Source organism: Piliocolobus tephrosceles, chromosome 3 (assembly GCF_002776525.5).
Source record: "Piliocolobus tephrosceles isolate RC106 chromosome 3, ASM277652v3, whole genome shotgun sequence".
NCBI classification, from domain to species: Eukaryota; Metazoa; Chordata; class Mammalia; order Primates; family Cercopithecidae; genus Piliocolobus; species Piliocolobus tephrosceles.
Window position 1 is genome coordinate 160,231,530 of NC_045436.1, and position 54,508 is coordinate 160,286,037.

Sequence of the window (54,508 nt, forward strand, 5' to 3'; positions counted from 1 at the left end):
GAGATCACCGCAGCCTCAACCTCCCACACTCAAGTGCTCCTCCCACTGCAGACTCCTGAGGACTACAGGTGCATGCCACCATGCCCTGTTAATTTTTGTTTTTTGTAGAGACAGTCTCACTATGTTGTTCAACCTGTTTCAAACTCCTGGGCTCAAATAATCCTCCTGTCCTGGCCTCCCAAAGTGCTGGGATTATAGGAGTGAGCCACTGTACCTAGCCTCTACTTGCTAATTTTCTGCAGGAAAGTTCAGTAATTTCAACAACAATAGTATCAACCACATGGACAGCAATGATGAAGGTGCCATGACCTGGGCTGTGTGATGGGTGACCATGGTCTCACTGAATCCTCTAGACCTTCTGAAGTGGTGGTGTGACTGCCAGTCACCATCTTCAGATGCCGGTGCTTGGAGGTCACCTCGCCCAAAGTCATGCAGCAGCAATGTGGCACCACCAGGACTCGGATCCAGGCCTGATTGGGGGTGGCGAGGGCTGCAGAGCACTCTATCATGCAGACATGTCAATGTCAGAGAAAACGCCTGCAGGATAAACCTGCAGGGAAAGGGGGAGCAGGAGAGGAAGAAAGAGTCTGAAAAACTCTAAAAAACATCCACCTCTGAATCATCCACTCTGTCCCCAAAATTAAGAAAGGAACAACCAGCAACAAGAAAGCAGATGAGGAAGCTCTGCATCAGAGGCTGGATGGTGGCTTAATCTCTCGCTGACATCCTACTTTTTCACATGATCCTTGTGATCTCTGTGACTCTCCAAAGAAGCCAAACACTTTACAATCGGATTAAAAGCAAAACCAAACCTTGCAGGCTGGGAGAATGTGGAGCTGGCAAGGTCAGAGGATTAAACCCAAATGCCCAGAGCAAAGTTTCACCGTGACAGCCTGTTTGTGCAGGGTGGCTGGGGTGTGCCCGCCTGGCGGCGGTGCCAGGGCTGAAAGGGCAACGTGCCTTCGCAGGCAGCATCCTCAGGTGTTAGACTCGCTGCCACAGGCCCCCAGAGTGTGAAGACATGAGGGACAGACAAGTTGACCTCAAACCTGACCACCAGGGGCGACAGCATTGACCCTGCAGCAAGCACAAGACTCAAGTGGTCTGCAATGAAGGGGAAGGAGTTTCCCGGATGAGAGTGTGGGGATTAAAGAAGCCCATTGAGCTTTCTGCACAGGCATTCACTGCATGGATCAGCAGTGGAGACGGGAGGCCAGGACAGAGCCGCTCCTGATGGCTGTAGCCCGGCTGCTTGGTGCTGACACAAGCAGCCCCTCTCACCTCTCAGGTATCACAATGCCTCTTCCTCTCAGGCCACACTAAAGAGGATTTATCTGCAGGGTGTCATGGCCCACGTCCTATAATCCCAATGCTTTGGGTGGCCTAGGTGAGAGGATCTCTTGAGCCCAGGAGTTTGAGACTAGCCTGGGCAACATGGTGAAACCTCGTCTCTATGAAAAAAAAATAAGTAGAATGTTAGCTGGGCGTGGTGGTGCACGTCTGAGGTGGGAGGCTCACTTGTGCCCAGGAGGCTGAGGCTGCAGTGAGCCATGTTTGTGCCACTATACTCTAGCCTGGGCAACAGAGCAAGAGCCTGTTTCAAAAATAAAATAAAAATAAGGTACAAATAAAGAAGCTTTTTCTTTTTTTCTTTTTCTTTGAGATGAAGTCTCACTCTGTTGCCAGGCTAGAGTGCAGTGGCGCCACCTCAGCTCACTACAACCTCCACCTCCCGGGTTCAAGCGATTCTCCTGCCTCAGCCTCCCGAGTAGCTGCCTCCCAAGTAGCTGGGACTACAGACGTGCACCAACATGCCCAGTTTTATTTTATTTTATTTTTTGTATTTTTAGTAGAGACGGGGGTTTCACCACGTTGACCAGGATGGTCTCGATCTCTTGACTTCATGATCCACCCGTCTTGGCTCCCAAAGTGCTGAGATTACAGCTGTGAGCCACTGCGCCTGAACTTTAAAGAGGCTTTTTCTACTATCATGTAGAACCTGGGAGAAAAAAAATGCTACAAAACAAGATCTCCTGCAGTTCTGGAAGCCAGAGTAGGAAGGAAGAAAGAAAAGAAAGAAGGAAGGAGGAAGGCTTTAAATTTAGAAAGAAAATCAATTAGCAATTGTTTTCTACAAAGAAATGGTTCAGGCCGGGCACAGTGGCTCACGCCTATAATCCCAGAAGTTTGGGAGGCCAAGGCGGGTCAATCACGAGGTCAGGAGTTCGAGACCAGCCTGGCCAACATGGTGAAACCCCACCTCTACTAAAAATACAAAGAACTAACTGGGCATGGTGGCAGGCGCCTGTAATACCAGTTACTCAGGAAGCAAGGCAGGAGAATTGCTTGAACCCGGAAGGCAGAGGTTGTAGTGAACTGGGATCGCGCCACTGCACTCCCAGGCCACAGTGCAAGACTCTGCATCAAAAAAGAAAAAAAAAAAAAGTTCAAATTTACCACAGCTTTTTTTAACTAGAAACTGCAACCGCCCTCCATATCCGTAGGTTCATCCTCAGATTCAACCAACAATGTCTGGAAAATATTTGGGAGAAAAATGTATATGACAATTTAAAATAATACAAATCAAAAATGCAGTATAACAACTATTTACATTAGGCCAAGTGCGGTGGCTCACGCCTGTAATCCCAGCACTTTGGGAGGCCGAGGCGGGTGGATCGCTTGAGGTGAGGAGTTGGAGATCAGCCTGGGTAACATGACGAAACCCTGTCTCTACTAAAATTACAAAAAGTTAGCCAGGCGTGGTGGCACGTGCCTATAGTCCAGCTACTCAGGAGGCTGAGGGCTGAGGCATGAGAACTGCTTGAATGCTGGGGGGTGGAGGTTGCAGTGCCATTGCACTCCAGCCTGGGCGATAGAACGATGCTCGGTCTCAAAAAAAAAAAAAAAAACTATTTACGTAGTACTTACATTGTATTAGGTATTATAGGTAATCTAGTGATGATTTAAAGTATATCAGAGTAGCGGGGCATGGTGGCTCATGCCTGTAATCCCAGCATCTCAGGAAACAGGAGGATGGCTTGGACCTAGGAGTTGAAAGCTGCGGTGAGCTGTAATCATGCCACTGTACTCACTCAGCCTGGGTGACAGAACAAGACCCTATCTCTAAAAGAAACAAAGTATGCAGGAGAAAGTACATGGGTTACATGCAAATACTATGCCATTTTATACCAGAGAACAGAGCAGGATTTTGGTATCTTCAGGGAGTCCTGGCACCAATTCCGCTCCATTTAAGCATTTGTTTGGAGATCCTTAGCTAGCAGTGCAAAGGGGCACAGAAACTTAAAATTCAAGACATTTGGTCATCCACAAAAGACTGCTGAATTCCCAGACCAGCATAACAATAGTGTAGGTCAGTGGGGAGGGGAATCAGTTCATGAGTATGTAAATCAATGGAAATTTTGTTTCAGGAAAAATCAAAGAGAGTTCTACTCAATATACTGGAAGACAGACTTAGAGAACTTACACACACGTATCCCAAACCCCAGGGTGGATGGCGCAAGAATATAAAGGTGACAGAAAAACAGAGATCCACAATGAGTTGTCTATGCATCCTAAAAATCCTTTTCCCCCTAGGAACAACCGCCTTTCTACAAAACAACCCTCAGAGCCACTGACAGAGGCTGAGAGCAACACAAAATTGGAGAATGAGCACTGAATTTGGAGGACAGCCCTCAGGTATAAACTCCAAATTCCAAGTCAGCCTCACTCCCACCCTAATTTGACCTCGTGCAAGTGCCCTAACCTAAGTTGTTGTTGTTTTTATTTTGTTTTTTTGTGTTTTTGGAGACAGATTCTCCTCGATCTGTCACCTAAGCTAAGTGTGGTGGCACCATCTCAGCTCACTGTAACCTCTGCCTCCTGGGTCCAAGCGATTCTCCTGCCTCAGTCTCCTGAGTAGCTGAGACTGCAGGTGTGCACCACCACCCTAGCTAATTTTTGTACTTTTTGTAGAGATAGGGTTTCGTCATGTTTCCCAGGCTGGTCTCGAACTCCTGGCCTTATGTGATCCACCCACCTCAGCCTCCTAAAGTGTTGTTATTACAGGAATGAGCCACTGCGCCTGGCCACAGATTCATGTTCTTAACTTAAAACAAGGTTCATAGAATTGTAAGGTGGGAAAGATATTTAAATATTTACTGAGAGCACAATGGTGCACACCTGTAGTCCCAACTACTTAGGATTTGAAGCTGGTGGATCACTTGAACCCAGGAGTTCGAGGCCAGCTTGGGCAGGCAACATAGTGAGACCCTGTCTCTAAAAAACAAAACAAAATATTTCCTGAGCACCAAGCCCTGTTTTAGGCAATGGGGACATACAGTAAACAAAACAAAGGTCTGCCTTCATGGAGCTTATAACTGCGATGGCAAAATGAACACTAAACACTCACAGAAGTCAATGCAGAGTGTATCAGATGGCGTTAAGAAGGGAGTGGGGAGAGTCAGGGAGGCTGCTATTTTATTTAGGGTGATCTGGGGAGGCTCATGTTAAGAAGACTTGAGGCAGGGCTGGGCGTAGTAGCTCACACCTGTAATTCCAGCAGTTTGGGAGGCGGATCACGAGGTCAAGAAATCAAAACCATCCTGGCCAACATGGTGAAACCCCAACTCTACTAAAAATACAAAAATTAGTTGGGCATGGAGGCGCAGGCCTGTAATCCCAGCTACTCAGGAGACTGAGGCAGGAGAATCGCTTGAACCCAGGAGGTGGAGGTTGCAGTGAGCCGAGATCGCACCACTCCACTCCAGCCTGGCAACACAGTGAGACTCCGTCTCAAAAAAGAAAAAAAAGGCCGAACGTGGTGGCTCATGCCTGTAGTCCCAGCACTTTGGGAGGCCAAGGCAGACAGAACTCCTGAGATCAGGAGTTCGAGCCCAGCCTGTCCTGCATGGTAAAACCCTGTCTGTACTAAAAAATACAAAAAATAAAAAATAAAAAAGACATGAGGCAGTCATGTAAATATCTGGGGAAAAAGGATTCCTGGCAGAAGGAACAGCAAAGGCAGAGACCCTGAGGCAGGGACTTTTTGTGGAGTTCATGTAACGAGGAGACCAGTGTGGCAAGCAGGGGTGAAGAGGTGTTCAAATAGGAGGATGCAGGAAATATCTGGTTTTCACCCGGAGTGAGCTGGAAAGCCATGGAAAGTTGACTACTATTTGAAAGGTTTGCTTAGTCTGCTTTGAGAAAGAGAGGTTGGAAGGATCAAGGGCCTGAAAAGAGAGACCAATTAGAGGCTACTGAAATAGTCCAGGCAGGAGATGATGGCTGTTTCCAAGTGACAATGGGGGTAGGAGGACTGAGATGTGAATGGGAGAGGGGTACGTTTTGAAGGTAGGTCTAGCAGGATTTGTTGGAGTCTTAGCTGTGGGTATGAGAGAAAAGAGTCATTGATAACTCTAGTGTATTTGGCCTGAGCACCTAGAAGAATGGAGCTGCCGCTAACTGAAATGAGCAAAACCACAGGAAGACTAGGTTGGCAGAGAAGAAAACAAGAGTTCAGTTTGGGCTAAGTTTGAGAAGTCTATTGGATATATTGGTCTATTGGTTTGGATGTGCTCACCCAGGGACTAGGTACACAGGGAGAAGAGAAGAGTTCAAGGACTCTGAGTTTAGACATCAAGGAGATGAGGAGAAGCAAAGAAGACCAGAAGGAGTGGTCAGTGGGGTAGGAGAAAACACCAGGTCCCCAGTGAGTCTGTGCCACGGGTTGGCAAGTTGGCCCATAAAGGGCCACATAGTAAATATTTTTGGCTTTGTGGACCATGTGGTCTCTGTTGCCACCTCTCAACGCTGCCGTTATAGAGCAAAAGCAGTCATAGACAATCTGGAAGTGAATGGATATGGTCGTTCCAGTAAAGCTTTACTGGATTTGGGCTGCAGGCTGTAGTTTGTCAAACCTTGGTGAACCCACATAGCACCCATGAGTTGTGCAATGAGGAGAAAGAACGGTAGCCATGGTGCTCTGGAAGCCAGTAGGACAAAGTGTCGCAAACGGGAGCGATCAGTGGTATCAAAAGTGGCTGACAGTTTGAGTCAGATGAAGAAAGAGAAGCAGCCACTGACTATGGGAACACAGAGATCACGATGGCCTCAGCAGGAGCACTTTGCCTGGAGTGGTAAGAGCAAAAGCCTGGTGAGAGTGAGCTCTAAATTGCAAGCATGGGCATGAGCAGAAACAACTCTTTCGAAGGGTTTTTTTAGGACTCATTCACTGGTGGAAACTGAGCATTTTTCCATTGTTTCAAGTAACTTGTGCTCTTTGGATGTGCAAGAAACACAGCCTTAAGATCTAGAGTTAAGTCAGAAGCCATCAAAATATGGTTAAGAGGCTGGGCGCGGTGGCTCACGCCTGTAATCCCAGCACTTTGGGAGGCCAAGGCAGGCGGATCTCACTTGAGGTCAGCAGCTCAAGACCAGCCTGGTCAACATGGTAAAATCCCGGTCTCTACCAAAATTACAAAAATTAGCTGGGCATGGTGGTGGGTGCCTGTAATCTCAGCTACTTGGGAGGCTGAGACAGGAGAATCTTTTGAACCTGGGAGGCGGAGGTTGCAGTGAGCCGAGATCGTACCACTGCACTCCAGCCTGGGTGACAAAGTGAGATTCCTTCTCTTTTTGTTTTTTAAATTTTTTTTTCCAGACAGAGTCTTGCTCTGTTGCCTAGGCTGGTGTGCAGTGGCATGATCTTGGCTCACTGCAGCCTCGAGATTCCTTCTCTAAAATAATAAAATAAAATAAATATAAGGTTAAGATTTGATAGTGTGGTCCCAGGCATTATTTATTTTATTACACACTTTATTGCAAATCCCAAACGCCCAGTGCCTATTTATCTGTATGCTGCCCTGTGATAAAAAGTCTTTTTTTTTTTTTTTTTCTGAGACAAGGTCTCAGTCTGTCACCCAGGCTGGAGTACAGTGGCACGATCTTGACTTACTGCAACCTCCGCCTCCCAGGTTCAAACGATCCTGCTGCCTCAGCCTCCCAAATAGCTGGGATTTGCAGGCACGCACCACACCTGGCTAATTTTTGTATTTTTAGAAATTTTTTGTAATTTTGTATTTTAAAGATGGGGTTTCACCATGTTGTCCAGGCTGGTCTCGAACTCCTGACCTCAAGGTGATCTGCCTGCCTTGGCCTTCCCAGCTGCTGGGATTACAGGCGTGAACCACTGCGCCCAGCCAGAGAAAGTCTTGAGACAACTGTCCGCATCTTGGTTAGAGGAAGTCCATGCCTGGCCAAAATATTCCATTCTGAATTCAGACAGCAGCCTGCATATTCCTGCTGTCTACACAGCCAAGCAAGTTTTTCATCAACTGGGGTGAGTTGTTGGCATGAGGATCCATCCAGTGAAAAAGCCAAAATTTATACCATACTTCGTTTCCCAGAGAGCCCAAACTATTTCATATAAATTACCTCGTTGATCTCCAAAGCCCTTGTGTGAGATTTAGAATTATTCCTTTTTTTTCATCTTGACACCCAGTCTGTAGGGGCCAATAAATATTACATTCTGCGGTCCATGATGCAGGACTGAGGACCATGCCAGTGAACTTAGAATTGTGGCTTTCGCCTCTGAGCAGAGCCCTGGTGCGGGGAGCTGAGTAGCAGAGGACTGGTCTCACGGACTGCCCTGGGCATGTGTCCTGGGCACACTCAACCTCAGATCTTGCCTGCTTGTGGGACCACATGTGGCATCCTATGATCTTGCTTTCTTCTGTACACCCCTTGCCAACCACAAATGGATTGGGAATGGAGCCCATCACCAGCAGCCCATGTCTATGTCTGGCATAGCATGATGAGCTGGGGCTAATCCTCTGCTTCTCTCGGGAAAGAGTTCCCCATCAGACACAAGGAGATGAGCAGAGCAGACACCCAGAGAGCCCCCATCATATTGATGGTGCAACTCTAAGGTGAAAATCCATGAACTTCTGGATGCAAGAGGTCCCTGGTGCTAGCTTGGATGCAGACGGCCTACAGCTATGCTTTCAGGGAGTCTGCGTCCTCTTGTACTTCCTGCTGCTAGCTTTCCATGAGATTCTGTCCTCATGATCGCCAAACACATAGTTCTGGGACGAGCATTCTTTCTTTTTGAGGGAATTCCAGGAGAACTTTATTCCTTGTAACCAAGCACTTAGCTCCAACTCTGATGAAGCTGACCCACATCCACCAAGGTTTGGGAGCACCAAATAGCAAACTATTCAAGCAGCCTCTTGCTCCTGAAGTTCTGTCTGCTTAATAACAGACAGTAGTTGGAAGGGGTGAAAGAGTGCCACAGCAAGGTGGGTATTTTGGTGACAAGGCACGCAGGGGCCTTCCTCTCTGGTTCTTTCTTTCTTTCTTTCTTTCTTTCTTTCTTTCTTTCTTTCTTTCTTCCTTCCTTCCTTCCTTCCTTCCTTCCTTCCTTCCTTCCTTACTTTCTTTCTTTCTTTCTTTTCTTTTCTTTCTTTCTTGACAGGGTTGGCACGTGCTGTGGCTCACACCTATAATCCCAATACTTCGGGAGGCCTATGTAGGAGGATTGCTTGAGCTCTGGAGTTCGAGGCCGAGCATGGGTGGTTTATGCCTGTAATCCCAGCACTTTGGGAGTTTGAGGTGGGAGGATCACTTGAGGTCAGGAGTTTGAGACCAGCCTGGCCAACAACGTGGTGAAACCCCATCTCTACTAAAAAAAAAAAAAATATATATATATATATATACACACACACACACACACACACACACACACACACACACACACAAATTAGCTGAGCATGGTATTGGGCACCTGTAATCTCAGCTATTTGTGAGGCTGAGGCAGGAGAATCACTTGAACGTGGGAGGCGGAAGTTGCGGTAAGCCAAGATCCCACCACTACACTCCAACCTGGGCAACAGAAGGAGATTCCATCTTAAAAACAAACAAACAAGGGCCGAATGTAGTGGCTCATGCCTGTAATCCCAGCACTTCGGGAGGCTGAAACAGGTGGATCACCTGAGGTCAGGAGTTTGAGACTAGCCTGGCCAACATGGCAAAAACCCGTCTCTACTAAAAACACACAAAAAATTAGCCAGGCATGGTGGAGGGCGCCTGTAATCCCAGCTACTTGGGAGGCTGAGGCAGAAGAATCTCTTGAACCTGGGAGGCAGAGGTTGCAGGGAGCCGAGATTGTGACATTGCACTCCAGCCTGGGCGACAAGAGCAAAACTCCGTCTCAGAAAAACAAAAACAAACAAACCAAAAAAACCTCTGATGAAAGGAGTTTGAGGCCAGCCTGGGCAACACAGTGAGACCCCACCTCTACAAAAAAATAAAATTAGCTGGATGTAGCGGTGCACGCCTGTAGGCCCAGTTACTCGAGAGGCTGAGGTGGGAGGATCACTTGAGCCCAGGAGGTTGAGGCTGCAGTGAGAAATGATGGTGCCACTATGCCCCAGCCTGCATGGCAAAGCGCGATGTTGTCCAGGCTGGAGTGCAGTGGTACCGTCATGGCTCACTGTAGCCTCAAACTCCTGGGCTTAAGCAATCCTCACACCTCTGCCTCCCAAGTAACTGGGACCACAGGCACATGCCACCACGCCTTGCTCCTGGCTTGTTTTCCTTCTTCCAAAAGTTCTGTATTATTCTAGATCATCTCTATTGTGTAGACCCAAAGACCCACCCTGCCCTAGATCTCAATTTGTTAATTTATTCAACATTCACTGGACACCTCCTATGAACCCAAAACCCTAGGCACTGAGGCTATAGGAGTGAATAAGTCAGACCCAATCTCTGCTCTTCAGGGCTACAGTCTAAAAAGAGAAACAGACAATTAAACAAGCAAGTGCACTATGATGTCCTGTGGCCTAAGAGAGGAAACTGGGGGTAGAGGAAACCCCAGAGCAGGCAAAGCACCTTCTTGTCTTGAGGAAGTCATGGGGGCTTCCTGGAGAAAGTGGCCCCTAAGCCGAGGCTTGACAGGGAGTTGGGATTACTCAAGGAGGAGGCAGAAGGGTGTTGGAGGCAATGGAAGCCTCACAACTGAGCAAAGGCCAGACCAGGTCAAGGTCCCTGGAGCAATCGCATTAAAATGAGACACAAGTCAGAGTCCAAAAATGCCCCAGTGGGAGACGGAACAGCACACGCTCCCAAGTCCCTGTCTTACTCATAAAATGTTTTATTCTAAATGAAGCTTAGAATCCAGTCAGTACACCTCAGGCAGACCTACATTTCCATCCTGAGCCCAGAGAATCTTCTGGCTGGAAACCAAAGCAAATTGAGAGCAGCCCATTCATGGGACCCCAGTCGACCACATCCACAGCAGAGAAAAGGGGCTTGCGGCCCATAGACTCGGGGCTATGCCTGCTGGCGGCACAGGAGAAAACACACCAGGGGCTGGAGACCCCAGGGGTCCCCCAGAAGAGGGGTGACGGTGTATTTCCCGAAGAGTTTTTTCTCCACCGGGTTTCCTGGATGTGTCTCTGGGGTTGATTCCACACATCTCGCCAGCCCAAAATGGGGAAATGCAAGATCTAGCCTTTATGTGTCAAAGGATCTATGTAGCAATGGGGTTCAGCTTCTGCTCTGCATGGCTTTAGGGATTGCCAGCACGTGCTCCCCTTTTTCCTCCCATCACGGTTAGCTACGATTATGTTTGGTGCAAGCCAAAACAATTGTATTGCAGCCTGGGCAACAGAGTGAGACCCTGTCTTCAAAACAAACAACCAACCAAAAAATAGAGGGAGAGAGGGTCTTACTTGTTGGCCAGGCTGGTCTGGAAGTCTTAAGCTCATGCCTTGGCCTCCCGAAGTGTTGGGATTACAGGCGTGAGCCACTATGCCTGGCCCCGTCTCTGTTAAAACAACAAAAAAAGAAGAGTGAAGCAGGCTGGGTCTGCATTAGAAACGTCTGAAGTTCATACCATAGGTTAGTGAAGGGAAGACAGACCAGGTTCCATCCTAGGCTATAGGCCACAGAACTCAACTTACGTCCAATAAATGATCACTGTGTGCCAGGTAGTTACTATCATTATTATCCCCTTTTACAGATGAGGAAACAAAGGCCCAGAGAAGTCTAGTGACTTGCCCAAATTCTCACAGCTAGGAAATATACAAGCTGAGATACGGATTCTGGTAATCTGCTACTAGAAGTCAAGGGTTAGAGGTCAGAACTGCAGCTGTTTAAGTCCAGCTGGGAAATCTGATACACACACCTGGTAAATGGGTTTTAAGGATGACATGCATCTTAAATAGCTCTTCATGGCTGAGCTGAGGCAGCTGAGGCTCTGAAGAAAACTTAACAGCTGGAATTGCAAACGTTTGTTGAATGAATTAATGACTGAACCAGGGTTATTTGGGGCCTCATCTTCCTTTCCACATTCTTCCCTTGGCTTCTCTCTTCAATGATTTTATCCTCCAAAACACTTGTTATGTCGCTTGTAAACTTCGATAGCCAGTTCTTCCCCTCTCTGACTCCTCCCGTAATTCCCAGCCTCACTGGGACTCTGGGTTAAAAAGTTGTGGCTCTGCCACTCACTAGTTCTGTGACTTGATGCAGTTTTGTTTTTTTTTTTTTTTTTTTAATTGAGATGGAGTTTTGGTTTTGTTGAGCAGGCTAGAGTGCAATGGCGCAATCTCGGCTCACTGGAACCTCTGCCCCCCAGGTACAAGCAATTCTCCTGGCTCAGGCTCCCAAGTAGCTGGTATTACAGGTGTGTGCCACAATGCCTGGCTACATTTTTTTGTTTTTGAGACGGAGTCTTGCTCTGTTGCCCTGTTGCCCAGGCTGGAGTACAATGGTGCAACCTCGGCTCACTGCAACCTCTGCCTCCTGGGTTCAAGTGATTCTCCTGCCGCGCCCTCCTGAGCAGCTGGGATTACAGGTGCCCACCACCACACCCAGCTAATTTTTGTATTTTTAGTAGAGACAGGGTTTCATCATGTTTATCAGGATGGTCTCGAACTCTTGACCTCAGGTGATCCACCTGCCTTGGCCTCCCAAAGCGCTGGGATTACAGGCATGAGCCACCATGCCCAGCCAGAGTTGGTGCAGTTTCTTAACTCCTCTGAGTCTCTACTTTCTGAACTGCTAAAAAGAAGACGATGACCCTACCCTCTTAGACCAGTGGATCAAATAGAATAACGCAGAGCATCACTTGACAGCATAACTGTGCCCAGCTCACAGGAGGTATTTGCTCCCCTCCTCTTTAGCTTTCAAGCGTAATAAACCTTTGGACTTTCCCTCTATCACTCCACCCATTCAAAGATAATTTCTTGTTTCAATATATCCTGAAGGCACATGTTTCTTTGGTCTCAGCTGAGAACCAATTTTTTTTTTTCCTTTTTTTGAGACAGAGTCTCACTCTGTCACCCAGGCTGGAGTGTAGTGGCACGATCTTGGCTCATTGCAACCTCTGCCTCCTGGGATCAAGCAATTCTCCTGCCTCAGCCTCCTGAGTAGCTGGGATTACAGGCAAGTGCCACCACATCCAGCTAATTTTTGTATTTTTAGTAGAGACAGGGTTTCATCATGTTGGCCAGGCTGGTCTTGAACTCCTGACCTCATGATCCACCCGCCTCGGCCTCCCAAAGTGCTGGGATCACAAGCATGAGCCACCACTCCCAGCCTGGCTGAGAACCAATTGTAAGCCACCACACAGAGTTGCAAAACCATAAAACAATTAGCAATAACTCTGCTATCAAACAATTAATTACCAGGGTGTGTAAATATGTCCCCAAGGCTCCAACTTAGAGATTAGTAAGAGTTTTGAAGCTTGCTGTTTTTCAAAGGCTTATACAGAATAGTTTCCTGCAAACTCAAGTGGCTGGGAAGCCCAACTGAAGGTTACTTCTACCCGAAGGCCACATCAGCAGAAAGTGGCCAACAGGTCTTAGGCCTGAAAAACCTCAGACTGAATTTCAAGAATGACATCTGAAACTGCTGGTTTCTCACAAGGAGTAAAAGCTATCTGGGAAGCTGGAGAAGCAGCTTACTATCTGGGGCAGGGACTTGCAAATGGGTAAGTAGATATCTGGGGAGATTAAGAGCCCAGTGCCGGCCGGGCACAGTGGCTCACTCCTGTAATCCCAGCACTTTGGGAGGCAGAGGTAGCAGATCACTTGAGGTCAGGAGTTCAAGACTAGCCTGGCTAACCTGGTGAAACCCTGTCCCTAGTAAAAACGCAGAAAGATTAGCTGGGCATGGTGGCACGTGACTATAATCCCAGCTTTACGAGAGGCTGAGGCAGGAGAATTGCTTGAACCCAGGAGGGGGATGCAATGAGCCGAGATTGTGTCGCTACACTCTAGCCTGGGCAACAGAGTGATACTCTGTCTCAAAAAAAAAAAAAAAAAAAAAGTGAGTACAATATTGATTGGGATTGGGATGGTCTTCAGGCATGGAGCTCAGGTGTTCTGTTTTTCAGACTTTGGCCCAACATATGACCACAGTAGAAGTCAACAAGTCTGAGTTCTTGGAACTGTCTGAAGATGCTTACTGGTTGGATTGCAGGGTCTTCAGTTCTTTCTTCATTTCTCTGCCAGCTAAGATTTTCCAGATCAGCAATAGGAATATCGGAAGGTCCCTCTTTCCTGCTTTGACTGAGATAACTCACCAAGGAATCTTTGGATTTCCCCAACATGAAACATTTCAATCAAACCTGAAGAGAAATTGAGATGTTTGAGAGATTACAAGAGGACTTAAGATGTCTTGGTTCCGTTCAATTTCTCTTAAGGGTCAACTCTTAATCATAAAGCAAATACGTTAGTATTTTGTAATATATTAGTATTATGTCATTTCTCCACACTTACAACCTTTAAGAAGAAGGACTGAAGAAAAGTTAAAAGGTTTCTATTTACTCTAACTCAATAATACAGAGTTTAGCTAGAAAGTAATCAAAGTGACTTTTAGAATAAACACTCCAGGCAGGTCACAGTGGCTCACACCTATAATCCCAGCACTTTGGGAGGCTGAGGTAGGCAGATCACCTGAGGTCACGAGTTTGAGACCAGCCTGGCCAACATGGTGAAACCCTGTCTCTACTAAAAATACAAAAATTAGCCAAGTGTGGTGGCACACGCCTATAATCCCAGCTACTCAGGAGGCTGAGGCAGGAGAATCACTTGAACCCAGGAGGCGGAGGTTGCAGTGAGCCGAGATGGTGCCATTGCACTCCAACCTGGGTGACACAGTGAGACTCCATCTCCAAAATAAAAAAAAGAAAATAAACACTCCCAAACTCTCATAATAGAGCAAGTAATGGCTTTGGAGTGGATGCCTTCAGAGCATATGTACCAATCTGGAAAGTTGTTGTAGCTCAAAACACATTCTGCAGCCCCCTCCGTCAAGATTGCCTTCAAGGCTAATTTACAACACACAAGTGAAAATCTACTTTTGACTCCACATAGAGTTATGTGGCTTGTCTACTCCATATTAATCCCTAGATTTGGCTACAGATGATTTGTGTCTGTTTCTGAAAATCAAATCTACCTCCAAAGGTCGAAGATTTATCATTCCCCCAAAGACATATGGAAATTTAAAAATGCAATGCAGGCTCTGAAGGTAATTCTCAAGCACCGCTGCTAAAGTGTGAACAATAGAAGCATTGTTTGAAAGTCAGGGTTTCCCAGGTGATGACTTTGAAGACCACACACTTCATGTGTATGCACTAGGTCACAAAATGCCACACCTAGAAGAGGCCTTGAAGACAGGAGCAGGGACTAGGTGGACAGGATCCTTAGACTTTGTGTCCCAGGTCCCTCACTCTCCTCATCCTCATCCCAGCCTTGCATCAACATTTTCTAGTGCACATTTAAGCTGCCTCCCTCCACCCCATCCCATTCATGGCTTTGTTAAGAGCATCAATCATGTTATTTTACATCACATCTCATGAATGTGGTTCTAAACAATGATAATAGGAGTTGAAAGAGAAAACCAGCTTGCAAGTTTATGTTGGATTTAGTGCCTTCTACAGCCTAGTAAGATGCTCAATAATGTTGACAAAATGAACTGGACTTGAGATGTGATACTAAGAAATATATTTTAGCTGTGGAATATATCATCACTGTTATCAGTGCCAGTGCTCACCACTGCATTGCAGACTGTGGTGGGAATTACAAATGCCATGCTATTAAACCACCTCAGATAGATGTCTGGTGAATTTTTTTAAAGCTTCAGCTATTTCTGGTATTGATTTTCCCAAATAAGGGGCTATTACCAAGAACTGTAAAGTACTCTGCTCAGTAGATAACCATTAAAATCTAATCCCTGCCAAGTCACAGAGAAAAGAGATGGGAAAATGTGCTTTGTCAGAGGCTGGTGGAAGTCAGCTGCAGGAAGAATTTGGGGGCAAACCTTAGAAAGAGCTCAAGTTATCAAAAGCAAAATCATCAGTCTCATGCAACAGTGAATTGGCCATCCTAGAAGTATTCCAATAGAGGTCAGATGACCCCTTTTTGGGAGATGGTGTCTATAGAGGGGCTTCTACAATAAGCTACAGAGCTCCTTAGTCCCCCTCAGAGGCTGAGTTTTTAGGATTCTATAACATGGATTACAAGATAAGGATCTATATGATACAGACATCAACACATTCCTTGACTAAATCATTATCCTCTTTTATTCTGTTTTGATAGAACAATTTTTCTTTAGCTTCTTTCTTTCCTTCCTTCCTTCCTTCCTTTTTTTTTTGAGACAGGGTCTTGCTCTGTTGTCCAGGCTGGAGTACAGTGGTACAATCTTGGTTCACTGCAACCTCTGCCTCCCAGGTTCAAGCAATTCTCATGCCTCAGTCCCCCAAGTAGCTAAGACTGCAGACACTCGCCACCATGCCTGGCTAAGTTTTGAATATTTTGTAGAGATTGGGTTTCACCAATTGGCCAGGCTGGTCTCGAACTCCTGACCTCAGGTAATCTGCCTGCCTTGGCCTCCCAGAGTGTTGGGATTACAGGCGTGAGCCACTGCACCCAGCAGCTTTTTTTTTTCAATCAAAGCTCTAATCCCGTTCACTAAAAGGAGTCTTTCTGATTAACCAAGTGAGGTATTGACTTCATACCCACTTCCCAACTCAATCAGAACAGTCTTTTTACCTTCTCTTCAGGATTTCTAAACAGCAATAGACATTCACAGGGAAGGAAATGAGCATCTTGTTAAATCTTCACAAATACTCCGATAAGCAAAAATTCAAGTCCATGTTATGCAAACAAGGAAACTGGATGAGGAAGGTCTCAAGATCTCACAGCTAGCAAAAGCTAGAGTGGGCACTCCTATGCAGGCCAGCATGGTTCCCGAGCACATGCTCTTTCCATTATACCAGGATGTCCCCTGTGTCCACTGTGTGTATAAACACTGCACTGAGTCATCCAATCCACGTATTGTTATTTCAGTTTTTATCGATGCATAGACACTCTTCACAATATGATTCTTTTGTGTTTTTTATTTTTCTGAGACAGAATTTCACCCCTGTTACCCAGGCTTGAGTGCAATGGTATGATCTCAGCTCAGCCTCCTCTTCTCAGGTTCAAGTGATTCTTCTGCCTCAGCCTCCTGAGTAGCTGGGATTACAGGCATGCGCCACCACGCCCAGTTAATTTTTGTACTTTTAGTAGAGACGGGGTTTCACCTTGTTGGTCAGGCTGGTCTGAAACTGCTGACCTCATGTGACCCACCCGTCTCAGTCTCCCAAAGTGGTGGGATTACAGGCACGAGCCATTGCGCCCGGCACACAATACGATTCTATGCTAGCCACGAAACGTCATCTAGTGGTAGCATTATGCCGAGCAAGGCTCTGGGAGCTTACTGTAACAAACTCGTGGTTCACTAGCAGTAAGTACTGTTGTCATCTCCATTTCTGAGATTAAAAACTGACGCTGGGCCCCATCTCTACTAAAATACGAAAAATTCGCCAGGCGTGCCAGCATGCACCTGTAATCCCAGCTGCTTGGGAGGCTGAGACAGGAGAACCGCTTGAACCTGAGAGGCAGACATTGCTGTGAGCCGAGATCGTGCCACTGCACTCCATCCTGGGCGACAGAGCAAGATTCCATCTAAAAAAACAAAAACAACAACAAAAAACTGAGGCTTAGGGAGTTTAGGTGACTTGCACAAGTCACACGGCTAGTAAGTAGTAAAAAGAGGATTTGAGCCAGGTGTAATGGCTCACACCTGTAACCCCAACACCTTGGGAGACCAAGGCAGGAGACTGCTTGAGCCCAGGCTGTGTTAGTGCCACTGCACTCCAGGCTGGGTGACAGAGCAAGAGCCTGTCTCAAACAAAACAAAACAAAACAAAACAAAAACTAAAAGAGGGTTTGTACCCAGACGTTCTGTCATCCGTATCCTTCTCTGCCTTAACTACTAAATGATACTGCCTCTACCCTACTTGAGGAGGAAGAGTCACTTTGCATTTTAATAAAGCATCCACATTATTAACATAGTGTCATATTCATAACAGGAAATTAATAAATATGCTACAAATTGGTAACGGGGAGACAATCATGGAAAGGAGGAAATAACTAATTACTAGGTGGGCAGGTACTCAGAATGGTCTGGTGGACTGTCAGAGATCAAAGATGTTTGGCTGGGCAAAGTGGCTCACACCTGTAATCCCAGCACTTTGGGAGGCTGAGGCAGGCGGATCACCTGAGGTCAGGAGTTCAAGACCAGCCTGGCCAACATAGTGAAACCCTGTACTACTAAAAACACAAAAATTAACCGGGTGTGGTGGCACACACCTGTAATCCAAGCTACTGGGGAGGCTGAAGCAAAAGAATTGCTTGAACCTGGGAAGCCAAGGTTGCAGTGAGCTGATAACACGCCCTTGTACTCCAGCCTGGGTGATAAGAGCCAAATGCCATTTCAAAACAAACAAACAAACAAACAAAAAACCAACTGCAGGGTCAAAAGCCTTTGAGAAAAAGCTGTGGTTATCCAAATGCAATGTTGCCTTCTTGTTCCAGAAAACTGAACTGAGGGGCTGGAAAGAGGGAAGAGCTCCTGGGCACCCTCTCAGATCTGAAAAACTAGCCCTGCCTGTTTGATCTAATGCCTTTGAAAGGTTAAATCAGCTCCTTTGGCTCTTCAAGCATTCATTCAACAACAATAAAAAAAAATTTTTTTGAGACAAGTTCCTGCTGTCTCTCAGGCTGGAGTTTAGTGGCACCGTCATGGCTCACTGCAGCCTCAACCGACTGGGCTCAAGTGATCCTCCCACCTCAGCCTCCCAAAGTGCTAGAATTACAGGCATGTGCCACCACGTCCAGACATTCAACAAATATTTGCTGAGAGATAACTCCATGCCAGGCGCCGGAAACAAGCAAAGGCCCAAATACAGCCCCTGCCTCATGGAGCTTACATCAGAGGAGTCATGAGTAGACTATGATACCTCAGGTGAGGCTAATTGCTATGAAGGTAAACAAAGCCAAACTGAGAGTAACAGGAGAGGAGTGCGTTTTAAATAGAGTACTCAGGCCAGGTGCAGTGGCTCATGCTTGTAATCCCAGCACCTTGGGAGGCCGAGGCATGCAGATCACTTGAGGTCACGAGTTCGAGACCAGCCTGGACAACATGGCAAAATCATGCTGGCAAGTGTGTGTAGTTCCAGTTATTAAAGAGGCTGAGGCAAGACAATCGCTTGAGGCCAGGCGCAGTGGAAAACTGCAATCCCAGCACTTTCGGAGGCTGAGGCAGGCGAATCACGAGGTCAGGAGTTTGAGACCAGCCTGGCCAAGGTGGTGAAACCCCGTCTCTACTAAAAATACAAAAATTAGCCGGGTGTGATGGTGCACGCCTGTAATCCCAGCTATTAAGAAGACTGAGGCAGGAGAATCACTTGAACCCGGGAGGCGGAGGTTACAGTGAGCCAAGATCGCGCCATTGTACTTCAGCCCAGGTGACAGAGTGAGACACTGTCTCAAAAAAAAAAAAAAAAAAAAGAGAAACACATCATTAGGCAATTTCGTCATTGTGTGATCATCCTAGGGGGTACTTTCACAAAAACCTAGATGGCGTAGCCTGCTACACACACACCTAGGATATATGGTACAGCTACAAACCCATAGAACATGTGACTGTACTAAATACTGTAGGCAACTATAACACAATCAGAAGTATTTATGTATCTAAACAAAGGCAGTCATAACACAATGGGAAGTATTTGTGTATCTAAACATAGAAAAGGTACTGTGAAAATACAGTATTATAATCTTATGGGACCACAATCATATATGCAGTCCATTGTTGACATGACTGTATATATTTCACTTACTTGGAAAATTGTAATGTATATATTTTTCACTTAACTTAAAAAATATATATTTTATTAAAATACATATTTTATATATACTTTTATATGAAAAAATGTGTATATTTCACTTACTTGAAAAGACATCAAACGAAGCAATTAAGAATTTAAGGCCAGGCGTGGTGGCTCATACCTGTAATCCCAGCACTTGGGAGGCCAAGGCAGGTGGATCACCTGAGGTCAGAAGTTCAAGACCAGTCTAGCCAACATAGTGAAATCCTGTTACTACTAAAAATACAAAATTAGCCTGGCATGGTGGCACACGCCTGTAGTCCCAGCTACTTGGGAGGCTGAGGCAAGAGAATCGCTTGAACCTGGAAGGTGGAGGTTGCAGTGAGCCGAGATCGCACCACTGCACTCTAGCCTGGGTGATAGAGCCAGACTCTGTCTTAAAAAAAAAGAAAGAAAAGAAAAGTGCCTATGGAATGAGGTTATAAGGTTGCTGTAAGCATGCACAGAACAGCTGCTCAATAAATGGTAGCTACTATATTATTATCACTATTATTAATATTAAATACCTACTCTCTGTCCAACATTTTGCATATATTACCTCTATTCATTACCAAGAACCATGAAAGATAAATATTATTATCCTCAAATACAGATGGAAAAAAATCCCTCAGCTGGAGAGGTTGAGGAATTTGCCCAAGGGGAAGGGACAGCTCTCAGGAAAATCCTTCAATGGCCCTAGGTTCCCATGACCACACTCACCGAGACTGCCTTCTCCAGGGAGCATATGTGAGTAACAGCCTGTGGCTTCCGTTGTCTTTTCTTGCCGGCACACACTGCATTACGACTCTCTCTTTGCTTAGAAATCAGTCTCCTTGATTTGCACTCGGTATCAGGGTTCTTTCTTTGTTTAGAAATCACTGTGCTTTGATTAGTTTGTTTCTATTAAAGAACAAGAAATCCTTTGTCCTTGAGGTCCAAATGACATAAGAGTTGTGACTGCATGGCCCCAGGCACCACAATTTCTGCCCCATGATGGTAATAAAAGGAGTTGGGACCTCTGCCCTGTCAGAGCAGTAACCCATTGGGTCTTGGCAGGAGGGCCAGGCCCCACTCTGTCTTCATCCCAGACATTGAGAGTAGTGGTAAGTTGATGGTGCCTCAACAGGAAGGATGAAAGCAGCAAAACTGCTATTTGCATATGAGAAGGAATAAAAGACAAGGGAAACCCCTTTTCTTTTCTTTTTGTTTTTTTTTTTTTTTTTTTTTTTTTTTTTTGAGACAGCGTCTTGCTCTGTCGCCTAGGCTGGAGTGAAGTGGCATGATCTCGGCTTACTGCAGCCTCCACCTCTTGGGTTCAAGTGATTCTCCTGGCTCAGCCTCCCGAGTAGCTTGGATTATAGGTGCAGCCACCACTCCTGGCTAATTTTTGTATTTTTGTAGAGACAGGGTTTCACCTTGTTGGCCAGGCTGGTCTCGAACTCCTCACCTCAACTGATCCGCCCACCTCAGCTTCCCAAAGTGCTGGGATTACAGGGGTGAGCCACCACACCTGGTGGGAAACCCTTTCTCTATCCTTTGGGGCCATCTCCTTGAAATGAAACGAATTAAAGGAGGGTGTGGCCCCAAGGGGAGAGAACCCCATTTTGACAGAGCCTGGAGTGTCAAGGTTCCACCGTTATGACACATGGAGTCAGGTCACCAGGCCAGGGTTCTTGGGCCTCTTAGTACCATACGTCACTGCCACCTAATCTTGAGATTCTGGAATAGTCTCCTGTAAAAGATGAGCCATGTTCAAACAACAATTTGAACCCAACCCAAGCTCTTGTATACTCTTAACTACTACGAGATCAATAACTTTCACAATTCTCTCATTCTAAACATGAAATAATTTGCTCACTGGACAAAGAGTCATTCACCTGTTCCTTCGTTCACTCAGTAAATATGCATAGGATCGTATGATGTGTCAGGCACGGTTCTCAGTGCAGGGACTATAGCAGTGGACACCACAGACAGAAATCCCTGCCCCATGGGGCCCATGTGCCGTCAGGAAGAGACCAACGATAATAAATACACAAATAAGTAGTTATATTGGATATTGGAGATAACAAGAGATAAGAATTGAAAAGGAGAGAGAGAAAAAATAGGTGGAATGAATCCAGGCTTGGTGGTGCATGCCTGTCATCCCAGCAACTACTAGAAAGGCTGACGTGGGAGAATTGCTGGAGGCCAAGAGTTCAAGACAAGCCTGGGCAAGTAGCAAGATCCCGTCTCTACCTTTTTTTTTTTTTTTTTTTTTGAGAAAAAGTCTCACTCTATAGCCCAGGCTGGAGTAAAGTGGTGTGATCATGGCTCACTGCAACCTCTGCCCCCCGAGTTCAAGCGATTCTCCTGCCTCAGCCTCCTGAGTAGCTGGGATTACAGGCATGTACCACCACGCCCGGCTAATTTTTGTACTTTTAGTAGAGATAAGGTTTTAGCATGTTGACAAGGCTGGTCTTGAACTCCTGACCTCAGGCGATCCACCCACCTCAGCCTCCCAAAGTGCTAGGATTATAGGTGTGAGCCACCACGCCCAGTCCCCTGTCTCTATTTTTTAGGATATGGGGGATGAAAGGGATTGAGGATACAGTGGTAGCTGATGTTTTCAGGAGGGAAGTTGGGATTGGCCACTTGGAGAGGGAACATTTAGATCTGGAGACTGTAAGGGAGTCAGCCATGTGCACACCAGGGAAAAGACTCAAGTAGGCTTACGAAAACTGGGCGTGTGACTCACATTTTGTAAGTCTGATCCTACTTTTCCACCGTGTTACATAATAACTGAAGAGATATATTCCCAAAGAGGGAGAAATGATTCAAAGAGTAATAAAATAGAAATCATCATTGATGCAGGGAATATGGGAACATATGTTTTAAAGCTAAGTGACAGCATTTAACTAAAATCTAAACCATAATTCTTAATCAGTCCCTCCTGAAAATGCCTTGCTAAAGAGATTTGCACACAGTAGCAACTAAGGAGACATTCAAAGCTAAATGCTCTTCTTTCAGGAAGAACTTGGGGCTTGCTTTTCTTTTGCAAAAGGAACTTTTCAGAAATGTCTTGCAGGTGCCTCTCCCAAACACTGAAAAGGACACAACCTCTCACCCGTGGTTCCCTTGGCTGAGTCTAAACCACGGGCACACAGTTAGGCAAATCCAAACTAAGGAACACTGTGAAAAACAACTGGCCTGAACTCTTCAAAAATGTTAATGTCATAAAAGATATAGATAGATAGGTAGGTAGGTAGGTAGATAGATAGATAGATAGATAGATAGATAGATAGATAGATAGATAGGCTGGGCGAACTGTTCAAGAATAAAGGAAGCTAAAATGACATAAATCACACAACAAAATACAATGCCTGATCCTTCATTGGATATGCTGAATTAACGTTTTTCTTGAAAAACCTAAGCAGCTATAAAAGACATCATTGGAACAACTGGAGAAAAGTGATTATAGACTATATGTTATTTTTATTTATTTATTTACTTATTTATTGAGACAGAGTCTCGCTCTGTCTCCAGGCTGGAGTGCAGAGGCGTGATCTCAGCTCACTGCAGCCACCACCTCCCAGGTTTAAGTGATCTCAAGCCTCAGCCTCCCAAGTAGCTGGAATTACAGGTGTTCACCACCATGCCCGGCTAAATTTTGTATTTTTAATAGAGACAGCATTTCAGTATGTTGGCCAGGCTGGTCTTCAACTCCTGGCCTCAAGTCCTCTGCCCACCTCAGCTTCCCAAAGTGCCACTATATGTTAAATAATAGCATCTAATGATTACTAAATTTACTGAGTAACAATTTATAGTGTTTCTGAGGGAGAATGCCTCTGTTGTTAGGAGATGCGTGCTGAAGTGTTTAGGGAGATAGTCTTATGATTTCTGCAGGTTATTCTCAAAAGGCTCAGCAAAACCAAACAAACATAAATAAACAAGAGTGTATACATGTACAAAGAGAGAGAGAGAAGAAATGTGGCAAAAATGTTAACAGTTGGTAAATTTAGGAGAAGAGTATAGAGGCATTCATCGTCCTATTCTTGCAATTTATTTGAAGATGTAAACTTCTCATTTAAATTTTTTGAGACAGGATCCGTCCTTGTTGCCTGTGGCTGAAGTGCAGCGGCACTATTCGTAACTCACTGCAGCCTCAAACTCCTGAGCTCAAGCCATCCTCCTGCCTCAGCCTCCTGAGTAGCTGGGACCAAAGGCGCATGCCATTTTTCTTTTAAAGCTGGGGAGAAGGAATCCTTCAACCCGTCTTCACTCTGTCTAGACTTCCTTGCAGTGGTTTTTCTCACTGTATGACTTTATTGCTGCCTTATATCTATTTTTTTTTTTCTTTTTGAGATGGAGTTTTACTCTGTCACCCAGGTTGGAGTGCAATGGCATAATCTCTGCTCACTACAACTTCTGCCTCCCAGGTTCTAGCAATTCTCCCACCTCAGCCTCCTGAGTAGCCGGGATCACAGGCACACACCACCATACCTGGCTAATTTTTGAATTTTTTTTTTATTAGAGATGGAGTTTCACCATGTTGACCAGGCTGGTCTTGAACTCCTGGCCTCAAGTGATCCGCTCATCTTGGCCTTCCAAAGTGCTGGGATTATAGGCGTGAGTCACAGCACCTGGCCTGCCTTATATCCTTTTTGCAATAAGGAGTGTGGGGCATAAATAATTTAAAAATAGCAGCTTCTTTCCAGATATTTTTATTTATTTTATTTTATTTGGTCTTTCCAGACATTTTTAGTAGCAAACATGTGACTTAAAAAAAAAAAAATAGCCGCCTTGCCATTTAAAGTAAAAATACCTACTGTAAAAAAGACATAGCTATAGGACAGGCACAGTGGCTAATGCCTGTAATCCCAGCACTTTGGGAGGCTGAGGCGAGTGGATCACTTGAAGTCAGGAGTTCAAGACCAGCCTGGCCAACATGGCGAAACCTCATCTCTACTAAAAATACAAAATTAGCTTGGCGTGGTGGCACATGCCTGTAATCCCAGCTACTGGGGAGGCTGAGGCAGGAGAATCACTTGAACCCGGGAGTTGGAGGCTGCAGTGAGCCAAGATCATGCCACTTCATCCAGCCTGGGCGACAGAGTGAGACTCTGCCAAAAAAAAAGATACAGCTACAGAGGCAAACACCAGGACAGTGGCTGCCAAGGATTGGGACGGGCAAGAGATTGACTACAAAGGGGCGTGAGGGAACTTTAGGGGGAATGATGAAATATTATCTATTATCTATCATAATTGTGGTGATAGTGGTACAGCTTACATTTGTTAAAACTTTAGATGTGTCGACCTAAGAAATGCAAATTTTACTGTGGCAAATTATGCCTCAGTAAACCCGACTTAAACATACACACACACACACACACACACACACAACAACAACAACTGTTTCTCAACAGATTGAGATGAGTCTGTATTAGAAACTTGTTCTAGGCCGGGTACAGTGGCTCACACCTGTAATCCCAGAACTTTGGGAGATCAAGGTGGGAGCACTGTTTGAGGCTAGGAGTTGGAGACCAGACCGGGAAACATAGTGAGACCCCGTCTCTAAAAAAATTAAGAAATTAGCCAGGCATGGTTCTAGCTACTCAGGAGGCTGGGATCACTTCAGCCCAAGAAGTCTAAGGCTTCGGTGAGCTGTGATTGTGCCACTGCACTCCATCCTGGGTAACAGAGTGAGATTCCGTTGCTTAAGGAAAAAACAGAAACAAAAACAAACAAAAAAGTTGTTCTAAACGAAGCCTTACAATTGGTACTCTCCTTAAAAGGCAGAGGAAAGAAGATAGAAGTTTTTAACAGCAAAAGCATTTTCTGAATGTTTGAAAAATGCACACAGCGTAAGCTGTTCGTTGTCTGGGGCTGTTTGGAAGTCTAAATTAGTAGATTAAATCTCAACTCTCTGAAGCAGGCAGGAGGCACTCTCAGGTCCCTATCGTAAGTTCAACTGGACTCCATTGATCAGGTTAAGACCCTTTAGGGATCTGCTGTATGGAAGAAATGGAACAGTTTTATTTACCAAATCAATATGTTGGTATGCAAATGAGGGCCTCTGGGGTGGTGAAAAACAGATTACTCTCAGAAAGATCAAAAACTTCATCTGCAACATCTTTTGGACCATTAGGCATTGCACACTTATAGAACAGGCTGGATTCAAGTCCACCGCCTCTCCCCCAGGGCTAGGCATGTAGAATACTCAAGCCAGTAACTTATAGTCAATGCCTTTGTTCAAAGCCGGAACGCTTGGTTCTGCATTGCAGGAACAGTGAAGACAGCACCTCTTTCCTCTGAAGATTCTGTTCGGAATGGATAAAGTTTCAGCATTCTCCCTGGATGGGGCAGCTTAGCAGGTGAGTTCCTGACATTTCTGAGTAGACATGGGACTCCTCCTTCCTCCAGTCCTAAACTGCACACCAACTTCACTTGTCAGAGAAGCAGGCACCACACCCCACACCTTTACATCCAGGTGACAAACAGCCAGCACTTCTTCTAGGTGATTTGAAGTGTTTCCGAGAGTGTGGAAGGTGAACAACACCAGGGATTAGTGTCTAGGCTCCGGACTCAGTGTCTGAATTTGATTCCACCATCTTGGGCCCTTAAGCAAGTCAATATCCCTACACTTGCCTGCATTTTGCCATCTGTAAAATGGCAATGATAATACTAACAGCAAATGCTTGCATGTATCTTCTTCCAATCAGACACGGTTCTGAGCACTTTACGTATACCAGCCAGAGAATCCTCACATAGCAGTAGTTGAAGTCAGTAGTATTATTCTCCTCCCCCTCCCCTCCTCTCAGTGAGGAATAAATAAATTCTTACCATGAAGGGCTTGGAAATAGTTCAGGGCCCAAAACACTGAATAAGTTTCAGCTATTATGACTTGAGATGGTTTCAAAGGTCACATGGATAAGCATTTTTAGGTCCAGAGATGTGCATTTATAAAAATAAATGCAGACCAGGCATGGTGGCTTATGCCTGTAATCACAGCATTTTGGGAGGCCGAAGTGGGCGGATCACCTGAGGTTGGTCGGGAGTTCAAGACCAGCCTGGCCAACCTGGCAAAACCCTGTCTCTGCTAAAAATACAAAAAATTAGCCAGGTGTGGTGGGCACACCTGTAATTCCAGCTACTTGGGAGGCTGAGGCATGAGAATCGCTTGAACCTGGGAGACCAAGGTTGCCGTGAGCCGAGATCATGCAACTGGGCTCCAGCCTGGGTGACAGAGCAAGACTCTGTCTCAAAAAAGAAAAAATTAAAATAAAATAAAGAGATTCAGCAAAAATTACAAAGGTGGAATGCAAATGCCCAAACACTGGAAAATACTGCTGTAGATCCAAAACAGCCAAAATAGTGCCTGCTTTTATTTACGTATTTATTATTTATTTATTTATTTTAGAGATAGGGTCTCTCTCTGTTACCCAGGCTGGAGTGCAGTGGTGCCATGATAGTTCACTGCAGCCTCAATTCCTGGGCTCAAGTGATCCTCCCATCTTGGCCTCCCAAAATACTGGGATTACAGGTATGAGCAGCCACCCTGCCCAGCCAGTGCCTGCTTTTAGTGGCTCTCTTCCCTCCTCTCCTCCCTTACAAATGTCCACCTCTCTGTGGTCCAGCAGGCAAGAAAGAAGTCAACTGAATTTCTTCTAGAGAAATTATAGAAAGAAAGAAAGAGAGAGAGAGAGGCCAGGCGTGGTGGCTCACACCTATAATCCCGGCACTTTGGGAGGCCAAGATTGGTGAACGGGTGGATCACTTGAGGCCAGGAGTTCAAGAGACCAGCCTGGTCAATATGGTGAAACCCTGTCTCTACAAAAAAATACAAAAATTAGCACAGCATGGTGGCACACGCCTATAGTCCCCACTGCTCGGGAGGCTGAGGCAGGAGGATCAATTCAACCTGGGAAGCGGAGGTTGCAGTGAGCTGAGATCACACCATGGCAGTTCAAACTGGATAACGGAGCAAGATACTGTCTCAAATGAATAAATAAATGATAAATTAATAAGAGAAAGGAAGCAAGGAAAGAAGGAAGGAAGGAAGAAAGGAAAGAAGGAAGGAAGGAAGGAGGGAAGGAAGGAAGGAAGGAAGGAAGGAAGGAAGGAAGGAAGGAAGGAAGGAAGGAAGGAAGGAAGGAAAAGAAAGAAAGAGAGAGAGAGAGAAAGAAAGAAAGAAAGAAAGAAAGAAAGAAAGAAAGAAAGAAAGAAAGAAAGAAAGAAAGAAAGAAAGAAAAGAGAGAGAAAGAAAGAAAGAAAAGAGAGAGAAAGAAAGAAAGAAAAGAGAGAGAAAGAAAGAAAGAAGTTGACTGAGACATGGCCCATTCCCTCCCTGGAACCAGCCTCTTCCTTCCAGCTCAAGGGTCAAGACTGTGTCCCCAGGAAGAAGCAAAGGCTGTGTTTTCCACACCCTTATCTAGAGGTGAGCCGGCAGAAGCTCCTCCCAGACCGCATCTATCAGACAGGCAGACAATAACTGCTTGGGTGAGGAACCAAGGGAGGAGACACCACCTGTCCCCACTAATGACAGAAGACCTGGCAGCCTGAAGCCCTAGTATTGGCTCTGGCCCTTTAAGATCCCACCCCACTTAACTGTAACACCCTCCTTCTCCAGGAAATTGGCAAGGACCCTTGGGCTGTTGACCTTAGCTCTTGGAGACAGCGGGACAGAGTTGGCAGGACTGCCTCCGCTGCTTTGAAAATATTTAACAATAGGTAACTTTGGCATTTCGAGCAGGTCTTGGATCATGGGAGTTGTGGAGGCCCTGGGAGATGTAGAAAAGGCGTGGTGAAAGGTTTTGTTTTGCCCAGAAGGAAAGCATGTGGATGTCTCAGTCAGCTCAGACTTCTACTCCGGCTGAGGAGGAAATCAGGAAGAGCTTCTGAGTGTTCACAGAAGGCCGCCTCTACCTTGTAGCTGCCCACGCGGAATCGTTCGATCTCTCATCTGACACCACCTTCACAGAGTCAGTTTCATTCGCAAGGAAAACACTGGCCAAAAAAAAAAAAACCACACACAACAACAACAACCAGAAGTAACTTTCTTTTAAAGGGCTCGAAACCTCCTGCCGCCAAAAACTAGAATTCCCGGTCTCTCTGGTTTCCTGTCCCCCCAACCGAAGCTTTGTTGTGGTTTTCACTTCTTCCAGAGACACTGAACGGCGCCCCAGGAGTAATTTTCCTGCCTTAACCTCTGCAGACACGAGCTTCAGGCTCATATTTTGGCTCTGCGAAGTGCTTTTCACACATCCTTTCATGCAAACTCCACAACAAGCTTGTGAGTTTGGGTCTCTAGTTTTTGTCCTGTGTTACAAATGAGGAAACGGAAGCGCAAAGGGCTTGAGCAACTCACCACAAATCGTGATGCCATTTAAAAGAAGGGGTGGGATTTGAACTCAAGACTGTGCCCCAAAAACTGTTCCTGCCATGCCAGATGGAATCTCTAGGGGTGGGATAAGGGGATAAGGATGACAGAAATATGACAGCTCAGCCTTCAGGACATGGGCAGTATCCTCAGCCTGCTGAATCACACTTAGAGCCCGGATGCAGGGAGGGCTTGGACTGGGAACTAGGGGCCAAAAGGGCTCCTAGTTGTTTTTGTTTTTATTATTTATTTATTTTTTTTTACTTTTTTTTGAGATAAGGTCTCACTCTGTCACCCACGTTGGCGCAATCACCATTCACTGCAGCCTTGATCTCCCAGGCTCAAGTGATCCTCCCACCTCAGCCTCCTGAATAGCTGGGACTACAGGCGGTGCCACCATGCTTGGCTAATTTTTTAAAGTTTTTTGTAGAGATGAGGTTTCATCATATAGCCCAGGCTGGTCTTGAACTCCTGAGCTCAAGTGACCTGCCTGCCTCTGCCTGGGATTACAGGAGTGAGCCACCGCACCCGGCCTAGTTTTATTATTTAGTTTAATTTTTTTTTTTAAGAATAGGGATTTGCTGTGTTGCCCAACCTGGTCTCTATAACTCCTGGCTTCAAGTGATTCTTCTGACTTGGCCTTCCAAAGTGCTGAGATTATAGGCATGAGCCACCACACCTGGCCCCAGTTAAATTTGAATTTCACATACACAGGAAATGATATTTTATTTTATTTTATTTTTAATTTGTTTTATTTTGAGACAGTCTCACTCTGTCGCCCAAGCTGGAGTGCAGTGGCGCAGTCTCGGCTCACTGACTGCAGTCTCCACCTCCTGGGTTTAAGCAATTCACCTGCCTCAGTCTCCAGAGTACCTGGGACTACAGGCATGCTCCACCAACCCTGGCTAATTTTTGTATTTTTTGTAGAGACAGCGTTTTACCACGTTGGCCAGGCTGGTCTTGAATTCCTGACCTCAAGTGATCCACCCACCTCAGTCTGCCAAAGTGCTGGGAGTACAGGTGTGAGCCACCGCTCCCAGCCAAGGAATGGTATTTTAGTATAAATGTGTACATCCATTCAAGGGAATAATAACAGGCAGGTTAGCAAAGGTGAGTCATAAAATTATATTAGTATAGTTTTGTGACCTCTCAGGAAACAAATGATATAAGCATATAATATTATGACTTTACTATTATTATTTTATTTTTATTGATATTAATTGAATCTTAGTAGACTAAAATGACATAGGTATTAACCAAAGACATGAATAAACATAGAGTGTGAGATGTTAGAGACTGCAACACAGATAGGTTATGTTGCAGTGCAGCACTAAGAATGAATGTCTGTGTATAGTATATATTAATTCTTTTCCCCATATGATTTTCTAGAGCTGGAGGGATTAAAAATAGATCTATGAGGCCAGGCGTGGTGGCTCATACCTGTAATCCCAGCACTTTGGGGGCCCAAGGCAGGCAGATCACTTGAGGCCAGGAGTTCAAGACCAGCCTGGCCAACATGGTGAAACCCTGTCTCTATTAACAATACAAAAAATTAGCCAGACGTGGTGCCAGCAGCCTGTAGTCCCAGCTACTCAGGAGGCTGAGGCAGGAGAATCATTTAAACCTGGGAGGCAGAGGTTGCAATAAGCTGAGATTGCACCACTGCACTCCAGCCTGGGCAACAGAGTGAGACTCCATCTCAAAAAGAAAAAAAAGAAATTTGCCTTTTCTGTCTGAACGCTTTCAGAATTTTCTTTTTCAACACCAACAACAAAAATAGCATACCAAGGATATGAATAATTGAAGAAATGTGCAAGCTGCATGCAAAGAACATTGTAAAATCTTACTGAAGGTCACCAAAGACTTGAACTTGTATTTTCTCTCAATCCTCATCATAGTGCTTTGAGGTGGATATCATTTTATCTTTCTGCACCCCGAAAGAGTAAATAAATTGCTCAAGTCCACAGAGTGGCAGAGCTGCAGTTTAAACCAGATTCTCACATTTGTGCTCTGTATGGTAACTAATGCTAGCCCCAAGGAACTGATACAAATTAATGAAGTAACCAAATGTGACTTCAATTATTACTTCAGGTCAAGATTATTCCTACATGCACCATGCACATGCTGGCTCACAAATTATAGGTTTTTCCTTGGTTGTAAACATAGCATGAGTCATATTTGTGGCAAGAACCATGTAACAGTGAAAGGAAATTTTGAGATTTTTGGAGTAGATATTCCTCAGATTCTGAAATGCTCAGGTGAGATAAAGCTGTGCCTCCAGGCCCTTGCACTTGCTGTTCCCTCTATCTGGAAAGCACTTCCCCAGATACTGGCACAACTACCTTCCTCATTCCTTCAAATCTTTGCTTAGATATTGCCATCACAAGGAGTTCTTTCCTGGCCACCCTACTTATAATTCCAATCTCTCCTGGCTTTATTTTTTCCCACAGTACTTATCACTATCTACTGTATGTATAATTTACATTTTTATTTTGTTTACTGTCTCCCCCTCATCCTCTACCCACCCCTCTGCCCCCTAAAAAATGTTATATCCAGGATAGAAGCAGAATTTTGTCTTTTTGTTTTGCCATCAGCACTAAGAACAGTGCCATATGCAGAATTGGTACTCAGTACTTGTTGAATGAATGTATGAGCAAATGAAACCAGAGGAACAAAGTATATACACCCCTCAAAGGAAGCCCTGCACTAGCAAATTACGAGTTTGACTCCAAGGTCATCTCAAGATGGCAGGAGAGAGGGACAGAAACAGAGAGGAACATAGAACTGACTGGCTGTGACTATAGGTTCATTCTACTGTATCTGTTTTTGCATTTTCTATAGAGAATTCATGATTTAGATATCCTTTTGTGACTTGCTTCTGTTATTTATATTCTGATTGCAGGATTTATCCATGTTTTCGTGTGCAGCTGTAAAATTTTGTTATTACTCTAGCTGTATGGGATACCATTGCAGGAATAATGTGCAATTTATTTATCCATTCTACTATTTTGGGCATTTGGGTTGATTCTTCTTTGGGGCTATTTTGGTCCCTGCTGGTGTGATCACTTTGTCAAGCTTCAGGTGCACATGAGTAAGAATTTCTCTAGAAGGACAGGAATTTCTTCTATTTTTGCCAAATAATAGCAAATTGTTGCCTAAAATGGTTGGGCTAATTAACACTCCCAACAGCAATGTGTGGGAATCACCATTGCTCCACATCTTAGCCAACACTTGTTATCATCCAACTTTTTTTTTTCTGGAGACAGAGTCTTGCTCTGTAGCCCAGGCTGAAGTGCAGTGATATAATCTTGGCTCACTAAACCTCCACCTCCTGGGTTCAAGCGATTCTCCTTCAGCCTCCCAAGAAGCTTGGATGACAGGTGCCCACCACCATGTCCAGCTAATTTTTGTTTTTCCTTTTTTTTTTTTTTTTTTTTTTTGAGTCACAGTTTCGCTCTTGTTGCCCAGGCTGGAGTACAATGTGCGATCTTGCCTCATTGTAACTGCCACCTCCCAGGTTCAAGTGATTCTCCTGCCTCAACCCTCCCAAGTAACTCGGATTACAGGTATGCACCACCATGCCTGGCTAATTTTTGTATTTTTAGTAGAGATGGGGTTTCATCATGTTGGCCAGGCTGGTCTCGAACTCCTGACCTCAAGTGATCTGCCTTCCTCAGCCTCCCAAAGTGCTGAGATTACAGGTGTGAGCCACTGTACCTGGCCTATCAGATTCTTTAATTTTGCCCTTCTGGTGAGAATAAAATGGTGTCTCCCGGTGGTTTTATTTTTATTTTCCCTGATTTTAAATGAGATTGACAGCCTTTTTACAAGATCAATTTGTGCTTTTTACATTTATGTATTTATTTATTTTGAGACGGAGTTTCACTCTTGTTGCTCAAGGCTGGAGTGCAGTGGCACGATCTTGGCTCACTGCAACCTCCACCTCCCCGGTTCGAGTGAGTCTCCTACCTCAGCCTCCTGAGTAACTGGGATTACAGGTGCCCACTGCCATGTGTGGCTAATTTTTGTATTTTTAAGAGAGAAGGGGTTTCACCATGTTGGCCAGGCTGGTCTCAAACTCCAGATCTCAGGTGATCACCTCGGCCTCCTGAAGTGCTGGGATTACAGGCATGAGCCACAGCACCCAGACTACTTTCTTTTTTTTTTGAGACAGAGCCTCACTCCATTGCCCAGGCTGGAGTGCAGTGGCATGATCTCAGCTCACTGCAACCTCCTTTTCCCAGATTCAAGTGATTCTCCGGCCTCAGCTTCCCAAGTAGCTGGACATGCACCACCATGCTTGACTAATTTTTGTATTTTCAGTAGAGACGGGGTTTCACCTTGCTGGCCAGGCTGGTCTCGAACTCCCGACCTCAGACAGTCTGCCCACCTTGGCCTCCCAAAGTGCTGGGATTATAGGCATGAGTCACCATGTCCAGCCTTCTTTCTTTTTTTAAATTTAATATTATCATACACTGTTTGCATGCAGCCATCTGTATTTTCTTTATTCATATGCATTAGTAAAGGAATAAGAATATAAGTAAATACAAAATAATTTTAATTCTAGTCGGGCACCGTGGTCTATATTAATAATACAAAAAGTTAGCCGGCCGTGGTGGCACATGTTTGTAATCCCAGCTACTCAGGAGGCTGAGGCAGGAGAATCGCTTGAACCCGGGAGGCAGAGGTTGCAGTGAGCTGAGATCGCACCACTGCACTCCAGCCTGGGTAACAGAGTGAGACTCCATCTCAAAAAATAATAATAATAATTTTAATTCAACTTTGGAATGATCACTGTTTTGCCTCCATACTTCCCTTTTGAAATCAATTCAGCTTAATCAGTCATTAAATCTAATTTAGAATCAAAGATTTGGCCAAGCATGGTGGCTCATACCTATAATTCCAGCACTTTGAGAGGCCGAGGTGGGCGGATTGCTTGAGCCCAGGAGTTCGAGACCAGCCTGGGCAACGTGGCAAAACCCCATCTCTACAAAAATTACAAAACATAGCTGGGCATGGTGACACATGCCTGTGGTCCCAGGTACTCGAGAGGCTGAGGTAGGAGGATGACTTGGACCCGGCAGGCAGAGGTTAGTTACAGTGAGCAAAAGTCATGCCACTGCACTCCAGCCCGGGTGACAGAGCAAGACTTTGTCTGAAAAAAATATATAAATGAGAGAAAGAGAGAAAGAAGGAAGGAAGGAAGGAAGGAAGGAAGGAAGGAAGGAAGGAAGGAAGGAAGGAAGGAAGGAAGGAAGGAAGGAAGGAAGGAAGGAAGGAAGGAAGGAAAAGGGAAAGAAAGGAAAGAAAAAGAGAAAGAATCACAGATTTTACAAGTGGAAATCATGATATCGTTATAGCTTAACATTTGTTGAGTGTTTATTTTGTGCTAGTTATTGTGCTTTACATACAAAGGAATGAAAGACTTGCTATTTAAAATAGCAACTTCCTTCTAAGGACAGGGAGTCTCTTATCTGGAAAGTTCACTGAGCACCTTGGCTCAATTACACAAAGTGAGTGCAGAAGGAAATTTGGTGCTCAAAGCTAGAGAAAGCCAAACTACTCTGCCTCATGAAGTGAGAAGAATGTGGAGTTCTAGGGTAAACACAGAGAGAAGGAATGAGGAGGATAGACGAGAGGAAACATGGGAGGTGGGGGTAGGGCGTTTCAGTCAATATGTGGTAGATGGATCTCAAGGTGCTAAAATGATCAAGGGATCCTTCAATTTTCGGTATAATGTCTTGCATTGTACCTGTAACAATGCACAGAGAGGGTGGCTTATGTTTTGGTGATTTTTTTTTTTTTTGTAACATTTTTCCACATGGGCTGGGCGCGGTGGATCATGCGTGTAATCATAGCACTTTGAGAGGCTGAGGCAGGCGGATCACCTGAGGTCAGGAGTTTGAGATTAGTCTGGCCAACATGGTGAAACCCCATCTCTACTAAAAATACAAAAATTAGTCGGGTGTGGTGGTTCATGCCTATAATCTCAGCTACTGAACGAGATCGTACCACTGAACTCCAGCCTGGGCGACAGAGTGAGACTCCGTCTCAAAAAAAAAAAAAAAAATCCCACATAGGGAAACACATTATGGAAGAGGACCAGCATGTTGTTTTGTGTGTTTTGTTTTTGTTTTTTGTTTTTCGTTATTTGTTTTTGAGACAGAGTTTCGCTCTTGTCTCCCTGGGCCAATCTCTGCCCACTGCAACCTCCGCCTCCTGGGTTCAAGCGATTCTCCTGCCTCAGGCTCCAGAGTAGCTGGGATTACAAGCGGGCACCACCATACCCAGCTAAATTTTTTTTGGTATTTTTAGTAGAGACAGGGTTTCACCATGTTGGCCAGGCTGGTCTCCAACTCCTGATTTCAGGTGATCTGCTGACCTCGGTCTCCCTAAGTGCTGGGATTACAGGCATGAGCCATTGTGCCCGGCCCAGCATGTTTAAGACATAGAGGCAATATTTAAACAGAATTAATTCACCACATGCAGAAACTCAAAAGCCAAGATGAGCAGAAGAAGGTAAGCCCCACCACCTCCCCACTCACTGCATGAGGGCTGGGGTTTAAGAACATTTTTTCTAAAAGTAAGGGAGTAGCAAGACCCTAGCTGATCTCTAGGTAACACTTCCATTATCTGCTTTCTTTAATCCTCACAACAATCCTATTAGGTAGATATTAATATTATTCCCAAACGCATTTAAGGATCTCAAGGCTCAAAAGGGGCAAGTAATATCCTATACACAAAAATGGAATCACTGATTACTGAACTTCTCATTAATTTTGCAGATGGGGAGACTCTTCCATTCTCATCACATAGAAATGCTGGGTAAAATTTAACCCCTTTGTCCCAGTTTTTAAATACCTGGCCAATTCTGAAAATAAGAAAAGAATATCCCCCAGACTTCAGAGCAGGGAGCAGGAGCTAAAAAGAAATAGTCCATGAGGGTATTTGGAGCTAGATGAACACTGCAGAGACTGGTGATTAAACAAATCCTCAGAACCTCTCACCCTATGAGAGGTGGGGAGCTGGAACTGACCACCCCCTCACCCCAGCGTAAAGCTGAGCACCAAGAAACAGGCAACAGAAGTCCTTTTATTAGCCAGAAACACAGAAAGAAAGTTGACCATTTTCCAGGGCCATAGAAAGTAAGAGAATCAAGCTGGGCATGGTGATTCATGCCTGTAATCCCAACACTTCGGGAGGCCGAGGCAGAAGGATTACTTAAGCCCAGTTGTTCGAGACCAGCCTGGGCAAAATAGTAAGACCACATCTCTACTAAAACTGTAAGAAATGAGCCCAGCATGGTAGTTCATGCTGGTAGTCCCAGCTACTCAGGAGGCTGAGGCGGGAGGATCACTTGAGTCTGGGAGGTTGAGACTGCAGTGAGCTACGATCACACCACTGCACTCCAGCCTGGGTGACACAGTGAAACCCTGTCTTAAGAAAAAAAAAAAGAATCACTCAAAAGAGAGTAGAACATCCACTTGCATCCTATACAAACCTGTGGTCTTAATCCATGCTACTAATCAGTCAAAAGAACCCATTCTAAGAAACAAACATAAAGCTGGTCGGGCAGGTAGCTCCCACTTGTGATCCCAGCACTTTGGGAGACAGAGGCAGGAGGATCACTTGAGCCCAGGAGGTCCAGGCTGCAGTGAGCCGTGACAGCACCACTGCATTCCAACTTGGGCAAAAAAAGCAAGACTCTGTCTCAAAAACAAAAAACAAAACAAAACAAAAACCCAACAAAACAAAACAAAACAAAAAACTGGTCTGGAATCTATAAGGTCTGGAACAAGCACATGCATTTCACAGAAAACCACTCCACGCAAAGATAAGCTCATGGTTAAAAAAAAAAAAAATACTAAGTTCATGAAGTAAATAACTGCTGTAAGAGAAAATTAGTAGGTGCAGCAAATGCAACAGAATTTAGAACCAAGAACTATACATATAAAGCAATCTCAAAGAGATCTTAAAATCATATATTCAAGCAGGCAATAATATACAGGAATAAAATACATGAAAGAAAGAAACAAAAGAAAATGAAAGAATACAACACAAAGCTAGGAGTGGTGGGGGGAACTGTGAAATTAAAAAAAAATTCAACTGAACTAGAAATAAAATGAGTCATTAAAAATAAAACTTCAACGAACACATTATACAATACACTAAAGAGAGAACTAATAAACTAAAAGGTAGATTTGAAGAAACCACCCAAAATGCAGCTCATAAGGAGGTGAAAAGTATGAAAGAAGTCAGGGAACAATTCATACAGAAGGAACAGATTCAGCATATATTTACTAGGAGTCCTAGAGGGCTGAAGAGGCAAGAGGAGGGAGGTAGTGTCAGGCATACATGCCAAATCACCATGCAAGAGTGAGCAGAAAAAGATATTTCAGACACAAAAGTTTAGGGAATTTTACTGCAAACAATTCCTTATTAAGAGAAATAACAAAGATGATATCTCAGCAAGTAAGAAACCAAACCTATAAGGAAGGTATATAACGCAAAAAGCCAATGATGAGTCAGGAATTGATTAAAAAGTTGATAAATCTAAACAACATTCGCTGTAAAATTATGGTAATTAACAATAATGAAGAACAACTGGGAGGATTTATTTTTATTTTATAAGTGAAACTAAAATATTGCCCAACAATATTACGGAAGATGGGAGAAGGTTTTAGGAGTAAAAGCATGCAAAGTTGCTTGTATTGTTTGAGGAAATAATAGAGGTTTTCGTTACACCTGCAATCATGCATGCTAATAATTAACCACCAACGAAAATAAATCAAATGTTTAACTTCTAAACAAGGAAAGGGCAAAGAGTGGATGAAGAAGCAAACAAAAAGCATGGTACACATGACAGGCAGTGGCTCACGCCTGTAATCCCAACACTTTGGGAGGCTGAGGCAGGCGGATCACATGAGGCTAGGAGTTTGAGACCAGCCTGGCCAACATAGTAAAACCCCGTCTCTACTGAAAATACAAAACTTAGCCCAGCATGGTGGCGGGCGCCTGTAATCCCAGCTACTCAGGAGGCTGAGGCAGGAGAATTGCTTGAACCCAAAGGGGAGTTTGCAGTGAACCGAGATCACACCATTGCACTCCAGCCTGGGCGACAGAGTGAGACTCTGTTTCGAAAAAAAAGAAACTATAAAAAAAAAGCTGAATAAGTAAAAACAAGCCCAAACATAGCAGGAATCATAAGAAATATGAATGACTATAGAGAAATTCTCACACATATTCCCCCCAAAAAATATGCCAAGATGTGCATTACAGCTTTATTTTTAAAGGGAAAAAATCGGAAACAATCCAAACTTATCAGCCTTAGGGCACTAGATAAATACATTGTGGCATATTTATAATTTAAACTCTCTAGAGGGGTTAAAAGTGAATAAAACTTATTTAGATACAAAATTTGGGGGTTTTGTTTGTTTAAGACAGGGTGTCACTCTGTCATCCAGGATGGAGAATATGCAGTCATGGCTCACTGCTGCCTGGACATCCTGGGCTCAAGGGATGCTCCTGCCTCAGCCTCCTGAGTAACTGGAACCGCAGGTGTGCACCACCACAGCTGGCTAATGTTTTATTTACCGTAGAGACAGGGTCTCACTACGTTGCCCAGGCTGGTATTGAACTCCTGGGCTCAAGCAATCCTCCTGCCTCAACCTCCCAAAATGCTGAGATTATAGGTGCCAGCCACTGTGTCCAGTCTGACATTTGTTTTTATATATCGAACCTGGGAGGTTTGATAAATATATGTATATATATAGATAGGGCCCAAAATTATAACAAGTGAAAAAAAACAAGTTGCAGAGTTTTGTATATATATGTAGTATTGTATATATAACCTATACTATATATTATATATTAAGAATATAGTATATATTGTTATGTAGTTGTATTACATATAATGTAGTATAATATAATATAGTATATATTCTATATTTATATTATATAATATAAAATTGTATGTTATAGTATATATTATATTTTACATATATTATATTATATATTCATATTTTTATAGTTTATGAGCAATACATAGCTTTTTTGAATATGTAAACAAATGGCATATTATATATAATATAGTATATATTTATATTAATAGTATATTAGTATAATATAATATATTATCTATAGTATACAGCATTATACTATATGTAATATATTATTCTATTAGTAATTATATTACTAATATGTTATATTAGTATAATAATATATTTAATTATTATACTGTAATCCCTGACGCCTGTAATCCTAGCACTTTGGGAGGTCGAGGCAGGCAGATTACCCAAAGTCAGCAGTTTGAGACCAGCCTGGCCAACATGGCTAAACCCCATCTCTACTAACAATACAAAAAAATTAGCCAGGCATGGTGGTGTGCTCCTGTAATCCCAGCTACCCGGGAGGCTGCAGCAGGAGAATCGCTTGAACCCGGGAGAGGGAGGTTGCGGTCAGCTGAGATAGCACCACTGCACTCCAGCCTGGGGGACAGGGTGAAACTCCACCTAAAAAAAAAAAAAAATTATATATTATAATATAATTATATTAGTACTATTATATTCCCAATATATTCTAATATATTAATACTATATTATATACAGTATAATGCCGTATACTATACATATTAATATTGTTAATAATTATATATAGTATAATGCAATTTGTTTAAATATTCAAAAAATGCTACATATTGTTCATAAATAAACTATAAAGACATGGATGAGAAGGATACAGAAGCTTCTGGAATGGGGAAAGAGAGGTTTTCAGTTGTATCTTTTTTTTTTCTTTTTTGAGACGGAGTCTCGTTCTTTCACCCAGACTGGAGTACAGTGGTGTGATCTTGGCTCACTGCAACCTCTGACTCCCAGGTTCAAACAATTCTCCTGCTTGAGGCTCCTGAGTAGCTGGGATTACAGGCACCTACCACCACGCCCAGCTAATTTTTATATTTTTAGTAGAGACGGGGTTTCACCATGTTGCACCAGGTTGGTCTCAAACTTCTGACCCCAGTTGATCCCCCTGCTTTAGCCTCCCAAGGTGCTGGGAGTACAGATGTGATCCACTGCGCCCAGCCATTCAATTTTATCTTTAATGCATTACTTCTTTAAAAATATCTGAAACAAAGACATCAAAAAATTAACAATGTGTTCATTTCTGTTGATGGTTTATCATACTCTGTACTTTTCTGGATGTTTATAATATGTCATAATAAAAATGCATTCTTGACTCAAAATATTATTGAGCTGGAATGTCTAATAAATTTACATTAACATTTCAATTAAATTAAAATTTTAGTTTCAAAGTGGCTCTAGCCACTTTTCTTTGCTTTTCTGTCTTTCTCTCTTCCTTTCTTTTTCTTCTTCTTTTTTTTAAAATAGATACAGGGTCTCGCCATGAGCCACAGCACCTGGCCACTTCTCATTTTTAATACTGTAGGTAGATATTAGTGATAGCCATAGGCAAAATATAGACCAAATGAGTCCTGAGCATACAGCATGGATATAGACCCCTATGGGAACTTGGTTAAATGATGTCATTCTGTCGTGTTATGTTTTATCAAATTACTTGCAATTCCTGGAAGGCTCATGTCCAGTTAATTGAGATTTTCCTATAGCATTTCAGCTGATAACAGCCACAGTAATTTAAAACTAGTAATAATGATAGGGTGCTTCCAGTTACTATATATTTGATTCCCAAACTGTTCCAATTCCACCCAGTGACTTGCCAAGGTATAAATCCGGTAAAATTAACACAAAGGAAGACATTTCTCAGATTTTCTCATTTACTAAAGTAAGGGCTATAAACAGTTGTCTGAATGGCCAGTATTTCACTAGGAATTTCAACATTAACAACAACAACAACAAAAATGCATTACAAAACCATTGAGAAGGTTGGAAAACCCAGCACTAGCTTTAGGGAGGGAGCGATTTGAGACTTTGCCCTCAGACCACAGAATTACTGCAGGCCATTAATTTCTTTCCATTCGGGCTTTAATTGGCTTTCTCCCTGGCACAAATTCTCCTGAATCTCCTCTAACTGTCTAATCAAGGCTGAGCTGTGAAGTACAGCAAAGCAAAGTGAACTTTGTTCTGTACTTAGATAGCTCCCAAAATATAGCTGTTTTATCAGTCATCATCAGGTTAGCACATGGAAAATTCCTTGGGCTACAGAAAGCTTTGGGGGATATTAAACTATTGCTCATATCCTCCTAAGTAGCAAGTCAATTTCAATACTATGATTCCATGAATGGGTGAGATATATTCATTCGTTTGGCAGTTATATTTTTGAACACCTACTAGGTATCAGGCACTGTCCTAAGAGATACAGTGATGTAGACAGACACGACCCCTGGCCTTATGTTGCTGATAATCCACATGGAAGAGCTGTCATTCTGGCCTGGGGAACAAGGTATTATATAAGTGAATCCTGGACAACCAAAAATGCTAAGTGCTTTGCAGCTTGATGAATGGTGGAGTACGGTTCTCTTTGTAAATAGAATTGGGGTCTTTGTAAAAGGTAAAGCTGAATTTTTTCCAAAATTCCAGTCACTGGAATTTTGTCTTAATGAAGAAAACCTCACTCTTTGAGCCATACCTATATTTTTCTTTTTTAATTCTTAAACTATTCTTCTTCTTCTTCTTTTTTTTTTTTTTTTTTTGAAACAGAGTCTCCTCTGTCACCTAGGTTGGAGTACAGCGGTGCCATCACAGTTCACTGCAGCCTCATCCTCTCTGGCACAAGAAATCCTCCTACCTTAGCCTCTTGAGTAGTTAAGACTACAGGGGCACACCACCACACCTGGCTAATTCTTTTATTTTTTTGTAGAGAGAGGAGTCTCTGCTATGTTGTCCAGGGTGGTCTCAAACTCCTGGATGCAAGCGATCCTCCCAGCTCAGCCTCCCAAAGTGCTAGGGTTACAGGTATGAGCAACCATACCTGGCCATCCATGGTTTTTATTAAACACCCAAATCTCCCTAATTCTACTGGAATAAATATGCAGTCACCACCTTACAGACTTTCTAAGGAAGACCCAAATTCTAACAGAGAGATTGAATTAAAAGAGGAAATGAGATGTTCCAGTGTGGTTTAAGGCCAAAGATAATGTGTAAGGAGTAGAAGAGAGGAAACCACAGTGATTGTGCGTCCCTTTGGAGAGGAAGCTAACCTTCATTGAGCATTTCCTTGGTTTCACGGGCCATTTATCCATCGTTCATTCAATTCTCCCAACAACCCTGCAAAGTAGACACTCTCACCCCTATTTTACCATTGAAGTAAACGAAGTTCAGTTTGGGAGCGGTGACTCACACCTGTAATCCCAACACTTTGGGAGACTGAAGCCGGAGAATCCCCCCAGCCCAAGAGTTTAAGACCAGGGCAACATAGGGAGACCCTGCTTCTGTTAAATTTAAAAAAAAGAAAGAAAGAAAAGGAAGTTCTGACAGGAGGTGCCTCTCCAAGGCCTCAAACTAAGGAGTCAAGAGCAGAATCCACTCATGTAGCTTCACCTTGGTAACTTTGAACCCACCTGGTCTGACTTACAGGTACGGATGAACTCTAAGACTCCTGCCAGTGTCTCTGGGTCAATGAGTGCACACTGTCGCTCAGCCTGAGGTCAGATAGAAATCCGGAGAGGCAGTTAAGCTGCTGATAATTAAGGGGTTAGAAGTATAAATCAAAATGAGCATTGTTTTATGAGTCTCTTTTTATTACTTTCAAGTTTTATTCACCTGATAAGGTAAAAAGAGAATAAAAACAATCAAGAAGGCAAGTCCTTCAATACCCAGATTGCTGCAGCATCTTTTTTCTCATTGTGTTTTATGGACAGATTAAGTATTAAATTATAAAATTAATCTGTTCAGATACCAGGAATACTGTCAACTTTGATAAAGGTTCACTCGCTCTGAAGATGACTTTCAAAATGACCTGATCTGGCTCAATGAATAATTTAACAATTGATTTTCTGGCAGAAACACTAAAGAATGAAAGACAAGGCCTCCTAAGATCATCTTGGAAGGAAAAATTTCCTTTTACCCAAGACCTTTATTTCACCTTAGTTTGCCTGTGATTGGCTTTGATGGGAAGATTCCACCATTAGTTCCTGATGGACCAGAGTTATAGTTTTTCAAATAGATGTTGTCTCTCTTGATGTGAAGATATATATCGAGGGAAGCGCTGCTTATCATGTGCCTCACCCTGGGTCAGGCACTAGGGATGCAGAAGCCAGCAGTGTGCATGGGTCCTTACCCTGGCAGAACTCAAGGTCTGGTGGCAGAGGCAGCAGACAGACAGAGACTCAGATGCAGGGTGAGCAATACTCTGAAATCCTAGAGGAGGGACTCTTCCTTCATACTCAGGGACACTCCTCAGAGAAATGCAGGAAGCACAGGGAGTGCAAAGGCCAGGGGGAAAGAGAACGATGGCGCCTGCAGGGAGTTGCATGCATCTGAGCAGTATTTGGGTGGAAGTTTACTGGAAGCCACAAAGGGGGAGTCAGATGTTCTCACTGTAAGTGCAACAGCCACAGATACCAACCAATACAGGAATGTGTTACTGCATTAATGGTGAAAATACTACAGCAGCCATTGTCATCAGAAAATTTCATAATTTTCTAAATTATTGAATAACCCTCAGGTAAGTTCTCAATCTGTGAAAGTATAATCAACATTCAATTTGTGTAGTATTTGCTTTTCTAGGAAATGCAGTATATAGAGTGTATAAAAACTGTAAAAGGCAGGGCACGGTCGCTCATGTCTGTAATCCCAGCACCATGGGAGGCTGAGGCAGGTGGATCACTTGAAGTCAGGAGTTTGAGACCAGCCTGGCCAACATAGCAAAACCCCATCTCTACTAAAAATACAAAAATTAGCCAGATGTGGTGGCTTGCACCTGTGATCCCAGCTGCTTAGGAGGCTGAGGTGCCAGAATCGCTTGAATTCGAGAGGCAGAGGTTGCAGTGTGAGCTGAGATTGCACCACTGCACTCCAGCCTGGGCAACAGAGTAACACTCTATCTCAAAAAGAAAAAAGAGAAAAGAAAAGAAAAAAAAACTGTGCAAAAAGTTCTTTCAGTATGTAAAAATAGAGTAATGTTCTAGAAACAGATAATTTTTTTTTTTTTTTTTTTTGGACAGAGTCTCACTCTGTCGCCCAGGCTGGAGTGCAGTGGCACGATCTCAGCTCATGGCAACCTCCACCTCCCAGGCTCAAGTGATTCTCCTGCCTCAGACTCCTGAATAGCTGAGATTGCAGTCGTGCACCACCACACCCAGCTAATTTTTCTATTTTTAGTAGAGACCGGGATTCACCATGTTGACCAGGCTGGTCTTGAACTCCTGACCTCAGGTGATCCCCCTGCCTCGGCTTCCCAAGGTACTGGGATTAAAGGCATGAGCCACAGCACCCAGCCTAGATACAGATAATTTTATCCTCATTCACCTATGTAAGGAATGTCCGATGGGATGTTCAAAGGTCATGCAAGATTCAGGAGAATTCTTTTCTTTTTTTTTTTTAGATGGAATCTCACTCTAGCCCAGGCTGCCGTGTAATGGTGCTATCTCAGCTCAAACCTCTGCCTCCTGGATTCAAGTGATTCTCCTGCTTCAGCCTCCTGAGTAGCTGGGATTACAGACACCTGCCATCCTGCCTGGCTAATTTTCATAGTTTCGTAAAGATGGGGTTTTGCCATGTTGGCCAGGCTGGTCTTGAACTCCTGACCTCAGGTGATCCACCTGCCTTGGCCTCCCAAAGTGCTGGGATTACAGGTGTGAGCCACCGCACCCGGCTGATTCTTTCATGTGTTGAGTTGTTCTATGTGTTTGAGGATGCCTGGTATCACGGTTCCCTGTACACTAAATGCCTCGGTGCCTCACAAACCACAAGACACCCCCAGGGAGTGAGCCATCTTTGTTGGTTGAGGTTAGTGTTCCTGGTCTCTGTGCCCACTCTTCCCCACGGGAGAAGGAGTGACTTTTGATTGGTGAGTTTGGGAGAACTTCATCCCTTCTCTTCTGTATAAATGCCTGGGAATTCCCGTTCTGCCCGGGACTGATGGGAGAGTTAACTCTAGGAAAGATAGCAAACCCATTAGGCTAATGATTTAAAGACATTCTCTGTGTAGCTTTGTCAGTAATAAAGATGACATTTATCACTCTCTGTCTGCCTCCTAAGTCTCATTTTTCAAATGCTTGAAAGAAGCATTGAAGAAAGAAAGCATTTGTGTACTCCACACACGGCCCATTTGGAGAAAAGGATAGTCATTGTTATGCCAGGAGGGTCAGGGCCATCCAGGACGCATGAGTGGAGTGAGGCGTGAAGACCCCCATAGAACCTCATCACATAGGCTGTGGCTTCTCAGAGGCCCAGGATTCTGGAGGGGAGCTCTTGGGGATTCTGCGAGAGGAGATAAGAGGAGGGAAAGTGCCACCCACTATTTCAACCATAGCAACTGTGGTTTTCTGTGTTTTATATTGGGTTCAAATATACGTAAAATCTCATTTGTTTTTTTTTTAAAAAAAGGTTCCACTGCAAAAAGAAAAAAAGGAAGTGTTTGGCAACATCTGAGCTGAAGAGTTGGCAGAGAAAAGAACAGCCCAGGAAGAGTGATAAGGAGGTGCCAAAAATGCAAGAGGAAGGAGGAATATTTGCAGACCAGGAAGTTGAGGAATGGAACTTTTCAAGAGGCAGAAAGTGGCTGAAGGTTGGGTAACACCATACGGAGGTCAGAGAAGAGAAGAACAGAAGAGTGACCACAGCGTTTATTGACATTGTGATCTTGGCAGGAACAGGCTCAGGGCAGTGTCAAGGGCCAATCCTAAACGGTAGGGGATTAAGAGGTAAGTAAAGAAGTGAGGAAGTTGAGACCATTTGGACTTCACTGTAAAGAACATGATGGAGACCTGGCACAGTGGCTCATGCCTGTAATCCCAGCACTTTAGGAGGCCAAGGCAGGTGGATCACCTGAGGTCAGGAGTTGGAGACCAGACTGGCCAACATGGAGAAACGCTGTCTCTACTAAAAATATGAAAATTAGCTGGGCATGGTGGTGGGCACCTGTAATCCCAGCTACTCAGGAGGCTGAGGCGGGAGAATTGCTGAACTGGGGCAGGTAGGGGTGACAGAGTTTGCAGGGAGCTGAGATTGCACCACTTCACTCCAGCCTGGGTGAAAGAGCAAAACTCCATCTTGGAAAAAAAAAAAAAAAGAAGAAGAAGATTATGGACCCTAGATAGTATCAGTTTCTCCAGTGCCTACTGGTTGTCAAAAAGGTTCATGCACAAAAGAAATTAAGTCGCAGCAATGTGCTGGCCAATAGAGTACAATTTGTGGTAGAAACAGAGAAATCCCTTCAAAATAGGAGAAGCAGGGGGTCTGGGAGGAGTACAACAGCAAATCCTTGCCGCCTTTTCTGAAAGGACTGGTTGTAACCATTTTGTTGTTGTTTCATATTGAAGAGAGCATTAATCTTTCTAGGAAGTCCGTAGCTCAGATGGGAGCTGCAGTTAACAATGCCTCCTCTGTTGCTAACACGTTAATGAATGTTGAATCAGCAGGAGAGGAATGACTTCTCCGCCGCCATATTCCATACCCTGCTGATAGCAAGGACATAAGTGCTGCTGACTGGCTGCCTGATGGTCCATGGAAGTCACTGAGGTGACATGTTTAGTGCTGCAGACCTCAAAAGGGCTTCTTCCTTCATTCTTAGACCCAGAGAAAAGCACTGAGAGGAATAAGAAAGTAGCAACTAGACAAAAATGAAAACTCTTTAAGAAGCATTGCTGAAGTTACAGGGGAAAAAGGTAAGAGTCTTAATGGTCATTTTCCTAAGTGCAGCTCTGAAATTGAAATGACGTTTGACCACTCCCACATAAAGACATGGTGAAGAGTGAGATATGCTTGCATGGCCTTCTGAACTCCACTGGGCAGAAGACCTACATGAGACATGTTAGACCACTGGAAGGAACAAAGACCCATGTTCTTCTTCTGGCTCTAGTTCTGAGCCCATAAGCCACTCTGTTTTCTACCAGTTGCATTCTCTGTGTCTTCATCTACTCATCAACAAAACCAAATTACAGGCCACTATGTGGATAATTCATTCAAGCCTGCCGTGTTGCTCAACCAACAGAAGAGAGGAGATTCAAAGGTCAGATGGGAAAGGTGCTTCATGCACTTAAGTTTAATCTCTTAACAACCTGGACAGGCATTATTATCCATTTTACAGATGGTAAAACAGGCCAAGAGAAACAAGTCACTGGCATAAAGTCCCTCAGCTGGTAAGTGAGAGTTGAGTCAAAAGCCCAGATATGTCTAGCTGTAAATAATATAAAATGAATGAGTGATAATTGAGTGAATGATAAGAATAAGGAATTAAACTTGTAATATGTTTTAGACATTTTAAGTCTAATTAGGGACCTTTTTTGTGTTTTCTTTTCTGAGATGGAATCTCACGCTGCCGCCAGGCTGGAGCGCAGTGGTGCAGTATCTCCACTCACTGCAATCTCCACTTCCTGGGTTTAAGCAATTCTCCTGCCTCAGCCTCTGGAGTAGCTGGGATTACAGGCTCATGCAACCATTCCCAGCAATTTTTTTTTTTTTTAAAACAGAATCTTGCTCTGTTGCCCAGGCTGGAGTGCAGTGGTACAATCTTGGCTCACTGCAACCTCTGCCTCCCTGCTTCAGCCTCCCAACTAGCTGGGACTACAGGCGTGTGCCATCACGCCCAGCTAATTTTTTGTATTTTTAGTAGAGATGGGGTTTCACCATGTTGGCCAGGCTGGTCTTGAACCCCTGGCCTCAAGTGATCCGCTCGCCTCAGCCTCCCGAAGTGCTAGGATTATAGGCATAAGCCACTGAGCCTGGCCTAATTAGGGACTTTTGTTTCTTTCCCTGTTTACTTTCAGAATCAATTCTTTGCCCATAAACAGCTAGGAGCCAGACAGTACTATCAGTGGTCAGAGATTCAGTGCTCAACAAATGATAAGTAGGCAAGTTCTGGCATCTCCTTCTGTGGCACAAAAATCTGTGCAAGATTTATGAATCTTAAATGTCCACAAACCATGGGAAATATTAAGTGGAAAGCAGATAAAGAACACTATTTTGTTGTTAAATACATTTTGATATATCCACAAAATGGAATGCAACCATTAAAAAACATGATGTTAAAGAGCTATGAATGGTTTATTATAATGTAAAGTGGGAAAAATGTGTGTGGACATTATTAATAATAATTGACATTGGGAGATGAGATCATGAACAATGATTTTCTTCTTTTCTGTACTTTCTTGAGTTTCCAAAATTTTCTTTAATTAGTATTCACAGTTTTTATAATTGAAAAATATGGGCTGGGCATGGCGGCTCATGCCTATAATCCAAGCACTTTGAGAGGCCAAGAGGGGCGGATCACTTAGTCCAAACCTAATGACAACTCAACTTTTCAGGGAAATGCAAATTAAAGTTGTTCTGAGATCATCACTACACATTCACCAGAATGGCTAAAATTTTAGAGCCTCACAGTAGCAAGTAGGAGCAAGGAAGTGGAGCCAGGGAACATTAAAGCACTGCAGATGGCAAGGGTCCAGTGGGTGATTGGTAAAACCATTTAGCATTATCTTCTGAAAACAAATGCCTGTCCAACACCTGGCAAATCCACTCCTAGGTATAAACTCAAGAGAAATAAACACATATATCTACAAAAATACGTGTACATGAATGATTATAAGCAGCTTTAAAATGGAAAGAAATGGAAAGTAATTAGTAGCCAAAACCAGGAAGCAGCCCAATGGCCATCAACAGGAGAATGAATATTGTGGTCTGTCCATACAATAGAACACCACACACCAACAACAAAAGAACAAATGACTGTTACACAGAATGACAGGAATGGGCCAGCATGGTGGCTCATGCCTGTAATTTTAGCACCTTGGGAGGCCAAGGTCAGAGGATTGCTTAAGGCCGGGAGTTCAATACCAGCCTGGGCAACATGGTGAAACCCCATCTCTACAAAAAATACAAAAATTAGCCCAATATGACTGCAGGCACCTGTGGTCCCTGCTAGTTGGGAGGCTGAGGTGGGAGGTTCACCTAAGCCCAGGAAGTTGAGGCTGTAGTGAGCCATGATTATACTACTGCTCTCCAGCCTGGGCAACCGAGCAAGATTCTGACTCAAAAAAAGAATGACAATAATGAATCACACAGAGTGTTGAGTGAACTAAGCCCACACAAGAGAATAATACACAGTGTGCATGATTTGGGAGTGTGATAAAAATAGCTCATACTAGCTCATGAGAACAAATTATTCCATACATTTTTAGGAATTTCACAATCCAATCATTAAATACATGCTTTATTTAAAATTAAATTATATAAACTTACAACTAAATTGCATAAAAAATAAATGTAGTAAATACTCAAAACTCTTCACTTCCTAATTATTTTACCACATTTTTACTCTTCTCTATGCAATTGAGATTATTTGCATCTATTGTATCCATTTGGTGGAAATAATGCATATAATTGTGTTCTACTGTACATATATTTCCAATACCATGTTCAATAATTATACCTTGATAGCTTCAAATCGGCAGTGGCGATTGCTAGAAAAATTGACAAAGGTACAGATCAGGGCTCCTCCTCTTCCTCCTCCTCCTCCTCTTCCTTCCCCTCCCCTCCCCTCCTCTTCCTCCTCCTCCTCCTCCACCTCTTCTTCTTTCTTCTCTTTCTTCTTCTTCTTCTGCTTCTGCTGCTTCTTTTTGTTTTGAGAGCTGGTTGTCAGACATTTATCAGTACACCACTGCTATGATTACATTTGTATGAAACTCACGTATGTGGGTTAGAAGGCAGAAAGGAGATTACCTGGGGTGGTGCTGGGGAGCTTCTTCCCAGGATGAGGCAGGCAGGAACCTTACAGAGTGATGGTAATATTATTCTACATTTTGATAATGGTGGCGATTCCATGGGTATAAACATCTGTATGCAATTTATCCAGGTGATACCTCAATTTTTAAAATAATCTTTTTAAAACATGGGGTCTTGCTATATTGTCCAGGCTGGTCCCTCAACTCCTGAGCTCAAGTGATCCTCCTGCCTTGGCCTCCCAAAGTGCTGAGATTACAAGCATGAGCCACTGTGGCAGGATCAAATAAATTTTTAAAAATTTTCAAAACAGTTACCCTGAAAAGAACTTCCTCTATAGGAAGGTGGGAAGTCTGGCATCCCCACAAAATTTCATGTTCCATCCTCATGGAGCAGCTGATTTACAAGGGACCCTGGAAGGAGGAATAGTCCTTTGTAACTGTTTCCTGTGACTAGACCATAAGCTTGGAAGACAGGACCTGCATTGGCTTAAACTTTATAATCGACCAATAGTCCCCCTCAGTGCAGATAATAATGATGGCTAATGCATTTTATAGAGCACTGTTCTGAGTATTTTGCGTGAGTTAACTCAATCTCCACAAACTGTGAGAGGATTTTATGATTCTATTTTTCAGATAAGATAACTGAGGTTAAGGGCCTGACTCCATATCACACAGCAAGGGAGGTGGCAGAATCAAGATTTCAACCCAGGAAACCTGCCTCGCATGCCTATGTTAATCACGACACCCTTCCCACAATAAATAAACAAATAAGCTATTAAGTTGTTAATTAATTTGCACTGGATAACATAGGGTGGCCCCCACTTCTGGGTCTTCTGACTTACATCTGTGAAAGATAGATGAAGGTTCAAACACATGGACTCAGTCACCTGCATTCCACCCTTTCCCACGTGGCAGGTGTATTGCAGGACTTACTGATCTGAAGTTAAACAAAGGGGCAGTAGACATAAGTGACCGTAAAAGACTCAAAGGAGGAGACTCAAATGGCAGTTCTGGGTGCAATTTGGTTGACTGTGCCAAGGGAGACCCTCTGTTCCATCAGGGAAGTGGAAGCCCAAAGAGAACACATCACAGCGCATTATCGCTGAAGTCACCAATTGAGTCCAGCCCCAGCAAGGAAAATATCAAAGTCTAAATGTGTAGCCCCGTTGACCCTGGAAATTAATTAGCCTAAGCTCACCCTGTCTGCGCATGTGACTCTCCTCACACACAAATAAATCTGCAGCTGGACCCGGGCACCATGAAATCCACTCTGAAATCCCCTCCTAATTAGTTTGGGATGATTGATGGAATCAGCCAGACCTTGGATTTGCTTTAGGATCACAGAGCCCTAGCTTTTATGGGTAAGAAGACTGACATGCAGACAGGAATTGTCTAAAGCGGGGTCCTCATGAAATAGATCAGAGACCCACCCATTTAGCTGCCGCACTGTCCAATGAGCATGGTGCCAAAAAGTGCTGCTCCAGTGCCTAAGATCATGCCCTTGGAGTTATGACCATGGCCTCCACCAAAGCCCCGTGCCACCGTGACTGCTCCGTCTCAGCAATGGTATTTGTTGAGTGCCAACAAAATCTGGGAAAGCAAACCAGAGCCAGTCTCAGAGTGCAGGTGGTGGCAGGGCTATGCAGTGTGCTGAGGGAAGGTTGCAGCGGTCCACTCCTGGAGCTGGGGCCAGGGCTCAAGGGAGGATAAGGCAGAGCCCATTTGGATCCTGACAGGGTGAAAGTTCCATATCCCCTTAGCCTTCCTCCAAACCTGCATGCCACTTCTTCTCTTTTGGAGGCTGTCTCCTCTCTCCTCCCCTCCCTCTCCCTTCCCCTCCCTTCTTCTCTCCTCTCTTTCTTTTCTTCTTGCTGTTATTTTCCCTGTTTCTTCATGAGACAGCAGAAATAAATCAGAATGCTACAGTGCAAACAGGTTCTGGAGTTACATATATCTGCCTGAGTCCCTGACCAACCTACTCAGAGGTCCTAAGTGTTCCTTATCTATCAAATGGGGAGGCTCATGGGATTATTAAAGGGCTTGAAAGAGACAAACGTATATATACACGCATGCTTTGCTTTTTAAAAAATGTGATGGACTCACCAAGAAAAATAATAACAAAGTCTCCCTTATCATCTCCATCCTCATCCTTCTCCCACTCCCAGAAAAAGAGGTTATGCTTTCAATTCAGAAATGTTGCCCCTGGACCCAATTCAAGGACTCTGGATTTTCAGGGCCCTTGATCTCTCAGCCTTTACATAAGACGGTCCCTCGGCCTGGAACTATTTTCTCCTTCCCATTCTTTATTTGGCTAATTCCTACTGACACATTAAGACTCAAGTGTCTTTTCTTCCTGGAAGCCATCCATTCTCAAGAAATCCTCCCCATTCCAGAGTCCCTGAGCTGACCTCTTTCTAATCACACCTGTAAGCCTGGGGACACAGACACATCATGGAGAGTTTCTGCTTGGTGGTCCCTTTCTCAACTCTCATTTGATGGAGGACACGAGACCTTCATTAACCACAGTAGCCACAGGTCTAGGAGGGCACTCGTGCAGAGTGGGCGCTGTGGTGAATATCCTAGAGCCCAAAACAGGGCTATGAAATGTTAGAATTCACCCTGAAGTGTTAGTGCTTAAGATTGCCTTTTCCTAGTGACCGTGCTTACAGCAGGATGAAGGAAAGGCAACACAGAAAGATAATCTGCTAGCGGTAAAATTTCTGGTACTAGTAGAAGATAGATAAGCACAAGGATGGGGTCTTTGCAAAGGCCCCTGAGATAAGAGACACAACTTCTCCACCTGGAAGGAAACTAAGTAGCCATCAGATTTATTTATTTATTGAATCTCAATAAATAAATTCAATAAATATATTTTGTTTATTCATTTATTTATTGAGATGGAGACTTGCTCTGTCACCCAGGCTGGAGTGCAGTGCAGCAATCTCGGCTCACTGAAACCTCTGCCTCCGGGATTCAATCGATTCTCCAGCCTCAGCCTCCCGAGTAGCTGGAATTACAGACACACACCACCACACCTGGCTAATTTTTGTATTTTTAGTAGAGACGGGGTTTCGCCATGTTGGCCAGGCTGGTCTCTATCTCCTGACTTCAGGTGAACCTCCCGCCTCGCCCTCCCTAAGTGCTGGGGTTACAGGTGTGAGCCACCACGCCCGGCCAGATTTCAGTTATTTTTCAGCTGTGCTCTGTGGATTTCTTAGATTTCTGGAAAGCATGGGGAGTGGGAAGGGCAGTTCGAGATTCCCCTCCCCCAAGTCTAGAAAGGAAACTCTGCTACTGTCTGAGCTTGTGTGTAAGATTTTGTTTGAAGAAAGAGTTCTGTTAATGGAAAAACCAAACTCTGTAAAACATTTTAAAGAGGTTTGTTCTGAGCCAATAGGAATGACCAAAGCCTGGGAAAAACACAAACCCAAGAAGGCTTGAAAGAGTGGTCCCGAGGCAGTTAGGACACAGTTCTGTTTTACACATTTTAGGGAAGTATAAGTTATAGAAAAAGTCATAAAAGATCAATACATAGAAATTAGGTTGGGCACAGTGGCTCACGCCTGTAATCCCAACACTTCAGGAGGCCAAGGCAGGAGGATGACTCGAGTCCAGGAGTCTGAGACCGGCCTGGGCAACATAGTAAGACTTGTCTCTACACAAAATTTAAAAACAATCAGGTATGCTGACATGCATCTATAGTTCCAGCTACTCAAGAGGCTGAGGCAGGAGGATTGCTTGAGCCCAGAAGGTAGAGGCTGCAGTGAGCCATGCTCACACCACTGCACTCCAGCCTGGGCAACAAAGCAAGACCCTATCTCAAAAAAGAAAAAAAGAAAAGGAAAAAAAAAAAAAAAAACCACATGGGGGTTATACACTGGTTTGGCCCAAAAAGTCAGAATATCTCGGGACTTACAGGTTATATAGGTTTTTTGTTTTTGTTTTTGTTTTTGTTTTAATAGAGGCAAGTTCTCACTGTTGCCCAGGCTGGTCTCAAACTCCTGAGATTAAATGATCCTCCTGCCTTGGCCTCCCAAAGTGCTGGGATTATAGACATGAACCACTGCACCCAGCCTAGAAATTCCTTTTTTTTTTTTTTTTTTTTTTTGAGATGGAGTCTTGCTCTGTCGTCCAGGCTGGAGTGCAGTGGTGCGATCTTGACTCACTGCAAGCTCTGCCTCCCAGGATCACGCCATTCTTCTGTCTTAGCCTCTGGAGTAGCTGGGACTATAGGCACCTGCCACCACGCCTGGCTAATTTTTTGTATTTTTAGTAGAGATGGGGTTTCACCATGTTAGCCAGGATGGTCTCCAACTCCTGACCTCGTGATCTACCTGCCTCGGCCTCTCAAAGCACTGGGATTACAGATGTGAACCACCGCGCCAGGCTGAGAAATTCTTTAATGTGCAATTGGTTAAAACTTTGTCTAAAAATTTGGTGTCTGTAGAAAGGAATGTTTTAAGTTAAGATAAAGAAGTCTCTTGCCTAATACGCTGTGTCAGAATGACCTGTAGGCATGGTAAGAGTGTATGACTTCACTCTTGCCTAGCATGGCCTTAGGTCCTGTTTGTAATTTGGTATTTTATCATCATAGTCTGTTTTGTTAATCATATGATCTCTATTTTAACATAATGTTGATTAATTGCCTACACTCCAAAAGGGAGGAGACGTAGCAAAGGCTTGTTTGACCTGACTTCCTTTCATGACTGGGAATTAAGTTTTTAAGACTTTTTAATTTTTTTTTTTTTTTTTTTTTTTGAGACAGAGTCTTGCTTTTTCGCCCAGGCTGGAGTGCACGTGATGTCACCTCGGCTCACTGTAACCTCCACCTCCCAGGTTCAGGCAATCCTCCCGCCTCAGCCTCCCGAGTAGCTGGGACTATAGGGTGTGTGCCACCATGCCCAGCTAACTTTTGTATTTTTAGTAGAGACAGGGTTTCACCGTGTTGGTCAGGCTGGCCTAGAACTCCTGACCTCAGGTGATCTGCCCACCTTGGCCTCCCAAAGTGCTGGGATTACAGGTGTGAGCCACTGCGCCTGGCTGG

At 44.1% G+C, this 54,508-nt stretch overlaps 1 long non-coding RNA gene across 1 annotated transcript; it reads left to right on the forward strand.

The window, feature by feature from the left end:
• Positions 1-12,741: 12,741 nt before the first annotated feature.
• Positions 12,742-50,239, forward strand: LOC111549855. Its single transcript, XR_002733852.1, has 4 exons — positions 12,742-12,988; positions 25,516-25,605; positions 46,317-46,410; positions 50,098-50,239. It is a non-coding gene; the product is annotated as an uncharacterized LOC111549855 (long non-coding RNA).
• The last annotated feature ends 4,269 nt before the right edge of the window (positions 50,240-54,508 follow it).